This window comes from Ammospiza caudacuta, chromosome 26 (genome assembly GCF_027887145.1).
Source record: "Ammospiza caudacuta isolate bAmmCau1 chromosome 26, bAmmCau1.pri, whole genome shotgun sequence".
Taxonomy (NCBI): Eukaryota; Metazoa; Chordata; class Aves; order Passeriformes; family Passerellidae; genus Ammospiza; species Ammospiza caudacuta.
Window position 1 is genome coordinate 4,575,520 of NC_080618.1, and position 69,689 is coordinate 4,645,208.

The 69,689-nt window shown below is 53.8% G+C and overlaps 2 protein-coding genes across 2 annotated transcripts; both read left to right on the forward strand.

Moving 5' to 3' along the window:
* Positions 1-7,317: 7,317 nt before the first annotated feature.
* On the forward strand, positions 7,318-12,529 carry LOC131568154 (skin secretory protein xP2-like). The gene is made up of 4 exons (XM_058820075.1): positions 7,318-7,596; positions 7,856-8,035; positions 8,274-8,472; positions 12,171-12,529. Exons 1-4 carry the CDS (start codon positions 7,318-7,320, stop codon positions 12,527-12,529), a joined length of 1,017 nt encoding a protein of 338 aa, XP_058676058.1.
* A 597-nt stretch (positions 12,530-13,126) lies between these two features.
* GFRA2 (GDNF family receptor alpha 2) lies at positions 13,127-40,953 on the forward strand. The gene is made up of 11 exons (XM_058820076.1): positions 13,127-13,367; positions 15,141-15,284; positions 15,685-15,828; positions 16,097-16,399; positions 20,915-20,998; positions 26,770-27,118; positions 38,399-38,508; positions 38,583-38,723; positions 38,800-38,972; positions 39,776-39,829; positions 39,941-40,953. Exons 1-11 carry the CDS (start codon positions 13,127-13,129, stop codon positions 40,067-40,069), a joined length of 1,872 nt encoding a protein of 623 aa, XP_058676059.1. The 3' UTR covers positions 40,070-40,953.
* The last annotated feature ends 28,736 nt before the right edge of the window (positions 40,954-69,689 follow it).

Genomic DNA, 69,689 nt, shown 5'->3' on the forward strand with positions numbered 1-69,689 from the left:
GCTCGGGAACGCCGCGGGAGCAGCCGGAGCTGGGCCGGCTCCCTCCTCACGCACTCCCGGGCAGGGAATGCAGCAAATCGAGTTTGGCCGAGAGCTGGGGCCGGGCCGGGCGGCCGCTCCCGCCCCCCATTCCCGGGAATGAGATTTCCAGGCACTCCCAGCATGGTAAATGAGTAATTGCAGCAGCGCTGGCCTGGACGTGGCTCCTTGGCTGGTGCTCCCCGAGCCTCCACGGCTCCAGGGGAACAGCAGGACTGGGAAACGTCTGGAAAAACATTGAAATCCTGTGCATCAGCAGAGGAGGCCGGGGTGGATGACTCCTCATTCCTTGCGGGGACAGGAGAGGATCCCCACGCCATGAAAAATGGGAATTCGGTGTTAGAAATCCTTCCCTGTGAGGGTGGTGGGATGGAATTCCCAGAAAAGCCAGGGCTGCCCCATCCCTGGAAGTGTCCAAGGCCAGGCTGGACCTGTCAGAACCTGGGACATCCCTCTGGCTGTCCTGGATGGCCAAGACTCAACCAGGGGGCTCAGGGACCCCGACACAGAGCCCAAAATGCCTGTGTGGGTTTGATTATGACTTGTGGAAAAAATTACCAGTTTTATATGAGGATCTGCAAGCCGCAACAGTTTAAGTAGAATGGGATGGGCGGGAGAGGGGAGGGCATCCCTGCCTTGGAATACTCAGGATGGAGCTGGGATGGGATCCCTGCCTCAAACTCCCAAAAATTTAGTGCTGGTGGCAGCAGCATCCATGGTGGCACTGGGATGCCACCAGCGTGGTGGCTCTGCCATGTGCAGGTCATGGAGAGGTCTCAAAAATTCTGTGACAGGAGGGGGTGGCTGCACCATTCATGGTGACACACTGGGTCTGTCCCCTCACAGAGCCACCTACCATGTCCAAGTTACCTCAAATTCCCAAAAATTCTGTGACAGGAGGGAGTGGCCATGGCATTCATGGTGGCACTGGGTCTGTCCCCTCACAGGGCCACCAGTGGTGGCTCTGCTGTGTGCAGGTCACAGTGAGCTCCCAAAAATTCACTGAGAGCTTCCACTGGTGGCTGTGGCATCCATGGTGGCACTGGGCATGTCCCCTCACAGGGCCACCTGCCATGTCCAGGTCACCTCAAACTCCCCAAAATTCACTGACAGCAGTGGGTGGCTGGTGCATCTATGGTGACATTTGGTCTGTCCCCAACTGGGGCCACCTGCCATGTGCAGGCAAACTCAAAGTCCCAAAAATTCTGTGACAGGAGGAGGTGGCCGCAGCATCCATGGTGGCACTGGGTCTGTCCCCAGCTGGAGCCACCAGTGTGGTGGCTCTGCCACGTGCAGGTCACGGTGAGCTCCCGAAAGTTTGGTGAAAGGAGTGGGTGGCTGAAGCATCCCTGGTGGCACTGGGCGTGTCCATGTCCCCTCCCAGGGCCACCTGCCATGTCCAGGTCACCTCAAATTCCCAAAAATCTGCGACAGGAGGGGGTGGCTGCACCATTCATGGTGACACACTGGGTCTGTCCCCTCACAGAGCCACCTACCATGTCCAAGTTACCTCAAATTCCCAAAAATTCTGTGACAGGAGGGAGTGGCCATGACATTCATGGTGGCACTGGGCGTGATCCCTCACAGGGCCACCTTGCCATGTGCAGGTCACTGTGAACTCCCAAAAATTCGGTGACAGGAGAGACTGGCTGCACCATCCATGGTGGCACTGGGATGCCGCCAGTGTGGTGGCTCTGCTGTGTGCAGGTCCCAAAAATTCGGCGACAGCAGGGCGTGGCTGCAGCATCCCTGGTGGCCCTGGCTCTGTCCCCAAACAGATCCACCTGCCATGTGCAGGTCACCTCAAACTCCCAAAAACCCGGTGCCAGGAGGGGCTGGCATTTCTCCCCGTGCCTCCCAATCCGTCAGCAAGCAGCAGGGAAGGGCTCGGATTCCCCGGCAGAGGTTAAAGAGGCAAAATCAGCTCGGCAACAGCAGCGAGGGCAAAAATAGCCTGAGTTTTGCGTGAAGCTGTCAGGGCCCATCAGCGTTGGGGTGCTCCAAGGACTCCCGTGGCCCGTGGGCACTGTCAGCAGCAGCCCTGGGAACGCCATTCCCGAGGAATTCCCTGCGGGAAGGGCGAGAGGCCGGGCTGAACCCCGCGGGTTGGGGAGCAGCGAGCCCCGGCCGGCCCGGAGACAGAGCGAGGATGAGGATGAGGATGAGGATGAGGACGAGGATGAGGATGAGGATGAGGATGAGGATGAGGATGAGGATGAAGGGCTTTCCCGGCTCTGGGAAGAGGGAGGGACGCGGAATGTCCCCAAGGGCGTCCTTGTGCCCGCACTGAACCCGCCGCGCTGCCGGGGCTGGGGGCAAACCTTGCCCCGAGTGACAAACAATAAAAAATAGATAAAAAATCAGAGTCACATCGGCAAGGGCAGGAATTGAATTCCAGGCCGGGCTCGGAGCGAGCTGGGATGGTGGGAGGTGGCGCTGGGTGGCTTTAGGGTCCCTCGCAAGCAAAGCGAGCTGGGGGTCTGTGATGGGTGGGATTCCAGAGTTTGGGGAGGGGAAATAATCTGAGGATTTTTTGGGGGAATTAATCAGAGGGGCTCGGTTTGGTGCACATCCAAGGAGGGGAAAAGCCCCGATCTGGGAATTCCCAGCCTCAAACTGGGCCCAGGGAGGTGATGCCTCACTCCTGCTCCATCGCTGGGATTCAGGAGTGCCAGGGCTGGGAGCAGAGATGAGGCCCCACCTTCCAGCCATCCCTGAGACCCAAAACCCCCCAATTTTGGGGCTCAGGCTGCTGCAGGTGCCCAAAATGGGGCGTTTCAGAGCAGAGCCAGTACTCGGCAGAAAGGGAAGCAGCATCCAGGTGCGGATGTCCCCTCTCGCCACCCAGGTGTCCCTGAGGGGGACACACCCGAGCTGCTGAGGGTCCTCCCGGCGTTTTTAGGATGAGGAGCGGGCGGAGAGAGCGGCTCCGTCCCCAGGGATTACACCGCTAATGCCTAATCCATCACGGTAACAACCTTGACTCCCATTAATGTGATAACGCTCGGCGGAATTAAAGCCCGGAGCCGGGAGGGTGAGCAAATCCCACCCATGTTAATGGGGCTTAAAGGGAGGGAGGGATCCGCCGGTCCCATCGATCAAATCCGGAGTGGGAGCAAAGCCAGGGAGGGCTCTGCATCCCCAGGGGACGCTGGAACCATCGGGATCTTCTGGAATTGGGAGAGAGTAGCAAGCCATCATGATGCTCCTGGAGGAACTGGGAGCACTGGGAGCACTGGGAGCTGCCTCCCTATAATCGGCTTTGCTGATTAACCTCGTCACCCCACAAAGGCTGGGAATGAAGTTGTGGAGTTTCTTGTGGTTTTGCAGGTTTTTTGCAGGTTTTTTTTTTTTTTGGTAGGTTTTATTTTTTCTCCCCTTCCAAGCCTGGGTGTTTCTATCCGTGCTCGTTCCTCGCCTCCACCACGGTGAGGCCTTGCCGGTCTGCTCTGATCCCAAAACCCGGATCTGCATCCCACCCTCACCCCTCCGAGCCTCCTTTCCCCTCTGGGCAGCTCCAGACAGAGCCCCCTTTGTGCAGGGATGGCCGCAAAGGGACTGTCCCCTGCGTGTCCCCTGCGTGTCCCCTCCTGCCACTGATATGGGAGAATCCGAGCTCCCCTTCCCCAAAACCCGGCATGAGGAGGGACAGTGAACTGTGGGGCACAGGTACAATGAGCTGTGGGGCACAGGGACAATGAAATGTGGGGCACAGGGACAATGAACTGTGGGGCAGAGGGACAACGAACTGCGGGGCACAGGGACAACGAAATGTGGGGCAGAGGGACAACGAACTGTGGGGCACAGAGACAATGAGCTGTGGGGCACAGGGACAATGAAATGTGGGGCAGAGGGACAGTGAAACGTGGGGCAGAGGGACAATGAAATGTGGGGCAGAGGGACAATGAAACGTGGGGCAGAGGGACAATGAGCTGTGGGGCACAGGGACAATGAAATGTGGGGCACAGGGACAATGAGCTGTGGGGCACAGGGACAATGAAATGTGGGGCACAGGGACAATGAGCTGTGAGGCACAGGGACAATGGACTGTGGGGTGCTGCCCCCGGTTTAGGGAGCTGCCAGGCTGTAAATTGGGCTGGAATAAATAAATTTATTTTTAAATAAATGGAATAAATTTGGCCTCTCCCCAAATGAGAGGCCGGGGAGCTGCTGGTTGAACACTTCGAGATTAACCCCACGGAATCCATGACCCCGATCCCACCCTGAGCTAATTAACGCGCTCAGCTAATTAGAGGGGGCATTTCCCCACTGGATCCCACCCCCGGCAGGCTCTGGGGCGGGGGCTGAGGGGATAAAACCCGGGTGGAGCTGTGGGGACAAAAATTTCTATGGTGCCTCCTCAGGGGGACTGAGCCGAGCTCTGGCACAGCCCCGAGCCTGGGAGGGGATGGAGAGGGAGAGCCCTGGTCTGGGAATGCTTTCCTTGGCACCGAGGTGGCACAAGGATGCGAATTATCCAGGGATCCAGGTGGGATTTACCCAGGTGGGATTTACCCAGGGATCCAGGCAGGAATTATTCAGGGATCCAGGTGGGATTTACCCAGGCGGGATTTATCCAGGGATCCAGGCAGGAATTATCCAGGGATCCAGGCGGGATTTATCCAGGCAGGCGTTATTTTCCAGACATAAATTGACCAGGTGCGATTTACCCAGGTGGGATTAACCCAGGGATCCAGGCGGGATTAACCCAAGGATCCAGGTGGGATTTATCCAGGGATCCAGGCAGGAATTATCCAGGGATCCAGGCAGGAATTATCCAGGGATCCAGGCAGGAATTATTCAGGGATCCAGGTAGGAATTATCCAGGGATCCAGGTGGGATTTACCCAGGGATCCAGGCGGGATTTACCCAGGGATCCAGGCAGGAATTATCCAGGGATCCAGGCGGGATTTATCCAGGCAGGCGTTATTTTCCAGACATAAATTAACCAGGTGGGATTTATCCAGGGATCCAGGCAGGAATTATCCAGACATGAATTAACCAGGTGGGATTTTTTTCCAGGAATTATCCAGGCAGGATTTATCCAGGGATCCAGGAGAGCACTACCCGGGGATCCAGGCAGGAATTATCCAGACATGAATTATCCAGACATGCATTAACCAGGGATCCAGGTGGGATTTACACAGAGATCCAGGCAGGAATCATCCAGGTAGGATTTTTCGAGGGATCCAGGCAGGAATTATCCAGACATGAATTAACCAGGCGGGTGTTACCCAGGAATCCAGACAGGAATTATCCAGGGATCCAGGTGGGGTTTATCCAATTTACCCAGGTATCCAGGCAGGAATTATCCAGATGTTAATTAACCAGGTGGGATTTATCCAGGAATTATCCAGGCAGGATTTATCCAGGGATCCAGGCAGGAATTTTCCATGTGGGATTTTTCCAGGGATCCAGGCAGGAGTTAACCAGGGATTTATGCAGGGATCCAGGCAGGAATTATCCAGACATGAATTTTCCAGGGATCCAGGCAGGATTTATCCAGACATGAATTAGCCAGGTGGGATTTATCCAGGAATTATCCATGTGGGATTTTTCCAGGGATCCAGGCAGGAATTATTCAGGAGGGTGCTACCCAGTGATCCAGGCAGGAATTATCCAGACATGAATTACCCAGGTGAGTGTTAGTCAGGGATGCAGGTGGGATTTATCCAGGAATTATCCAGACATGAATTATCCAGGGATCCAGGCAGGAATTATCCAGACATGAATTAACCAGGTGGGATTTACCCAGGGATGCAGGTGGGAGTTATCCAGGCAGGATTTATCCAGGGATCCAGGCAAGAATTATCCATGTAGAATTTTTCCAGGGATCCAGGCAGGATTTATCCAAGGTTCCAGACAGGGAAGGAGCAGGAATTTGCTCTCCTGAGGAAGAGGCAGAGGGACCTGGCCACGGCCTGAAGCAGCTCCTGCTGCTGGGATCCCATCGGAGCAGGAAGGGGAAGGAGAGCAGCGGGATCTGTGTGCCAGGAATGGATTTTGGGAAGGAGAGCAGCGGGATCTGTGTGCCAGGAATGGATTTTGGGAAGGAGAGCAGCGGGATCTGTGCGCCAGGAATGGATTTTGGGAAGTCTGGAAAAAACACCCAGAGGGACCCAGCTGGGACCTGGCCAAGTGAGAAATGTCCTGGTCACTTCAGGGGAACGGGGACACCCCCAGAACTGGGACCCCCCTTCCCTCCTGCTGCCCAGGGCCTTCATTGGGGTGATCCCAGTGGAGCATCCTCCTCCTCACTCCTGCTTCCCAGGATGGGATCTTCATCCCTGCGGCTTGAGGGGGGCCTGACCCCAAATCAGGGGCAGAGAGAGGAGTGAGAGGTTCCAGCACCCCGTTGGGGCTGGGGATGAGGATGAGGAGGATGAGGAAGGCTGCACTGTGGCCCTGCAGGAGGTGGTGACCCCATTCCCACTCCCAGTGTGGGGCAGAGGGGTCGGGCACTGGGAAGGATGAACAGTGCTGGGAGTGTCCCATGGGAATTTGGGGCTCCCTGGGTTGTGGGTGTGACCCCAAAAACCCCGCAGTGGGGAGGGCACAGCACCTGCTGGGTGCCCCTTTTTGGGTGGGGAACCTCTGGCACCGGGTGGCACCTTGTGCCCTTTGTCCCCATCTCGTGTTCCTATGGCTGTCACCCACCCGCCCAGGGATGTGGCACCATGTGCCTGCCGCCCCCAGTGTCCCTCTGCCACCCCCAGTGTGTCCCCATTTCCTGTTCCCAAGGTCATCCCTCACCCAGGGACCTTTCCCGTAGTTTCCCCCCTTCCCCATTCCCATGGCTGTCACTCATCCATGGATGTGGCACCTTGTCCCTGCCACCCCCATGGCTGTCACCCATCCATCCCAAGGATGTGGCACCTTGTCCCAGTGTCCCTCTCCCGTTCCCATGGCTGTCATCCATCCAGCGATATGGCACCATGTCCCTGCAGCCCTCTGGTGTCACCCACCCAGGGATGTGGCACCTTGTCCCAGTGTCCCTCTGCCACCCTCATGGCTGTCACCCATCCCAGAATGCGGCAATTTGTCCCTGCAGCCCCCTGGTGTCCCTCTGTCACCTATCCAGGGATGTGCCACCTTGTCCCTGCCGCCCCCCCGGGTGTCCCCTCCTCTCCCCCCCTCGGCCGGAGCAGCTCGGGGGTCCCGGGGGTGGAATTTGGGGAGGGCTGGGGGGGTCTCGCCTTGGGCTCTGCGGCATCGCGGGAGCCGCGGGGGTCCCCGGAGGGGCCGGGCAGGTGCATCCCGGGATGGATGGACGGACAGATGGATGGACAGAGGGATGGGGACCCGGGGACGGAGGATAACGAGCACAGCCCCGCACCGAGGCCCCCCCCGACCCCCGCCCCGGGCGGAAGGGCGGCCCCGGCGGAGGGGCGGGGAGGGGACGGCGGCCCCGCCGGCTCTGCCCCTTCGCCGGGGCTCGGCGGAGCGCAGCCGCCCCTCGCCGCGCCCCCTCCCCGGCAGCCGGAGCTCGGCAGAAGCCGGCGGGAGCCCGGCGGAGCCCGGAGCGCGCAGCGGAGCCCGCCGGGGATGCGGGAGGCGGCGAGCGGCTGAGGACCCGGCTCCGGCCGGGCGGAGCATCCCCCCTTCCTTCCCTCCGCTTCGGATTTGGGATCTACCTGACCGCCTTGGGAATTATTCATATATTTTTTTTACCCCCCCCCTCCCCCCTCTTTTTTTTTTTTTTTTTTTTTTTTGCCTGATTTTTTTTTTTAAACATAATTTTTTCGCACACGTGGAGGAGCGCGTGGATTTCCTACCATGATCTTGGCAAACGCCTTCTGCATCGTCCTCCTCGTAGGTGAGTGAGCGGCCCCGGCGGGGGTGCCGGGGGCGGGGTGGTGGCGGCGGCTGTCGCCCGCCCGAGGTGGCGCGTCCCCAACCCATGGGCGAGGGGCTGGGGCGGGGGGCGAGCCCCTCCGAGCTGGCACCGGCGCTGCGGCACCACAGAGAGGGGCTCAACTTCATCCCCTATTCCCCGGCAACTTGGAACGCGGAGGGGGATACAGGGGGCACTCGGGGGGCTCAGGGGACAAGGGGGACGCGGGGGACACCAGCCCAGCCGCCCCCTCGGAGCCAGAGCGGGCGGGATCACCCCGCAGCCCAGCCCTGCCCGTCTCCCATCCCCGCTCCCCTTGGAGAACCAGGATTTGCGTTTCGGGAGAAATCTCCGCTTCTCCCCCTCTCGCTGCCCTCCATCCTCCCCATGATCATTCCAGAGCTTGGGAACGCCGTGTGGGCACTCAGCGGGCAAAGTTGGGCTCGTGGCTCCGGTTCCTGCGTGCGGGAATCGCCGTCCCCGCGCCCGCATCGCGCCGGAGCCGCGGGCTGGGCTCGGCTCGGAGCTTTGTGCCCGGAGATCGCTCCCGATCCCCGGCAGCCGCCGCTGGGAAGGGGAGAACCCTCAGACCGCGCTGGGTTTGGGGTGAAAATGAAAGGAAACGGGCGATGTTGGGGGTTCGGGCGTGCCGCGCCCCCGGGGCCGCTCCCGGAGCCGTCCCCGGTTCCCGCAGCCCCGCGGCTGCCGGGGATGCGATCCCGGCTCGCTGCAGCGCCCGGAGAACTTCGCGGAGCCAGCCTGGGCTCGGGGACAGGCACAGGGGACAAGGGACAGGGACAGGAGGCCGCTGGGGGACACCTGAAGGTTGGCACAGCCTCGTTCCGTGGGGCTCGGGGTCCCGGTGGAACGGGGGGCACGGGCTGTGCCCGGCTCCCAGCGCCACCCCAGCGATGGACGGGTGCCCCCCAAAGCCTTTGGGGAGGGGGAACCTCTGCTCCCCCTGCCCGGAGTGGTGCCGGGCTCGGGTGGAGCCCTCAGACACAGAGAAAGGGACACGAGTGGGGACACGAGTGGGGACACCCCTGTGCAGAGGGGGGGAAAGAGTGCTCCAGCCTGGCTGGGGGCACAGCTGGACATGTGTCTGAGCACATCTGGACATGTCTGGGCACATCTGGATGGCTCAGGGGGAAATTTGGGGTGCAGGTACCTCCAGAGGGAGAGGGGTGCCCCACCTCAGGCATCCAACGCAGGGCCCACCCGCCCTCACAGTAGGGTTGGCATTGAAGCAAGACCTTGCCCCCCATTTCTGGGTGTCCCTCTCCCATTCCTGAGTGTCCCCAAGGCTCTGGGGGCCCCGAGCAAGGACGCTGCACCCCCAGATCCGTGACCACGGTGTGGCTTCACGCTGAGGATCCTGGAGCAGGGAACATCCAGCTCTTCCCAGCCGGGATCATTCTGTGGGACTGGCATCGAAGCAGGACCCCGCTCCCCATTTTTGATGTCCCCTCCATGTCTCTGGGTGTCCCCAAGGTTCTGGGGACCCTGAGCAGGGACGGGATTTAGGGATGGGGTGACCACAGCGTGGTCCCGCTCTGAGAATCCTGGAGCAGGGAACATCCAGCTCTTCCCAGCCGGGACCATTCTGCGGGGTTGGCATCGAAGCAGGACCCTGCTCCCCGTTTCTGGGTGTCCTCCCCACACATTCCTGAGTGTCCCCAAGGTTTTGGGGATCCTGAGCACCCCTAGATCCGGGGATGGGGTGGCCACGGTGATCCTGAGGGTCCTGGAGCAGGGAACATCCAGCTCTTCCCAGCCGGGATCATTCTGTTGGGCTGGCATCAAAGCAGGACCCTGTCCCCCATTTCTGGGTGTCCCCAAGGTTCTGGGGACCCCCAAGCAGGGACCCTGCACCCCCAGATCCAGCGATGAGGTGGCCTCGCTCTGAGGATCCTGGAGATCCAGCTCTTCCCAGCCGGGATCATTCCCGGGAAGCCACAAAATCCCTGCCTGGTCCTGGCTGGGAATCTGCACGTTCCGGGGTGATCCTGGCCAGGAGAAACATTTCCCTCTAAAGCTGCCGAGTGTCCGGAGCTCTCCGGCAGCAGCAGAGCAGGAGAACATGGATTAGAGCTCGGGAAGAGGCGGCTGGAGCCGGGAGGAGCGGCAGGAAAAGAGGCCAGAGCCTTGTGCAAAGCCTCGCTGTGCTCCCGAGCCTGCCGAGGATTAGCCGGGAATTCTCTGCAGATGTTTCAGCGCCGGGAGCTCGGCTCTGCCGGGAGGGTTTTGGTTTTTGGGGATAGAAAATCATCATCCCCCTCCTCAGTTTCCCCCTCCACCCAAACTCCTCGGTGGGAATGAGGAGCAGGGGGGCTCCAGGGAAAGTGGCCGGGCTGGGAAAAGCCCCAATCCTGCGGGATTTGGGGGCAGCACAAAGGGCTGTGCCCACCCCTCCCACTCCCGGCTCCACTGGTGCCACCGAGGGGCTGGCAGGAACCCGATCCCTGCAAAAATTTGGGAAAATGGTAAAAACCAGGAGGATTGGGGCCAGCTAGCCCACACCCCTCATCCCTGCTGCTCCCCGAGCGTGGATTTCCTGTGGCGTTCCCAACCCGGCCCAGCTGGCACCGGGAGGGCACCTGAGGGTGTTCCAGGCGGTGCCAGGGTGAGGATGTGGCCCTGCCCTGCCCGCGGGGACAGGAACGCGGCCGGAGGAGGGGATTTGTGGGGAGAGCCTCCTGGAGAAGTGTGAGTTGGAGCTGGAGATGAGCTGGGAGAGGTTGGAACGTGGTGGAGCTCTGGAACGGTTCTCCATGTCCAGTGGAGCTCAGGAATGGCTTTTCCACATCCGCTGGAGCTCTGGAACGGTTCTCCAAGCCCGACACAGCTCTGGAACGGTTCTCCATGTCTGGTGGAGCTCTGGAATGGTTCTCCACACCCACCGGAGCTCTGGAATGGCTTTTCACACCCATTGGAGCTCTGGAATGGTTCTCCAAGCCCAACAGATCTCTGGAATGGTTCTCCACACCCACCGGAGCTCTGGAATGGCTTTTCACACCCAGTGGAGCTCTGGAATGGTTCTCCAAGCCCAACAGATCTCTGGAATGGTTCTCCACACCCACCGGAGCTCTGGAATGGCTTTTCACACCCAGTGGAGCTCTGGAATGGTTCTCCATGTCCAGTGGAGCTCTGGAATGGTTCTCCACACACCCTGGAGCTCTGGAATGATTGTCTACACCCACTGGAATTCTGGAATGGCTTTTCACACCCACTGGAGCTCTGGAATGGTTCTCCAAGCCCAGGAGAGGTCAGGAATGGCTCTTCACGCCCAGTGGAGCTCTGGAATAGCTCTCCATGCCTGGTGTGGAGCTCTGGGATGGTTCTCCATGGCCATGGAATTCTGGAATGGCTCCACACACCCGGTGGAGCTGAGGGATGAATCTCCAGGCCTGGTGGAGCTGTGGGATGGCTTTCCACACCCCATGGAGCTCTGGAATGGCTCTCCATGGAATTCTGGAATAGTCTCCGTGCCTGATGGAGCTCTGGAACATCTCTCCACACCCTGTGCATCTCTGGAATGGCTCTCCATGGAATTCTGGGACAGGTCTCCGTGCCTGGTGGATCTCTGGAACATCTCCAATGCCCTGGAGCTGTTTCCCTGTGGCCATGGCTGCAGCAGGATCAGTTTTTTCCCAGTTTCCCATTTTTTGGATGCCTCAGGATGGGATTTCCTGGTGTGGGAAGGTGCAGAGTCCCAGGACATCACCCCAAGGCACCACCCATGGTGTGTGGGGAGGCTCTGACATTCCCAGCCCCGGGATCAGCGTTTGGGGTCCCGTTTCTCCTGTAGCCCCTCCATGGATCCTGTGTGGAATACAATCCTGCCAGGCCTGGCCTGGCCTTGCCTTCCTGAGGGGAATTTGCTGCTCCAGCCTGGATCTAACGTGGCTCTGGGGGCTCCAGACCTGTCAGAACCCAGCAGGGTCCATCTGGGGACATCGACCGGACCTGTGGGATCTGTTCCTCGGAATGACCACAGCCAGCAGGGTTGTCTCCACCTGGGCACTGCCCACCCTGCTCCTGCCCCTCCTCAGAGGCCCTCGAGGTGGGCAGAGCTGCCCAGGGACCCGCTCTGGTGCACGGGATCCACTCCAGTTTTGGGGACCCACTCTGATGCCTGCTCCGGTGCCCAGGGGACCCTCTCCAGTTTTGGGGACCCGCTCCAGTTTTGGGGACCCGCTCCAGTGTGGGATCTGTGCGATCTGTTCCTGGGAGTGACGGCAGCCAGGGGAGCTGTCCCCACCTGGGCACTGCCCACCCTGCTCCTGCCCCTCCTCAGAGGCCCTCGAGGTGGGCAGAGATGCCCAGGGACCTGCGCCAGTGCCAGGGACCTGCTCCAATGCCCGCTCCGGTTTTGGGGACCTGCTCAGGTGCCAGGAACCTGCTCCAGCGCTGGGGACCCACTGCAGTGCCCGCTCCAGTGCCCAGGGACCCACTCCCAAGGGAAGGGACCCGCTCTGGTTTTGGGGACCCGCTGTGGTACCAAAGACCCGCTCCGGTGCCCAGGGACCCGCCCCGGTGCCCGCCACTCCCAAAGGACGCAGAGGGAACGGCCCGTGCCCAGCCCCGGGGGTGGCAGGGGACCCACCCCGCCCGCCGGGGGGGGACACGCGGGTGGCCCCTGTCGCGTTCCTGTAGGTGTCACTGTCCCCCTGCCAGACCCGCGCTGGGAAGGGGCTGCCAGCGGTGCCAGGCGGGAGGGGACAGGGACGGGGGGTCACCCGTGCCCGCCACCCTCGGGGGGCACCATGGCGGCCACAGAGAGGGGTCCCCTCCTCCAGAGTCCCCTCCAGGTCCTGCCATTCCCATTTTTCCCTGCTCCAGGGCTTTCCCTGGGAGCTGGAGGGCGGAGGAAGGGCGGGTAATGACAGCGGATCCTGTCCCCATCACCCTGGGGACGGGGGAGACCAGCGCTGCCTGTCCCCAACTCACCCGAGAGCGGACAAGCCAGGCTGAGCCTGGGCCGGATTTAGCAGCGATATCTCCAAAAAGCAGATGTGGAAATGCTGGGGGTGGCTGCGGGAATGCGGGGGCAGGGTCCGAGCGGGGACGGGGACAGCGACAGGAGCCGGCCGGGCTGGCCCGGTGCCACCCCGGGAGGGGGGAAGCGCCTGTTGGGAGCCGCAGCTGCCCCGCGGCCCTGCCAAGGCTCCGAAATCCATGAGTCAGATGCCCTAAAAATCCCGTGACGGGGACGGGAAGGATGAGCAGCCAAAGGCGGGCTCGGGACTCGGGATGCAGCCCCTGCTCCCCGGGAACGCGATCCGGGAATGGATCGGGGTCATCGATCCCTTAGGATGGAACAAGGGACATCAGATCCACCAGCTGAGGTGTGGGGTTAACCCTGCACCTTCCCACCCCGCTCTGGGCGGCTCGGCGGCGGGGGGAGCAGGAGATTCCACTCCCACTTCCCTGGAAGTGCTGCAGGACCGGCTGGAGGGGCCCTGTGGACCTGCCAAGGCTCCGAAATCCATGAGTCAGATGCCCTAAAAATCCCGTGACGGGGTTGGGAACGATGAGCAGCCAAAGGCGGGCTCGGGAGTCGGGATGGAGCCGCTGCTTCCCTGGCTCCGGAGAGCTCCGGGAACGCGATCCAGGAACGGATCGGGGTCATCGATCCCTTAGGATGGAACAAGGGACATCAGATCCCCCAGCTGAGGTGTGGGGTTAACCCTGCACCTTCCCATCCCCACCGGGCAATCTCGGCTGCGGGGGGAGCAGGAGATTCCCCTTCCACTTCCCTGGAAGTGCTGCAGGACAGGCTGGAGGGGCCCCGCGGCCCTGCCAAGGCTCCGAAATCCATGAGTCAGATGCCCTAAAAATCCCGTGATGTGGCTGAGACCGATAAGCAGCCAAGGGCAGGGCGTGCGCAGGGGCTGGGGATGGAGCCGCTGCTTCCTGGGCTCCAGTGAGCTCCGGGAATGCGATCCGGGAATGGATCGGGGTCATCGATCCCTTAGGATGGAACAGGGAACATCAGATCCCCCAGATGAGGTGTGGGGTTAACCCCGCGCCTTCCCACCGCCACCAGTTTTCCCCAGTTTCCCATTTTTTGGGAATCTCGGCTGGGGGGCAGCAGGGACGTCCCTGGAGGGGCTCAGAGCAGCCTGGGGTAGGGAAGCTCTCCCTGCCCGTGCTGGTTTTAAGGTCTCTTCCCACCCAAATCCTTCCAAGATTGTGGGGTCCCATTCCAGCCCCTGCCATGGGCAAGGACACCTCCCACAATGTCAAGGTGGCCTCGGGCACTTCCAGGGATGAGGCAGCCACAGCTCCTCTGGGAATTCCATCCCAGACCCTCCCAGGGAGCAATCCCTTTGCTTTCCCCCCTTTGCTTTCCCCCCTTTGCTTTCCCCCCTTTGCTTTCCCCCCTTTGCTTTCCCCCCTTTGCTTTCCCCCCTTTGCTTTCCCCCCTTTCCTTTCCCCCCTTTCCTTTCCAGGTGCTTTAACCCGAATTTCCTGGGGGTTTTAACTTGAAATTCCCAGAGGGTTTTATCTGAATTCCCAGGGGGTTTTAACCTGAATTTCCTGGGATTTTCATTTGGGCTTTTAATCTGAATTTCCTGGGTTTTTAAATCTGAATTCCCTGCCCATTTTCCTTCTCTGGGGTCCCCATCTGCCCTATCTGGGGAAGTCCTTTGGGACCTTCCTCCCTAATCATTCCCTCCTCTCCCTTCCTCACGGAGTTGGGCTGCCCACCTGGGGGTTTTAACCTGAATTTCCTGGGGGGTTTTAATGTGAATTCCCTGGGCTTTCAGTCTGAATTTCCTGCCCATTTTCCCTGCCAGGGTCCCCATCTGCCATGACTGGGCTACTCACCTGGGGGTTTTAACCTGAACTTCCTGGGGATTATCATCTGGGGTTTTAATCTGAATTTCCCGCCCATTTTCCCTCCCGGGGTCCCCATCTGCCCTATCTGGGGCGCTCACCTGGGAGTTCCATATGAACTTCCTGGGGGTTTTAACCTGAACTTCCTGGGGATTTCAATCTGAATTTCCTGGGGGTTCTAACCTGAACTTCCTGGAATTTTCATCTGGGGTTTTAACCTGAATTTCCTGGGGTTTTAAATCTTAATTACCTGGAATTTTCACCTGAATTTCCTGGGGTTTAAATCTGAATTCCCTGGGCTTTCAATCTGAATTTCTCACCCATTTTCCCTCCTGGTGTCCCCATTTAGCCTATTTGGGGCTCTCCTTCATTTCAATGCTTGCCTTCCTCCCTAACCGTGCCCTCCTCTCCCTCCCTGTCCCAGATGAGATGCTGCGCTCGCTGGCCGGGCTGCCCCCCGTGCCCCCCGTGCCCCCCGTGCCCATGGACTGCGTTCGAGCCACGGAGCTGGGCTGCTCACCTGGGGGCTTTAACCTGAACTTCCCAGGGATTTCAATTCGAATTTCCTGTGGGTTTAAATCTGAATTTCTTGGGATTTAAATCTGACTTTCCTGGGATTTTAATCTGACTTTCCTGGGATTTTAATCTGACTTTCCTGGGATTTTAATCTGAATTTCCTGGGATTTTAATCTGAATTTCCTGGGATTTTAATCTGACTTTCCTGCGATTTTAATCTGACTTTCCTGTGATTTTAATCTGACTTTCCTTGGATTTTAATCTGACTTTCCTGCGATTTTAATCTGACTTTCCTGGGATTTTCACCTGAATTTCCTGGGATTTTAATCCGACTTTCCTGCCCATTTTCCCTCCCGGCATCCCCATCTGCCTTATCTGTGGTGCTCCTTCGGGTCAGTACTTGTTGCTCACCTTCCTCCCTGACCGTGCCCTCCTCTCCCTCCCTGTCCCAGATGAGATGCTGCGCTCGCTGGCTGGGCTGCCCCCCGTGCCCCCCGTGCCCCCCGTGCCCATGGACTGCGTTCGAGCCACGGAGCTGGGCTGCTCACCTGGGGGCTTTAACCTGAACTTCCCAGGGATTTCAATTCGAATTTCCCGTGGGTTTAAATCTGAATTTCTTGGGATTTAAATCTTACTTTCCTGGGATTTTAATCTGACTTTCCTGGGATTTTAATCTGACTTTCCTGCGATTTTAATCTGACTTTCCTGGGATTTTAATCTGAATTTCCTGGGATTTTAATCTGACTTTCCTGCCCATTTTCCCTCCCGGCATCCCCATCTGCCTTATCTGTGGTGCTCCTTCGGGTCAGTACTTGTTGCTCACCTTCCTCCCTAACCGTGCCCTCCTCTCCCTCCCTGTCCCAGATGAGATGCTGCGCTCGCTGGCCGGGCCGCCCCCCGCGCCCGCCGTGCCCCCCGTGCCCATGGACTGCGTTCGAGCCACGGAGCTGTGCGCGGCCGACCCGGGCTGCAGCTCGCGGTACCGGACCCTGCGGCAGTGCCTGGCCGGGCGCGACCGGAACACGCTGCTGGCCAACCGCGAGTGCCAGCTGGCCCTGGGGGTGCTGCAGGAGAGCCCCCTGGAGCGCTGCCGCTGCAAGAGGGGCATGAAGAAGGAGCTGCAGTGCCTGCAGATCTACTGGAGCATCCACCTGGGGCTGGCCGAAGGTACGGAGGGGGTAAAGGAGGGGTTTGGCGTGGGGGAGAGCCCAATGGATCAGCATGGGGTGATGGCGAGATCCCAAAGGAGAGTTTTGGGGTGGGGAGACCTCAAAGGAACGCCCCAGGGTGGTGGGGATGGGGAGATCCCGCAGGAGTGCCCTGGGGGTGATGGGGATGGGGAGACCCCAAAGGAGCATCTTGGGGTGATGGGGATGGGGAGACCCCAAAGAAGCATCTTGGGGTGATGGGGATGGGGAGACTCCAATGGATCAGCGTGGGATTACGGGGAGACCCCAAAGGAGAGTTCTGGAGAGTAAAGGAGATCCCGGGGTGATGGGGAGACCCTAAAGGAGTGTTTTGGGGTGGGGGAGATCCCAAAGGAGCGTTTTGGAGTGGGGGGCACCCCAATGGATGACCCTGGGGTGATGGGGCTGGGGACGGGCATGAGGACACCCTAAAGGATCACCTGGGGTGATGGGAATGGGGAGACTGCAATGGATCAGCGTGGGGTGATGGGGAGACCCTAAAAGAGAGTTTTGGGGTGCGGGAGATCCTAAAGGAGAGTTTTGGGGTGATGGGGTGGGGGAGATGCCAATGGATCAGCGTGGGGTGATGGGGATGGGGAGACACTAAAGGAGCACCCTGGGGGTGATGGGGAGACCCTAAAGCAGTGCCCTGGGGGTGGTGGGGATGGGGAGACCCCAAAGGAGCGTTTTGGGATGATGGGAATGGGGAAACTCCAATGGATCAGCATGGGATGATGGGGAGACCCTAGGGGAGAGTTCTGGAGAGTAAAGGAGACCCTGGAGTGATGAGGAGACCCCAAAGGAGAGTTTTGGGGTGGAGGAGAACCCAAAGGAGCGGTTTGGGGTGGGGAGATCCCAAAGAAGTGTTTTGGGGTGAGGGAGACCTCAATGGATCAGCGTGGGGTGATGGGGATGAGGAGACCCCAAAGGAGCACCCTATGGTGATGGGGAGACCCCAAAGGAGCACCCTGGGGTGATGGGGAGACCCCAAAGGAGCACCCTGGGGTGATGGGGAGACCCTAAAGGAGCGTTTTGGGTTGGGGGAGACCCCAATGAAATGCCCTGGAGTGATGGGGAGGGGGTTGCTATCTCTAGATAGAACAGATGTGGATCGCAGGGAGGAAAAATGGGCACCCCAGGAAATTCAGGTGAAAATCCCAAGAAATTAAAATTAGAACCCCAGGGGAGCAGCTCAGGTAGGGCAGATGAACAGCCCAGAAAAGAGGGATGGGCAGCCCAGGAAATTCAGGTGAAAATCTTGGGAAATTCAGATTAAAACCCCAGGGAATCCAGATGGGCGCCTCAGCCTCAGCCCCCAAACCCACCTGCATTTGTGCCAAAACCCCCTGGGCTGGTGGCAGAGCTCCCTGCCTGTTGGCCAGGGGGGTTGGGATGAGATTTTTAAGGCCTTTTCCAGCCCAGATCAGGCCGGGAATTCTGGAATTCTGTGGGAAAGGTGTGGGAAAGCCGGAGCTGAGGATGGAGGAGTTGTACCCGAGGATGTGGGAAAACTCTTCCAGAGGGTGGGAAAACTGGGGAAAACTCTTCCAGAGGATGGGAAAACTCTTCCAAAGGGTGGAAAACCTCTTCCAGAGGGTGGGAAAACTGGAAAATCTCTTCCAGAGGATGGGAAAACTCTTCCAGAGGATGTGGGGGAGCCGTACCCAAGCCCAGGGCCCCCTTGGGTGAAATTCCCTTCAAATCTGGGTCAGCGCAGGAATCAGAGCCCCAAACCCGGCCCAGAGCAAGAATTACGCCTTAATTGTTTTCTCCCTCTCATTAGCTGCCCTCATTGAGCAGCTTCCTGGGGTTTTTTTTTTGGGAATGAATGAGGGAATTGGGACGGGAATTGCACCTGGAGGAGGAGGAGGAGGGAAGAGCAGCGATTAAACCGAGGTTTTAAGAGACAGAAGCTTTGTGGCGATCCTTTACGGTGCTCAAAGGCAAATTTGTGGTTTTTAGCGGAGATTTTGGGGTTCCCCTCCTCCCCTCCGAGCTCTCCCTGCTATTAGGGAGGCTCCAGCCTCCTTCCCGGGGGTTAATTGTGGCTCCAGGCAGGTCCGGGGCCCCGGTAATGCTCGGTAATTTCCCCGGCGAGCAGCAGGAGTCAAGCGGGTGTTTAATTATTTATGGCAGCGCTGGAGTTTGCGGGGCCGCCGGAACGCGCAGGAATTGAGCGGGAGAGGCGGGGAGGGAATGGCCGGGAGAGGGTTTGGATCCTGATCCCGTTCCTGGGGAGGATCAGGGGGAGCCCTTGGGGTGTTGTCCCCAAATTCCATCACCCTGAGAGCAGTGGTGACATCGCTGGGAAGCTGCAGGGAGCAAGGACATCCCAGTTCCCTCCCAGATTTCCCTCTCAGATTTCCCAGGAATGGCCTGGAGTGGGGTTTGGATCCTGTTCCTATTCCTGGGGAGGATCAGGAGCTGCCCTTGGGACATTGTCCTCAAATTCCATCACCCGAGGGAGCCCATGGGGAACAAGGACATCTCAGTTCCCTCCCAAATTTCCCGGGAATGTGGATGAGGAGCAGGATTTGGATCCTCTTCCCATTCCTAATGAGGATCAGGAGGAGCCCTCAAGGAGTTGTCCCCAAATCCCATCACCCTGAGAGCAGTGGTGGGAGCCCACAGAGAGCAGGGACATCCAGGCAGGGTCTTTCCCCTCCCAGATTTCCTGGAAATGTCACTGAGGAGCAGGATTTGGATCCTGTTCCCATTCCTGGTGATGCTCAGGAGTGGCCCTTGGGGTGTTGTCCCCAAATCCCATCGTCCTGATAGCACCAATGGGAGCCTGCAGGGAACAGAGCCATTCTGGTTCCCTCCCAAATTTCCCTCCTAGATTTCCCAAGAATGGCCTGGAGAGGGATTTGGATCCTGTTCCCATTCCTGGTGAGGATCAGGAGGAGCCAGAGCCACCCTCAGACCTTGTCCCCAAATCCCATCACCCTGAGAGCAGTGGTGGAATCACTGGGAACCCACAGGGAGCAGTGACACCCCAGCAGGGTCTTTCCCCTCCCAGATTTCCTGGGAATGTCACTGAGGAGCAGGATTTGGATCCTGTTCCCATTCCCAGTGAGGATCAGGAGCTGCCCTTGGGGTGTTGTCCCCAAATTCCATCACCCTGAGAGCAGTGGTGACATCGCTGGGAAGCTGCAGGGAGCAAGGACATCCCAGTTCCCTCCCAGATTTCCCTCTCAGATTTCCCAGGAATGGCCTGGAGTGGGGTTTGGATCCTGTTCCCATTCCCAGTGAGGGTCTGGAGGAGCCAGAGCCACCCTTGGGGTGTTGTCCCCAAATTCCATCACCGTGAGACCAGTGGTGGGAACCCACAGGGAGCAGGGACATCCCAGGTCCTCCCAAATTCTCCCATTTCCCTCCCAAATTTCCTGGGAATGGTCTGGAGAGGGTTTGGATCCTGTTCCCATTCCCAGTGAGGGTCAAGAGCTGCCCTTGGGGTGTTGTTCTCAAATCCTGTCACCCTGAGAGCAGTGCTGGGAGCCCAAAGAGAACAGGGACATCCCAAGTGGGGTCTTTCCCTCACAGATTTCCTGGGAATGGCCTGGAGCAGGATTTGGATCCTGTTCCCATTCCTGGGGAGGATCAGGACCTGTCCTCAGGGCGTTGTCCCCAAATTCCGTCACCCTGAGAGCGGTGCTGGGAACCCATGGGGAACGGGGACATCCCAGTTCCCTCCCAGATTCTCCCATTTTTCCCTCCCAAATTTCCCTCCCAGATTTCCAGGAATGGCCTGGAGCGGGGTTGGGATCCTGTTCCCATTCCTGGTGAGGATCCGGAGAAGCCAGAGCCGTCCTTCGGGCATTGTCCCCAAATCCCATCACACTTGGCATGGGGACAGCCCAGCCCAGCATCCCAGTGGGGTCTTTCCCTCCCAAATTTTGGGATTTCCCTCCCAGATTTTGCAATTTCCCTCACAAATTTCCTGGGAATGTCGTCAGGCTCAGAGCAAACCCTCCTGCTTTGCTCCCCACCTGGATTTCCACACAGGGGATTCCCGAATTCTGTTTTTAGAGGATTTTGTCACAATAAAAGAACGCAGAGTTGAGAACAGGCTTTTAGGGTTTTTTAGGTTTTTAAGGGAATTTGTCACAATAAAAGAACCCAGAGTTGAGAATAGGCTTTTAGGGTTTTTTAAAGGTTTTTAGGGTGTTGTAGGTGTTTTTAGGGGATTTTGTCACAATAAAAGAACCCAGAGTTGAGTGGGACCCCAAAACTTCCTTGAACTCAGTACCCACCCCCTGGAATATCCCAATCCCAATTCTTTCCACTCCTGGAATCCTTTGGAATTGGCCACCAACACAGCCAAAATTCCAAGAACCTCTCCCAAATCCCTTTTCCCTTTAATCCCAGTGCCTGGAACCCTTTTTGCTTTTCCCTCCCTGAACCAGGGTGGTTCCTGTGCCTGGAACTGCCTGAGATTATTCACCACAAGCTTTAATTTGCTTTTTTTCTCCCCTTTTTTTTTTCCCTGCCAAAGGAGAGGAGTTTTATGAAGCCTCCCCGTACGAGCCGGTCACCTCTCGTCTCTCTGATATATTCAGACTCGCTTCAATTTTCTCAGGTAATAAAAGCTCCGTGTTTTATCTCCTGCCTCGAGCGCAGAGCTGCTCCCAGCCAGGGGAATCCTCCATCCCTCACCTCCCTCCACCCTCCTTTGCTCCTCCAGCCTCTCCTCCCTTTCTCTTCCCCACAAATTTGGGGTCCTGAGCATCATTTTTGGGGTGGTTCTTTCTGTTTCTGATCATCCCCGGCTGGGTTTTAGGGTTTTAGATCTTTGCCTCCAGTATTTATTTATTGTAGGGTCTCTCCAAACCAGATCCTGGTGTTGATTTATTTAGGGTCTTCCCAAACCAGATCCTGGTGTTGATTTATTTAGGGTCTTCCCAAACCAGATCCTGGTGTTGATTTATTTAGGGTCTTCCCAAAACAAATCCTGGTGTTTAATTATTCGAGGATCATCCCAAACCAGATCCTGGTGTTGATTTATTGGAGGGTCGTCCCCAAGAGTTCATTCCAGTTTGGGTTTCTATAAACTGGCTGGAAAATGTGGAATTCCTGGGATTCCCTGAATTTGTGTTATCCCCAGCCTTTGCTCCTCCAGCCTCTCCTCCCCTTCTCTTCCCCACAAATTTGGGGTCCTGTGCATCATTTTGATGCATTTTTGGGGTGGTTCTTTCTGTTTCTGATCATCGCAGGTTGGGTTTTAAGGTTTTAGCTCTTTGCCTTCGGTATTTATTCTTTGTAGGGTCTTCCCAAAACAAATCCTGGTGTTTATTCATTCTAGGGTCTCTCCAAACCAGATCCTGGTGTTTAATTATTCGAGGATCATCCCAAACCAGATCCTGGTGTTGATTTATTGGAGGGTCGTCCCCAAGAGTTCGTTCCAGTTTGGGTTTCTATAAAATGGCTGGAAAATGTGGAATTCCTGGGATTCCCTGAATTTGTGTTGTCTCCAGCCTCTCCTCCCCTTCTCTTCCCACCAAATTTGGCCTCCTGAGCATCATTTTTGGGGTGGTTCTTTCTGTTTGTGATCGTCCCAGGCTGGGGACTCCAAAGCTTCCAGCCTTGAACTCAGTACCCACCCCTGGAATATCCCAACTCAAATTCCCTCAGCTCCTGGAATCCTTTGGGATTGGCCACCGGGGTGGTGTGAGCACCGGGGTGGCCTCGCTGCTGCTGCCACCCCTTCCCTGTCCCCTCATTGGGGACATCTCTGAGCGAGGCTGTGACACCAATGCTGTGACACCAATGCTGCGACACTGCTGTCCCCTGCACCCCTGGGGGAGTTTTCCAGCCTTTTCCAGGTGGATTTTCCGCGGGTTTTTGGGGTGAGGCTGCCACCCCCGGCCCGCCTTTTTTTGGGATTACATTGGCGTCAGAAAAACCTTTGGAGCTGCAAAATCCGGAACATTTCCAGCTGGAAATAGTCTGGAGTGGGGATTAGACACTGAATTATCCGGGAGGCGCAGGAAAAGCCGCGAGGGAGATTTTGGGGATGGGGGAAGGAGTGGGGAACGGGCTGTGAGCACAGGGATGGCCTTGCTGCTGCTGCCACCCCTTCCCTGTCCCCTCATTGGGGACATCTCCGAGCGGGGCTGTGACACCGCTGTCCCCTGCATCCCTGAGGAAATTTTCCAGCCTTTTCCAGGTGGATTCTCCCCTGGGGGATTTTAGGGTGACGTTGCCACCCCCGGCCCGCCTTTTTTTGGGATTACATTGGCGTCAGAAAAACCTTTGGAGCTGCAAAATCCGGAACATTTCCAGCTGGAAATAGTCTGGAGCGGGGATTAGACACTGAATTATCCGGGAGGCGCAGGAAAAGCCGCGAGGGAGATTTTGGGGATGGGGAAAGGAGTGGGGAACGGGCTGTGAGCACAGGGATGGCCTCGCTGCTGCTGCCACCCCTTCCCTGTCCCCTCCCCGGGGACCTCGGGGCCATCGGTCCCGACCTGATGGCGAGCGCTGAAGCGAGCGCGTTCTTGGAGCTGTTCCTGGATCAGGAGCTGTTAATTGCCCGGAGGGGTAATTGGGAGCGGAGGAATGGCAAGGGCTGTGCAAGCCGCGCGTAACCTGCGCGTAACCCGCGCGTAAAGAGCGCGGAGCGCCCGCGGAGCCAGCGCTGCCCCCTCCCCACGGGATGCTCATCCCTGCTGGATCCCGAGGAAATCACAGCCCGTGGGAGATGGGAGAGGCTCCAGCTGGGAATTCTCCACACTCAAATCCCCCAAACCCCATCCTCCTCCTCCTCCTCCCCTGTCCCCAGTGGGAACACGCAGAGGGGACAGCTGGTGGCCCCAGCCCCCGTGCCCAGCTCCTCGGCCCCCGTTTCCGTCTCTGCTCATGCAATTTTCATGCTCGTGCTTTATTAATGAGCTCCCCACAGGAGCGCGGCGCTTCCAAAGCCGCGGCTCCATTAAGATGCAGCCGGGGCCCCGCAGGTCTCGGGCAGGGCAGCAGCGAAGCTCCCGAGCAGGAGACAATCGGCTGCCGCTTGCCGCGGATCCCGAAATCCCGGCTTGGCGCCGGGAATCTGCTGCTCAGCCCTTCCAGGGCTCGGGGTGATCTGGGCTGCGGGGAGGGCTCGATGCATCCCCAAAACCAGGGGACTAAAGAGACCTTGGTGTTCCCCATCTCTTCAGTCCTCCTTTTCCCCTTCTCTTCAATCCCCTTTTTCTCACCTCTTGAATTCCCTTTTTCCCCATCTAAATCCACCTTTTTCCTGCCTCTCCAATCCCCCTTTTCCCACCTAAATCCTCTTTTTCCCACCTTTTCAATCCCTCTTTCTCCACCTAAATCCCCTTTTCCCCACCTCTCCAATTCCATTTTTCCCACCTAAATCCTCCTTTTCCCACATAAATCCTCCTTTTCCCCACCTCTCCAATCCCCCTTTTCCCACCTGAATCCCCCTTTTCCCACCTGAATTCTCTTTTTCCCACCTCTTCAATCACCTTTTCCCCACCTAAATCCTTATTTTCCCCACCTCTCCAGTCCACTTTTTCCCACCTAAATTCCCCTTTTCCCCACCTTTTCAACCCTCCTTTTCCCCACCTAAATCTTCCTTTTCCCCACTTCTCCAATCTCCTTTTCCCCACCTTAATCCTCCTTTTCCCCACCTCTCCAATCCCATTTTCCCCCTTGATGTGTCCATCCCCTGTCCTGTTAATTAGCAGCACCCTCCAATTAGGCCAATTAGGAGCCTTCCTTGGCGCCAGCAGAAGCTGGGAGGCGGTGGAGGAGAATCCATGGATTTGTCCGGGATGTGGAGGGAATGAGGGATGAGGAGAATTCAGAAGCAGCACCTGGGCTGCAGAGGATGATCCATCATTCCCAGCAAAAAAAAAAAAAAAAAAAAAAAGGAAAACTCAGCGTTTGTTCCCAGGCTGGGGTTTGGCCTTGCCTGTCCTCTCCGGAGGGATTGGATTCCTGGGATGGGACTCCCAGGATGGAATTCCTGGGCTGGATATGGGATGGGATTCCCAGAATGGGATTCCTGGGATGGATGTGGGATGACATTCCCAGGATGGGCCTCTCAGGATGGATTTGGGATGGAATTCCTAGGATGGGATTCCCAGGTTGGATGCAGGATGGGATTCCTGGGATGGGATTCCCAAGATGGCTTCAGGATGGGATTCCTGAGATGGAACTCCCAGGATGGATTCTGGATGGTATTCCCAGGATGGATTCAGGGTGACATTCCCAGGATGAGATCCCTGGGATGGGATTCCCAGGATGGATGCAGGATGGGATTCCTGGGATGGGATTCCCAGGATGGATTCTGGATGGGATTCCCATGATGGGATACCCAGGATGGCTTCGGGATGGGATTCCTGAGATGGAACTCCCAGGATGGATGCGGGATGGGATTCCCAGGATGGATTCAGGGTGACATTCCCAGGATGAGATCCCTGGGATGGGATTTCCAGGATGGATGCAGGATGGGATTCCTGGGATGGGATACCCAGGATGGCTTCGGGATGGGATTCCCATGATGGGATACCCAGGATGGCTTCGGGATGGGATTCCTGAGATGGAACTCCCAGGATGGATGCGGGATGGGATTCCCAGGATGGATTCAGGGTGACATTCCCAGGATGAGATCCCTGGGATGGGATTCCCAGGATGGATTCTGGATGGGATTCCCAGGATGGATTCAGGGTGACATTCCCAGGATGAGATCCCTGGGATGGGATTCCCAGGATGGATGCAGGATGGGATTCCCAGGATGGGATTCCCAGGATGGATTCTGGATGGGATTCCCATGATGGGATACCCAGGATGGCTTTGGGATGGGATTCCCAGGATGGATTCAGGGTGACATTCCCAGGATGAGATCCCTGGGATGGGATTCCCAGGATGGATTCAGGGTGACATTCCCAGGATGAGGTCCCTGGGATGGGATTCCCAGGATGGATTCAGGGTGACATTCCCAGGATGAGGTCCCTGGGATGGGATTCCTAGGATGGATTCTGGATGGGATTCCCAGGATGGGATTCCCAGATGGATCCGGGATTGGTCCTCTCTTGTCCCTCTCATCCCTGTCTGGAGCTGTCCCACTTTTGGGGAGCCCCAGGAGGGGCTGTGGGGTCCACAGTGGAGTTGAGCTGATTATTCCACTTTTGGAGTTGAATAATTATTAATTAATTAATAATTAATAACTATTCTTTGAAGAATTGACAAAAGGAAAGGAATGTTGCAAATTCAAAATTCACAGCCTGGATTCTGCCCAGCGGGTCCCAGTTGGGGAATGTTGATCCTACAGATTGTGCCTGGAATGGGATGGGGTCAACCCAGGGATGGGCTGGGCTGGAGATGCTGGGAGGTGACACTGATGCCACGGGGATGACGCAATGCCTGTCACATCTTCCCCAGGTCGAGGGCACTTCCCCATCCTGGGTTTGAGGGCATCTCTCTGGGTTTTGAGGTCATCTCCCCATGTTTTGAAGCCATCTCACCAGGTTTGAGGGCATCTCCTGGGGTTTAAGGCCATCTCCCCGGTTTTGAGAGCATCTGCCTGGGTTTGAGGGCTTTTCCCAGCCCCAGTTTTGAGGACATCTCTCCAGCTTTGGAAGTTCCTCCCCATCCCAGGTCAACAGCATTTCTTCATCCCAGATTTGAGGACATCTCCTCAGTTTTGAGAAATTCTCCTCATCCCAGGGTCAAGGATATTTCACATCCCAGGTTTGAGGGCTTATTCACAGGTTTCAGGGCCTTTTCCCATCCCAGGTTTGAGGGCATCTCCTAATGCCAGTTTAAGGGCATTTTTGAAGGCATCTCCCCAGCCTTGAGGGCATCTCCCAATCCCAATTTAAGGATGATTTTGAAGGCATCTCCCAAGCTTTGAGAGCATCTCCCAATCCCAGTTTAAGGCTGTTTTTGAGGGCTTCTCCCAGTCCCAGTTTGAGGCTGTTTTTGAGGGCATCTCCCCAGCCTTGAGGGCATCTTCTAGTCCCAGATTAAGGGTGTTTTTGGAGGCATCTCCCTGGCTTTGAGAGCATTTCCCAGTCCCAGTTTAAGGCTGTTTTTGAGGGCACTTCCCAATCCCAGTTTAATGGTGGTTTTGAGGGCATCTCCCCAGCTTTGAGGGCATCTCCCAATCCCAATTTAAGGACGCTTTTGAAGGCATCTCCCCAGCTTTGAGGGCATCTCCCAGTCCCAGCTTCAGGCTGTTTTTGAGGGCATCTCCCCAGCCTTGAGGGCATCTCCAGGAGTCAAGGCCAATTCCCCCACCTCAATCCCATCTTCCCACACTCCACCTCCCCAGCTTTACGACATCCATCCACCCAACCATCCCTCCCCACCTTTCTGACCCCAAATATCCTCTTCCCTGCGCAGGAATGGACCCGGCCACCACCTCCAAGAGCAACCACTGCCTGGACGCGGCCAAGGCCTGCAACCTCAACGACAACTGCAAGCGCCTGCGCTCGGGCTACATCTCCACCTGCAGCCGGGAGCTGTCGGCCACCGAGCCCTGCAGCCGCCGCAAGTGCCACAAGGCCCTGCGCCAGTTCTTCGACCGCGTGCCCGGCGAGTTCACCTTCCGCCTGCTCTTCTGCTCGTGCAGGGACCCGGCGTGCGCCGAGCGCCGCCGCCAGACCATCGTCCCCTCCTGCTCCTACGAGGACAAGGAGAAGCCCAACTGCCTGGACTTGCGCGGCGCCTGCCGGGCGGATCACCTGTGCAGGTAAAAGGGGGTGCCATGGGGGGTTTTGGGGTGTGGGGCAGGTGTTGTGTCACCTCCCTGAGGTTGGTGTCACCGCCCAGTCAGCAGCGTCACCTCCCTGGCACTGGTGTCAGCCCCCAGCTATCAGTGTCATCTCCTTGGGGTTGGTGTCACCGCCCAGTCAGCAGTGTCACCTCCCTGGCACTGGTGTCAGACCCCAGCTATCAGTGTCACCTTCCTGGCATTGGTGTCACCCTCCTGGTCATCAGTGTCGCCTTCCTGGCATCTGTATCACCCCTTAGCATCAGTGTCACCTCTCTAGCACTGGTGGCACCTTCCCAGTCATTGGTGTCAGCCCCCGGCCATCAGTGTCACCCTCCTGGCATTGGTGTCACCCCCTGGCCATCAGTGTCACCTCCCTAGCACTGGTGTCATCCCCTGGTCATCAGTGTCACCTCCCTAGCACTGGTGTCACCTTCCCGGTCATCAGTGTCAGCCCCCAGCCATCAGTGTCACCCTCCTGGCATTGGTGTCATTGCCCTGGTCATCAGCGCCACCTTCCTGGCGTTGGTGTCACAGTCCTGGCATTGGTGTCATTGCCCTGGTCATCAGTGCCACCTTCCTGGCATCGGTGTCATCCCTTGGCGTCAGTGTCACCTCCCTAGCACTGGTGGCACCTTGCCAATCACCAGTGTCGGCCCCTGGCCATCAGTGTCACCCTCCAGGCATTGGTGTCATTGCCCTGGTCATCAGTGTTACCTTCCTGGCATTGGTGTCACAGTCCTGGCATTGGTGTCATTGCCCTGGTCATCAGTGTCACCTTCCTGGCATTGGTGTCACTACCTGGTCATCAGTGTCACCCTCTCAGCATCCATGTCACCTTCCTGGCATTGGTGCCACTCCCCACTATCAGTGTCACTGCCCTGGCATTGGTGTCACCCTCTCAGCATCAGTGTCACCCCCAGTATCAGTGTCAACCCCCAGGCTCTGTTTTCGCCTATGTTTGGCTCTGGAAGTGGCACTGGGACACTGCCCTGGGGACATCCAGGGGACAAACCCCAGGGATGGAACTGCATCCCCCAAACCTTCCCCGGCTGCTGAATTCCCGCTGTTTCCCCTGGGCACTGAGGTTCCTGCTCCTTCTGTCACCCGTTTGTCACCGGACACGACCCCTCCTGTCCCCCTCGGGAGCCGGATCCGCTTCCCGACGGCCCCACCAGGAGCGGGATCTTCTCCCGTCAAGGTGATGGAGCTCCCCGGCGCTCAGCAGGGAAATAAATGTGAGCTCCGGGTCTTCCTCTGGCTGCGAGCGGAGATGTTTGAAATGTTGGAATGTGGCTTTTTATCAAAAAGTAATCCGAGGAGCCGGTGGCCATGAATAAAAGATACCCGGGAATGGCAGCTCCTCTCCATCAGCGCGCTCCGAGGCGGATGCTGCCGACGGATCCGCGCTCCGAGAGGGATAACGGGGCTGGGAGAGCTGGGGGGGCTGCAGAGCTTTAATTCCTGCATGGAATGAAATCCCCACACCAGGAGGGAAAGGGGGAAAGAGGGAAGAGGCAGCGGCTGCTGGGAGGTTTTGTTTGCTCCAAGGTGGAAATGTGTTTTTTTGGGAGACGGGATGGGGGCTCTTGCTCTGGAAAATGCCCAAATCTGGGATTTGTTTGTGTTGGTTTTGCTGTGGGGTTTTGCTGGAAGCTCAGGGATTTTTTCCTTGGGATGGGGCAGGGATGCATTCCTTGGATCTGGGTTTTCAGGAGAAAATCTCAACCTGTCCGGTCCCCTCTGGTATCTCCAGCTGGGAATGGTGGGGCACAAAACCCCTGTGTCCCCTCACCCTGGGGAACGAGGCAGGGATTTCCCATTATCCAGGAGTTTATCCAGCCAAAACTCCTGATCCTGGAGGACAAGGACAGGGCCATGGGATTTCCAATTATCCAGGAATTTATCCATCCAAAATTTCTCCATGTCCCTCATCCTGAAGGACAAGGCAGAGCCATGGGATTTCCCATTATCCAGGAATTTATCCATTCCCAAACTCCTCCGTGTCCCTAATCCTGGAGGACAAGGCTGTGCCATGGGTTTTCCCGTGAGTTTATCCAGCCAAAACTCCTCCATGTCCCCTGATCCAGAGGACAAGGCAGGACCATGGGATTTCCCATTATCCATGAGTTTATCCATCCCAAACACCTCCATGTTCCCTGATCCCAGAGGACAAGGCTGGGCCGTGGGATTTCCCGTTTTCCACGAGTTTATCCATCCAAAACTCCTCCTGATCCTGGAGGACAAAACAGGGCTGGGCTGGGCCATGGCATTTCCCATTATCCAGGAATTCATCCAGCCAAAACTCCTGCATGTCCCCTGATCCCAGAGGACAAGGCAGTGCCATGGGATTTCCCATTATCCATGAGTTCATCCAGCCCAAACTCCTCCATGACTTCTGATCCTGAAGGATAAGGAAGGGCCATGGGAATTCCCATTTTCCGTTAATTTCTCGATCCAACATCCCAGCCCGATGCTCATCCCGATCCGACAGCGGCCTGGCGAGTCTCTGGAGCCAGAGCAGATCCCAAGTGCTCCCAGAGCCAGAGGTGACAGGAGATGAGATAATTCTCCTGCCAGAGTAATTAACCTGCCAGGATAATTAATTAACCCTCCTGGCTCAAAGCCCAATGAGGGAAAACCCTCTCTGGCGGGATGGGATTTTTCCTGCACGGAGATTGATCCAGGGGCTGCTGCTCCTGTAGGGCAAGAATTGCACACCAAAAAAAAAAAGCAGAATAATTGGAGGAGAGGGAAAATGAATATTCCAGCATGGAAAACAGCCCTGCCAGAGCTTTTCCTGCCTCTCTGTGCTGCTTTCCATCTGTGTGGGGCTGCTGGGGTTGGACACCAGCCCTGTCCCCTTGGTCACAAAGGTCTCAAGGAAGCCACCAGCTGCTCCATCCTGCTGGGAATGGCTCTGCATGTGGAATGTTCTGGATGCAGGAGGGGCTTAACCCTTCCCTGCCATCCTTCGGAGGGTCTGAGGTGTCCCTCCTTGTGTTCCCTCAAGGACTCGCATCTGGGCGAGGGGACAGGATCCTTGGAGAGCAGGATCTGGTTTATCCTGGGCTGAAATCCCAGGTTTTTGCTCCACATAAATCCATTCCAACGGCCTTGACCCGGGCTCAAATCCCACGGGAGCTGCCCCAGGACTCCGGGAGCAACTGAGCCGTGATTTATGCAGCTTGGGATGCTTTCCCCGGCTCTTCCCAGCTCAGGAAGCTTTCCCCATCTTTTTCCTTCACCTTTTCTCCCATCACCTTTTTTTCCCCCCACCTTTCCTCTCCCCCTTTCCCCCCACATTTTTCCCCAGATTTTCCCAGCTTGGGAAGCTTCCCCCATCATTTTTCCCCCATCATTTTTCCCCCATCTTTTTTTCCCCCATCATCTTTTTCCCCCCATCATCTTTTTTCCCCCATCATCTTTTTCCCCATCATCTTTTTTGCCCTTTCCCCCATCTTTTCCCTATTTCCCCCCATCTTTCCCCCATCTTTTTCCCCCATCTTTTCCCTATTTCCCCTATCTTTCCCCCCATTTCCCCCCATCTTTTCCCTATTTTTACCCCATCTTTTCCCTACTTTTACCCCATCTTTCCCCCCATTTTCCCCCATCTTTTCCCTATTTTTACCCCATCTTTCCCTCCATCTTTTTCCCCCACCTTTTCCCTATTTTCCCCCATCTTTCCCAGCTCGCAAGAGCTGACAAAGTCCCGGAGTTTTTGCGGCTGATTGCAAGGGACAGGTTTTAGCTCCCGGAATACAAAAACCTTTGGCGAAGCACAAACCTCAGCGAAGGGGAAAGGGAAGGGAAGGGGAGAAAAGAGCTGATTTCAGCAGCTGCAGCTCGCTGGATTTTTCATCTTGCATCAGCAAGTCGGGAGCACAAATAATCTGCTCTTACACGCTTCAGTGGTGCCGGTGCCGGAGAAATTCCCAGCCTCCACTGGCTGGAGCTCCTCGGCATCCAAAGTGGGGATGTTGGGTCATTTCCAGGATTTTTATCCCAGTTTTTGGTGTGTTTAAAGCCAGAGGAGATCAGGGATGCTCCCCCTCCCAGGGTATTTGTGTGCAAAGGATTTTGGCCAAGGTGGGGATGTTGGATCATCTCCTGGATTTTTATCCCAGTTTTGGGTAGGTGAGGGATGCTCCCTCTGACAGGATATTTTTGTGAAGAGGATTTTGGCTGGGATTGGAGCATCCAAAGTGGGGATGTTGGGTCATTTCCAGGATTTTTATCCCAGTTTTGGTGTGTTTAAATCCAGGGGGGTGAGGAATGCTCCCTCTGACAGGATATTTTTGTGAAGAGGATTTTGGCTGGGATTGGAGCATCCAAAGTGGGGATGTTGGGTCAATTCCTGGATTTTTATCCCAGTTTTGGTGTGTTTGAAGCTGAGGGGGTCAGGGATGTTCCCTCTTACAGGATATTTTTGTGAAGAGGATTTTGGCTGGGATTGGAGTATCCAAAGTGGGGATGTTGGGTCATTTCCCTGATTTTAATTTCTGGTTTTGGTGTGTTTAAATCCAGGGGCATGAGGAATGCTCCCTCTTACGGGATATTTGTCAAGGGTTTGATTGGGGTTGGAGCATCCAGGGTGGAGATGTTGAGTCGTTTCCCAGATTTTTATCTCTGTTTTCAGTGTCTTTAAATCCAAAGGGGGTCAGGGATGCTCCCCCTCCTGGGATATTTGTGTGTCAAGGATTTTGGCCAAAGTGGGGATGTTGAGTCGTTTCCCGGATTTTTATCCCAGTTTTTGTTGTGTTTAAATCCAGGGGGGTGAGCAATGCTCCCTCTTATGGGATGTTTGTTTGTCAAGGGTTTTGATTGGGGTTGCAGCATCCAAAGTGGGGATGTTGTGTCATTTCTCTGATTTTAATTTTAGATTTTTGTTGTGTTTAAATCCAGGGGGGTCAGGGATGCTCCTCCTCCCAGGATATTAATGTTTTAGAGATTTTGGCCAAGGTTGGACTGGAGCTCCTCAGTGTGCCAACTGGGGATGTTGGGTAATTTCCCAGATTTTTATCCCAGTTTTTGTTCTGGTTAAATCCAAGGGGGTCAGGGATGCTCCCTCCTCCCAGGATATTTTTGTGACGAGGATTTTGGCCAAGGTGGGGATGTTGGGCCATTTCCTGTATTTTTTAATCCCACTTTTTGATGTGTTTCAATCCAGGGGATTCAGGGATGCTCCCCCTCTTGGGATATTTGTGTGTCAAGGATTTTGGCCAAGGTTGGGCTGGAGCTCCTCAGCATCCAAAGTGGGGATGTTGGGTCATTTCCCAGATTTTTATCTCTTGCTTTCACGTGTTTAAATTCAAGGGCGGTCAGGATTTTTGTCAAGGATTTTGGCTGGGCTTGGAACATCCAAAGTGGAGATCTTGGGTCATTTCTTAGATTTTTTTATCCCGCTTTTTGGTGTATTTAAATCCAGGGGAATCAGGGATGCTCCCCCTCTCGGGACAGTTGTGCACCAAGCATTTTGGCCAGGTTTGGGCTGGGGAAGGAGGGAGGGAGGGGATCCAGGCTGGCTGGGGATTGATGGAGCACCAAACACGGGAAGGGAACGCGGCGGCTGCGGGCGCGGCCGTTGCTTGTAATGGATGTTCCCTTGATAAACAGCAGCTCAACTCCTCATTACTCCCTGTAATGAGAGCCTGTCTGGGAAGAAGAAGGAGCGGGCAAAAATTGCTCCAGGATTTAATGGGAGCTGGGAGAGCTCGGGTTTGGAGGGGAGTGGAGGAGCCTCCAAACCTGGTTTGGAGAAATCTGTGAAAATCCCCAAATCTGGTGGATTTGGAAAGCCAAGGGGCAACACTGGGGGGTTCCTCATACGAGATGGCTGGGGAAGAAGAGGAGAGAGCAGGGAAAGAAGAAGGAGCAGGAAAAATATTCTTCCAGCTGGGAGAGCTCGGGTTTGGAGGGGAGTGGAGGAACCTCCAAATCTGGTTTGGGATTGGGAAATCAGTGAAAATCCCCAAATCTGGTGGATTTTGAAGAGGAGGGGCAGCACTGGGAGCTCCCTCACTCGTGGAGGTGGCTGGGGAAGAAGAGGAGAAGGAGCAGGGGAGGAAGAAGGAGTAGGGAAAAATTTCTCCAGGATTTAACAGGAGCTGGGAGAGCTTGGAGAAATCTGTGAAAATCAGTGAAAATCCCCAAATCTGGTGGATTTCGAAGTGGAGGGGCTGCACTGGAGGGTCCCCCATGTATGGAGGTGGCTGGGGAAGAAGAGGAGAAGGAGCAGGGGAGGAAGAAGGAGCCGAGAAAAATTGCTCCAGGATTTAACAGGAACTGAGAGAACTCAGGTTCAGAGGAACAGGATGTGGAGAAGCCTCCAAACCCAGTTTGGGATTGGGAAATCAGTGAAAATCCCCAAATCTGGTGGATTTGGAAAGCCAATGGGCAGCACTGGGAAGTCCCTTACGTGGGGAGAAGGCTGGGGAAGAAGAGTAGAACGGAAAAATTTCTCCTGGATTTAACCGTACCTGGGAGAGCTTGGAGAAATCTGGGAAAATAAGTGGAAATCCACCAGATTTGGGGATTTTCATAGATTTCCCAAACCAGGTTTGGAGGGGCAACACTGGGGGGTCCCTCACATGAGGAGGCAGCTGGGGAAGAAGAAGAGAAGGAGGAGCAGGGAAAGAAGATGGAACAGGGAAAAATTGCTCCTGGATTTAACAGGAGCTGGGAGAAATTGGAGAAATCTGTGAAAATCAGTGAAAATCCCCAAATCTGGTGGATTTCCAAGCGGAGGGGCAGCACTGGAGGGTCCCCCGTGTATGGAGGTGGCTGGGGAAGAAGAGGAGGAACACGGAAAGAAAGAAGGAACATAGAAAAATTTCTCCAGGATTTAATGGGAGCTGGGAGAGCTCGGATTTGGAGGGATAGGGTGTGCAGAAGCCTCCAAACCCAGTTTGGGATTGGGATATCTGTGAAAATCCCCAAATCTGGTGGATTTCCAAGCGGAGGGGCAGCACTGGGGGGGTTCCCCCGCATGAGGAGGAGGAGGCTGGGGGAGGGCTCGGCTCCCTGCGGGCTCTCACCACGAGAATCAGTCAATTCTCGCTGAATAATTAACTCGAGAGGCTTCCCAAGTATTGACTTAATGTGACAGCGAGTCTGTCTTGAGCCGGGCTTTGCTTGTGTAAACACAATCTCCTGTTGGGCTCACTTAGCGGCTCAATGGGACAGAACGGGCCCGCAATTAAAATCAAGCGGTGCCTGCGCTCCGTCCTCCCCTTCCCGGCTGGAGAAGGAAACAAATCCACCCAAAAAAGGCCTTTGAGTCACCGATCTCAGCGCTGGAGCAAAATCTGGTGGCCTGAAAAACGTGGAGAATTAAATTAATTTATTAATTTGTTAATTAGGAGCTGCCGGCTTTGAGGTTCTGCCCTGATTGTTTTGCCTCTTGCTGGGTTTTCTCCGCTTTGGGAGTTTCTCCCTCGGTTTGTTGTGGGTTTGGGGTTTTCCTGCCGTGTCCATGGCCCCGAGCAAGGAATTGCAGAGGCTGGAAAAGTCCTCCAGGATCAGGAAAAGTCCTCCAGGAGCAGAGTCCGGGCTTTGGTCCCCACTTGTCCCCAGCCCAGAGCTCTGGGGGTCACCTCCAGGGGTTCCTTGGGCATCTCCAGGGTTTCCTTGGATACTTCCAGGATTTCTTGGGCACCTCCTGGCATTTCCTGGATGCCTTCAGGGGTTCCTTGGGCACCTCCAGGGGTCCCTTGGGCACCTCCAAGGGTTCCCTGGGCATCTCCAAGGGTTCCCTGGGCATCTCTTGGTCATCCTTAGGCATCTCCAGGGATTCCTTGGGCACCTCCAGGGGTTCCTTGGACACCTCCAGGGGTTCCTTGGGCATCTCCAGGCATTCCCTGGATGCCTTCAGGGATTCCTTAGGCACCTCCAGGCCATCCCTGATCATCTCCAGGAGTTCCCTGGGCATCTCCAAGGGTTTCCTGGCCGCTTCCAGGTCATCCTCGGGCATCTCCAAGGGTTTCCTGGGTATCTCCAGGCATTCCCTGGACACCTCCAGTGGTTTCTTGGGCACCTCCAGGGGTTCCTTGGATGCCTCCAGGAATTCCTTGGATACCTCCAGGGGTTCCTTGGGCACCTCAAGGGCTTCCTTGGGCATTGCCAGGTCATCCTTGGGCATCTCCAGGGCTTGCTTGGCCACCTCCTGGCATTCCCTAGATGTCTTCAGGGGTTCCTTGGATACCTCCACGGGAACTTTGGACACCTCGAGGGGTTCCTTGGGCACCTCCAGGTCATCCTTGGCCACTCCAGTTGCTCCTTGGGTATCTCCAGGCATTCCCTGGATGCCTCCAGGGGTTCCCTGGACACCTCCACCCATGGAGACTCCAAACCCCCCACGTGCAGCCCCTTCCCAAGCCTGACCCCCTTTCCATGCAGAAATTCCTCTGGAATCGAGGCCAAGAGCCTCAGAACGACAACAAAAAATTCCCTTTTTCCCTCCAGCCTCCTGCGGCTCAGCCCGGAACAGGTGACTCCTCTCCCCAGACAACTTCTCCTGGATAAAACAAATCCATCCATTGATCTTTCCTTCCCTCCCCTGTGAACTCCTCGCTCGATTTGGCAGCGGGTCATCCACAAAAGCCGACTTTTATATTCCAGCTTGCTTCTTTCCTCCAGCTGCTCCCCCTCCCTGGGACTCTTTGAATTTACCTGGGAGCGTTTGGAGGGGAATTTTTTTTTTTTTTTTTTTTTAATCTCAGCATCTCTCCAGCTTCAAAAGAATCCCTCTCCAGCAGGATGGGAATGTTGGGAGGGCGATGCCCAGCGGGATTTTCGTGTCTCGCCGAGTTTTTTCCGTGTTGTCGCAGCTTCCTGAACATCCCCAGCTGGGCAGGAGAGGGGGAGCAGATTTTTCCCAGCTTTTTTTTATTTTTAATTCCCTCAGTCCCCATAAATTGCCCGTGAAAAAAAAAAAAATCCACTTCAGGAGGAATCCCGGTGTCTTTTCCATGAAATATTCAGGAGCAGGATGCTGTTGGGTTTGATGTGTGCTGAGTTATCACCGCGGCTGAGGGGGATGGGAGTATTTAACACTCAATTAAGCGCTTTAAAAAATCACAAAAAAAAAAAACCAAAACCCATCCCAAAACCTCCGTGTTTGGTAAATTTTAATGTCAGAGCCGGTGGGGTTTCGGTGGTGCTGAATTCCTGCAGAAAAACAGGGAATGGGAGAGGAGCTGGAGGCAGGTGGGCTCTGTAGGGATGATTGAAGTCCCCTAAATGGACAGGAACAAAAATTCCCCAAATTTGTCGTTTATGCACCTGGGATAAAAGTACAGGCACAAAATGTCCTGTAAATTTGGGATATGTGCACTGGGGGTTGGAGGACAGAAATAAAAGTCCCCTAAATTTGGGATTTATGCACCTGGGATAAAAATACAGGCACAAAATGTCCCCTAAATTTGGGATATCTACGCCAGGTGTTTGTGTAGAACTGCACAGAGTCCCTTAAATCTGGTATTTAAGCACTTGGGATAAATGTACAGGTGCACAGAACTCCTGAGATTTGGGATTTATGCACTGGGAATTAAAGGTATGGAATTAAAAAGTCCCTTAAATCCAGGATAATTAAGGGGATCCAGGGATCCACGTCCTTGGGAAGTGCTTGGATTTGGGAGCAGGGCCTGTTCACCCCTGGGATCCTTTCCTGCCACTTTTCCTGCAGGAATCCAAGAGGAGCAGTTTGGAAGCCCTTGGATGGCAGATCTGAGTGTGTATCCAGAATTAATGTTTAAAATCCCTTTTCTTCCACTCCTTTGGTTTTTGTTTTTTTTTTTTTTTTTTTTGGGAGGAGGAGGCAACTCTCAGGAAAATCCTCCTCCGTCCCTCACCCAGAGCCAGCCCAGCTCTTCCCAATTTTTCCAAGCCATCCCCACCTGCCTCCTCCAGCTGCCAGCAGCGATTTGGCACCGATCCCTCCTTGTTCCCGCTAAGATGGACTTGGCTCCTTCTCCTTTCCCTTGTTTTCATTCTCTCGGAGCTCCTGAAAGCCAAAACCCGCCGGGCTGGGGCCGAGCTTTTATTCCTGGCAGCGAATCCCATCCAGCGGCTTCCAAAGTCGCCGTGTCCAACGGGAAGTGTGACATCTGGCTTGGATATTCCTGAAGGATTTCCCAGCTGCATCTTCATGGATTATGAAAGGAATAACATTTGCCTGGGAGGATGCTCCGGGCTGGGAGTGGAGCCCCGTGGAGCAGCGGTGACAAATTTTCCTGGCGCTCGGCGCTGAACTCGCCGCGCTTCCTGCAGGGAATTGACGTCCCTTCGCCTCGGATTTGGGAAGAGAGGGAAATGCTGTCGGAAAGTTTTATTCCTCTCCCGCGGAGAAGCTGGGGGAAGGAGCAGGTTTTTGGATTTCTGCCATTCCCACCCTGGAGCTGAGGTTTGGCTGCAGGGAGGGTGGAGCGTCCCCCCAAAAATAAAAATGCTAGAAAAGCTTTTCTGGGCTTTGTGCAAGGAAAATTCCCTTCCAGGAGTTGAGCACCTGCCCTGGGAATGGGAGTGGGATGGAGCCTCTCTGCTCTGTGGGGAGTTTTCCATGGGCTGAGTCACAAGGAAGGAAAATAAACATGAAAACAACGCTCCTGGTGGGGGAGTTTTATTTCCAGGAAGAAGGAGAGGGAGAAAGTTTCCTCCTTGCCTCACGCACCATGGCAGAGCTGCAGAATCCTGGTTTTCCCTGAAATCCCTGCTTCATCCTGAGCTCTTCCTCCTTTCCCATTCTCCCATCCCCATCACGGAGCAGCCCCTCAGACCACCCCAATTCCATCCCTTCCTGAGGGTGGTGAGGGAGTTTTATTTCCAGGAAGAAGGAGTAGGAGAATGTTTCCTCCTTGCCTCATACACCATGGCAGGGCTGCAGAATCCTGGTTTTCCGTGGAATTTCTGCTTCATCCTGAGCTCTTCCTCCTTCCCCATCCTCCCATCCCCATCACAGAGCAGCCCCTCAGACCACCCCAATTCCATCCCTTTTCGAGGACACTCCCTTTGTGTTTTTGCTGTTCTTTGGGATCTGAGGCGTGGATGAGCATGGCCATTCCCAGGATCCTGTCTCCTCTTGGGAGCACTTGGATAACCAAGCTGGAGAGCCTGAATGGCCCTGGAATTTCACAGCCCGCATGGGGATATTGGGAATGGGGCACTTTTATTCCATTCAAAAATTCCTGCTGGCCGCAGAGTCACTCTGGGATGGAACTGGCGCTGAAATCCCGTTGTTTTCCCACTTTTCCTCCTCTGCAGATCCCGGCTGGCCGATTTCCACACCAACTGCCAGGCCACCTTCCAGTCCCTGACCAACTGTCCTGGTGACAACTTCCAGGCGTGCCTGGGCTCCTACGCAGGGCTCATCGGTGAGTGCCGGGAGTCGGGATCGGGAATGGATTTTCCCACTGGGATTTCATCCCCGTTCCCTCCTCCTCGCCAGGCTTTGACATCACCCCCAACTACGTGGACGCCAGCACCACCAGCATCACCATCTCGCCCTGGTGCTCTTGCAAGGGCAGCGGCAATATGGAGGAGGAGTGCGAGAAATTCCTGCGGGATTTCACGGAAAATCCCTGTCTCCGTAAGGCACTTCCCTGCCCCACCCCTTTTCCCTCATCCTATCATTCCCACCCTTCCTAAATCTCTCCCGCTGCCAGGAAACGCCATCCAGGCTTTTGGGAACGGCACCGATGTGAACCTGGCTCCCAAAATTCCCAATCCCGCCGTGACGGCGCTGCCGAAGGAGAAGAGCCCGGTGCTGCCGGACGACGTCAACGACAGCAACACCGCCTACGACACGAGCGTCATCAGCACCTGCACCTCCCTCCAGGTGGGGCCCAGTCCCTGCCGCAAACTGGGAGCACTGGTGGGGTGTGGGACAGCGGCTGCATCCCGTGGGATTGGGGAAATGTCCTGCTTGGACTCATCCAGGGGCTGGAGGGATCCGGGCACTGTTTGGGGAGGGAAATGGGATTCCCTGCTCTTCTTACCCCTCACCAGTCGAGGTTGATCTCTGAGCCTGACTTCTTCTCGTTTGGGAGCTGGAATTCCATTGTTTTTGGGAAATCTGGGAAATCCGTGTTGTCTTGCTGAGTGCTGGGCTTGGGCGTCCATGTTTTGTTCCATGGGTGGAAAAGGAGTAGGAGGGAAATGGGACTGGGGAATGGCTGGGGATGTTCCAGGAATGGGAGGGAAATGGGGTTGGGGAATGTCCCAGGAATTCAGGGAAATGAGATTGGGAAATGGCTGGGGATGTTCCAGGAAAGGGAGGGAAATGGGGTTGGGGAATGTCCCAGGAATTCAGGGAAATGAGATTGGGAAATGGCTGGGGAATGTTCCAGGAATGGGAGGGAAATGGGATTGGGGAATGGCTGGAGATGTCCCAGGAATGCAGAGGAGTAGGATGGGGACTGGTGGTGTATCCCAGGATTCCAGGCAGGATTCCTGTCAGGATCACAGTGAGGCAGGATCCACCGAAGCCCCTGGGCTCTCTGTGGAGATGGGATGAGCCATTCCCAAATCTCCCAGTGCTCCATTACCTGCTCTGAGCTGATTCCTGCAGGGAAATTCGAGATCCCAAACCAGCTCCAGGGGCACATTCCTCTCCTAACCATTCCCAATTTCTCCTGCCAGGAACAAGGCCTGAAGCCCAACCAATCCAAGGAGCAGAGCTTGTGCTACTCCCAGGTACTTGGGAATTCTCTCCCAAAGCAGACAGCTTGGGAATGCCACCCTGGTGGTGTCTCCCAACTTTGGGATGCTTTTCCCTAAAAACCCTCTCTTTTCCTTCCTCCCCAGGCCCAGCTGACCACGGATGTGATGCCGGACCAGAAGACTTTCATGGATCCCAAGGCGGGAAGCAGCCGGCAGCGGGAGAGCCGGATCCTGCTCCTCATTCCCATCCTGATCCCAGTTCTGGGGCTATAAAAGGGGTGGGAAGGAGCGGCCGGTGGGACGGGGACGCTCGGACCAGTGCCCACCAGTGCCACCAGTGCCCACCAGTGCCCACCAGTGCCGTGTTCGTGCCGGAGACTGGAACGCTCCCAAATCCCGGGAATGCTGAGCTCCGGAGAGGCAGGAGGAGCCTCCACCACGCTGGGAAACTTTGGTGGTTTTCTTCCTACTTTTTGTTTTACCTGTTTTTTTGGGGCTTTTTATTTTTTTTTTTTGGTCTTTTCTCGGTTGGTTTTGAAGGAAAACTCCCTGGACTGGGCCTGGAATGGGTGTCTGGAGCTGCCAGCGGTGCCGGGGAGGGGGGAAAAAGTCGGAGAAAGGATTTGGGAAAGGCGAATTTCAGGATTCTTTGCACTGGGGTGGCCACAGGGACAACGAGGATTCCGCATGGGAACATCCTGGAGGATGAAGGCACCATCGGGAGCCACCTTGAGGGGACTCCAGCTGCTCTTCCCATTGGATTTTGGGGGATTTTGGTTGGGATTTTTCCTCGGAGAGTTTCCGAATGGAAGAGAAAAGAAACTGGTGTGAAACGTGTGAGGTTGTGCTGATGTTTTCAATCATTCCAGGGGAAGAGGTTCCATTTTCTTTTTTTTAATTTCTTTTTTTTAAATTTGGAATTTGGGTTGGGAGTGGAATTTGACCCATCCAGGGTTGGAATTCCCTATTTTCCCTCTCCACTTTATTTCCTATATACATATAACATATGGATATTCCCATATACATAACCCTACCCATGCTGTGGCTTTTTAATTCCCATTTTTCCCTTTATTTTCCCTCTTTTTTTTTAAATTTTTTTTTAATTCCTCCGATTCCCACAACAACTTCCAAATGTATTCTTGGAAAATTTATTTTTTTTAACGATGTCTATAATGGAAAAAAAGAAAAACCAAAATAAACCAAGGAGAACAAACCAAGGAATGAAGCAGCCTTAAAATCCAAGATTCCATAAAAATCCCCATATCTGGGGGCAGGGGAAAAACAGGAACCCTTCAGCTGCAGGAATGCCAAGATTTGGGTTGGAATTCAACAATTCCCTGCCTTTTTTTTTTCCTGCAGGAGACAACAAACAGGAAAAAATTCCCAAGGACTGCCACATTCCCATTTTCTGGTGGTATTTTGGGAATTTTTATGTGCAAGAATTTCAGGTTTCAAATTCCAGTCCCTCCCTTGATGGGATTTGGAATTTTTTTCTCCCAAGACAACTTGGCAGTGCTGAAAAAGTTCGGATTTGGGGCACAGGAAGAGTGAGGGGCTGGATATTTTTATTTATTTGGGATTTTTGTTTGGTGCAGTGGATTTTTATTTGGGGAGCAGAAATATCAATTCCCATCCAGCTGTGCCCGTGGAAAAAAAGGGATTTTGGGAATCTTGGGGATGGTAAAATTGTTGAATCACAGAATTCCAGATGGGATGGAGTTTTAAATAATCTCATTCCAACCTCTGCCGTGGACTGGGACAATTCCCATTATCCCAGCTTGTTCCAAGGAGGTCTTGGATGTTCCAGGGATGTGGAAAATGGGATGGAAGGATCCCAGAGCTGTTGGCCAGGAGCTGGAGCTGGCAGAGAGGGGAGGGAGGGATGAACATTCCCTTTTCCAGCATGGAAAATCCGACGGGGGGATGTGGGAGCTGGCACAGGAAACATAAACAGATCCTGTCCCTCCTGGAATTCCTGCCGCAATCCCAGGCTGTTTTTTTTTTGGGATGGGGCAGCTCTGAGCTGGAGCCGGGTGTGGAGCAGCCAAGAAAAGGAATTTGGCATCTCCACAGCAAAATTTGGGATCCCTTCTGGGGGTGATTCCCAAATCTGGGCATTTCTCAGTTTTGGAGCCTTGAGTGCTGCTGGGTTTCCTTGGGAAAGAGGCTGGAAAACCCAGCAGGGATTTTTCCCTGGGAAAGCTGGGAGTGCTCTGAGATTTTCCTGAAGGAGTAGGAGCTGCTTGGAAAGGTCAGGGAAGCGTCTCCATCCAGCACCACTGGGCATCCCCAGTGTTCCCTGCCCAGGAATTGTGATCCATGGAGATCCTGGGGTTACTGGGAGGTACTGGGAATGGGGATTTGCTCCAGGATTCGCTCTGGGAATGGTGATCCCAGTGTTCCATTTAGGAATGGCAATTCCAGCACTGGGAATGGGGTCTTGATCCAGGATTGCCACCAGGAATGGCAATTACAGCACTGGGAGCAGATTTCTCCCAATAATTCCTCCAGGAATTCTAGCACTGGTATGGGGATTTGCTCCAGGAATGGTGATTCCAGAATTCCCTCTGGGAATGGCAGTTCCAGTACTAGGAATGGGGAATTGATCCAGGATTCCCTCTGGGAATGGTGATTCCAAGATTCCCTCTGGGAATGGTGGCATCAACACTGGGAATGGGGTCTTGATCCAGGATTCCCTCCAGGAATGGCAATTGCAGCACTGGGAGCAGATCTTTCCCAATAATTCCTCCAGGAATTCCAGCAGTGGTATGGGAATTTGCTCCAGGATGCCCTCCAGGAAAAGGATTTGCTGCAGGATTCCCTCTGGGAATGGTGATTCCAGGATTCCCTCTGGGAATGGCAGTTCCAGCACTGGGAATAGGGAATTGATACAGGATTCCCTCTGGGAATGGTGATTCCAATACTGGGAATGGGGTCTTGATCCAGGATTCCCTCTGGGAATGGTGATTCCAGAATTCCCTCTGAGAATGGCGGTTCCAAAACTGGGAATGGGGTCTTGATCCAGTATTCCACTTAGGAATGGCAATTCCAGCACTGGGAATGGGGAATTGATCCAGGATTCCCTCTGGGAATGGTGATTCCAATGCTGGGAATGGGGTTTTGCTCCAGGATTCCCACCAGGAATGGTGATTCCAGAATTCCCTCTGGGAATGGCAGTTCCAGCACTGCGAATGGGGTCTTGATCCAGGATCCCTTCCATGAATGATGATTCCAGCCCTGGGAATGGGTTTTGCTCAAGTATTCCCTCCAGGAATGGCCATTCCAACATTCACTTCAGGAATGGCAATTCCAGCACCGTTCTGTGCCCAGGTTTGGAGTCATTCCCATCCCCTCTCTGCTTAGATTGCCCAAATCTCCCCAAATCCACCCCAAACCCTGGAGCTTCCTCCACCACATTCCCAGCACATTAATTACAGCAGAGGAGAATTCCCGTGCTTTGTGTGGAAGTGGAAAATGCTGGGATGTAAAACCCCGGCTGCCAGGATGGATAATTAACTCTGGAGATAATTCCCTCTTCATTTGGACTCAATTACTTTCCCGATAGGAGAAAGCACTGAAAACACTTTTTTTTTTTTTTCTTTTTTTTTTTTTTTTGGGAGGGTGTGGCATAAAATAATAATGGGAAAAATCCACTCAAGCTTTTCCCAGGAGAGCTTTTCCTTCCTGGGATAAAGCAGAGGATAAATCCCAGTTAATGCTTCAGAATTCCAGCTTGGCATCACCCTCCTGTCCTTGGAATTGGGGGAATTTGGAGTTTGATTTGGGGGAATTTGGAGTTTGATTTGGGGGAAAAAAGAACATTTTGGGGGTTTTAGGATGGATCAGCTGGGGTGGGAATGTCACAGGGTTTGCTCCAAGGAGGAATTACTGGGAAATGAGTTTTTTTGTGGGATATTTTGGAATTTTGGAGGAGTTTTAAGGAATATTTTGTGTCCCTGGGGTCACCTTGTGGTGCCCTCACAAAAACTCTACAAATCCTCCAATCCCAATGGATAATTCCATGAGGAATTCCCCCATTCCCAGCCATTCCAAGGGGAATAAAAAGCCATTTAACCTCTTTGGAAAGCAAGGCATTTCCTGGAATATTCCACATGAATTCCCAAGCTTTTTCCTCCTGGCCGTGTCCAGATTTCATGATGAGCATTTTGGATCCTTAAGGAATTTTTGCCTCTCCAGGTGTTTTTATTCCTTCTCTCTGTGCCCTGGGCTGTAAATCCCAGCTGGGTCCTTCCAAAGGAAATATTCCAAGAGGGATTTTTAAATTTTGTTTTGCATCCAGGTTTTTGGAGCAGTTTAAAAGTCCCCATGCTCCTCGGAGGAAATGCCAAGCAGTGGGAGCAGGGAGGAAAAAATAGACGGAAAAGGGTTTTAGGGAGGGTTTTAAAAATAGCGGATCTTTGGAGGAGAAATCTGGGAAGGCGTCAGGAGGGAGCCTCAAACCTGAGGGGGAAAGAATTTTCTGGAAAATTTGGATTCGTTCATTGCTGGATTGGGGCTGTCTTGGTGTTTTGGCGTTTCTCCACTGAAAATCCAAGGAAAAGGGGTGGAAATGTGGGATAGGGATGGGAGGATTTGCAGATGTTTGGGATTGGAGGGGGAGCATGGCTGGGTTTTCATCCAGGGGATTCAGGAGAGCTGGAAAAAGGATGGAGGGACAGGACACAGGGAATGGATTCCACTGCCACAGGGCAGGGATGAATGGGATTTTGGGAAGGAATTCCTGGTTGGGAGGGTGAGGATGGAATTCCCAGAGGAGCTGTGGATGCCCCTGGATCCCTGGCAATGTGCAAGACCAGGTTGGGATAATCTGGGACAGTGGTAGATGTGGGAATTGGCTGATCCTTAAAGTCCCTTCCAACCCGAAGCATTCCATGATTGATTCTCCCAAAAACTTTGCTGGAGAGACCGAACCATCCAGTGGAAGTGCCCAAGGCCAGGTTGGGAATCTGGGATAGTGGGAGACGCTGGAACTGGCTGATCCCTAGGGTTCCTTCCCACCCAAAGCATTCCGGGATTCCATGATTCTCCCAAAAACTTTCCTGGAGAGACCAAACCTTCCAGGGGAGGAGGTTTCAATCCCAGTAAATTCCAGTAAAACGCCCGTCTCGAGGCTCCTTGGTGGGAAAAAAAAATCCAAACCAGGATAAATGACAGCCATGGAAGGTTTCCTCTTTAACCTCTGGCCTCGGGAAGAAATCCATGAAAATGAGGAAAAGCTCCCGGGATTTACACGGGGTTAAAGACAGCAAATCCTGGGATGTGCCAGCAGTAATTCCCTGCCAGCTGGGATGTTGCCCTGCCGTGGGAGTGGGGGCACAACCAGCAGCCTTTTCCAGGAGAGGAATTCACAGAATCATGGGATGCTCCGGCTTGGGAGAGACCTTGAAGCTCCTCTCATCCCACCCCTGCCAGGGGCAGGGACACCTCCCACGATCCCAGGGCGCTCCAAGCCCCTGCCTTCCAATTCCTTGGATCTGGGTGCTTTTAAAAAGGGCTGGAAAACCGGGAAAAGCTCTCCCAAACCTCTGCAGGGGGAGGTTTTGCTGTCCTGGCCGGGGCAAGACTCGCGTGGAGCCTTTTCTGTGCCCTCCTGAATTATTCCAGAATTATTCAGGAATTATCCCTGCCTCCCGCTCCAGCGCTGCATCTTTGCATCCGTTAATTAGGCTCGGTGGGTGAAATGAATCCCGGCCCTAATTCCCTGTCTGGATATTCATTATGGAAGCAGCAGCAGCAGCCGGGATGTCAAGGAGGATTAAGGCAGGAGCTGGGAAGTCACAGGTGGCTCCAGCACAGATTTCAAACCCGTGCACGGAAAACCCGATGGATCCCGCTGGAATTAAACCCAAAATCATCCCGAATTCCCTGGGGCAGCACGGAAAATTCCTTCCCAGCGCTCCCACTTCCCCCCAGGCTGGCGTTGAACTGGTCACAGTGTCAATGATCAATGGGGTTGGATCCCCCAGGAATTCCTCCAGGAATTCTCGCGGCCCCATTCCCAGAGCTCGAGGCATAAAGGCCGCATTTTCCAGAGGATGCTCCAGCCCCTGGATGATCCCCGAGGAGCCCGGGCAGGAACAAGGGCTCCGCTGTCTCCATCAGCCCCGCGGCCCCGGGCTCCTCTGGATGACCCCGCGCGGTCACTCCTGGAGAAAATCAAGTGCATAGGAAGCGGGAAGGGGGGGAAAAACTTGGAATTTCCCCCCGCTGGATCCGCTCCCAACCCCTCCCCGTGCCTTGATGGGGATGGGGGTCGAGCACCGGCCGCACTCGGAGCGTTTGGGAATCAAGCCCAGCGCTCATCCCGGGGATTTGGGATGAATTCCCAGCCCCATTCCCGGCGCGGCAGAGCGGAGGTGTCCCGATATCCCGAATTCCCGGTGTCCCGGGGAGGCAGCTCCGGGCCGGGCTTTAATTAAGCGCTGAACATGACGCCGGTTTTAATTCCGTGCGTTCGGAGCTGCCCACACACCCCCGGTTGCCGTGGCAACCTTAATTTGTTTTGGAGCCTTCGCTCGGGTGGATTTGGGAGATTTTTTTTTGTTTGTTTGTTCATCGCCTTTTCCTTCCCCCTCCTTTTCCTTCCCCCTCCTTTCCTTCCCCATCTCCCAATTCCATTCTTCCCATTCCCTCTCTCCCGACTTTCCCCCCTTATTCTCTCTCCCCCCTCCAATTCCCTAAATGAAGAAGCATCAAAAATTCCTTGCATGGAATAAAAAATTCCATCCACGTCCCAGAGCCTTGGATTTCCCGGGATTTATCCCAAATTATCCCAGCTGCCTTCCCAAAGCATACTCAGCTCCCAAAACCTGAAGAGATCCATGGTTTCCCTTTCCCACACCTTGTCTTGGGTGGAAAACTGGGAATAAATCTTTTGGAAGGCCTGGCTGTGGTGCCAGGATTCCTCAGAATGTTGGAAGGGAATTTTCAGGATTCCTTGGAGTGTTGGAAAGGGATTTTCGGGATTCCTTGCAATGTTTGGAAAGGGATTTTCCATCTGCTGAACTGGTGAGGGAGAGCAATTAAGGGAAAGAACCAAGGGACTCTCATTTCCCAACTCTCTCCATCCATAAATCCAATGGCAAAGGGATCAATCCACAAATTTCCTTGGGAATGATGGAAAAGCAGCATTTGGGGCAGCTTCTTCTCTAATTAGGGTAATTAGGAGGAGCAGCTTCCAGAGCCATCCATGCCTCATCCTGGGAGAAGCTGGGTTAGAATCCATTTCCCTTTTTAGGATCCAATTCCAATTTTAGGAGCCAATTCCCATTTTAGTATCAATTTCCCAGATTAGGATCCAATTCCCATTTTAGGATCCATTTCCCAGATTAGGATCCATTTCCCAGATTAGGATCCAATTCCCATTTTAGGATTTAATTCCCATTTTAGGATCCCTTTCCTATTTTAGGTTTCAATTCCCATTTTAGGATCCATTTCCCATTTTAGGATCCAATTCCCATTTTAGGATTTAATTCCCATTTTAGGACCCAACTCCCATTTTGGGATCCATTTCCCATTTTAGGATCCAATTCTTGATTTAGGATCCATCCCAGAATGGATTATGGGACGTTTTCCTAAAAGGTCTTGAAGCACTGGGATTTTTGGGATTTTTGCTTCCCACTCGTGGCTGGAGCAGGATTGAGCCTGGAATTCTGTCCTGCCCTGCTCTGGGAGTTAAAAGAGGATCCATGAACATCATAGGGAAGAGGAAAAACTGGGAATTTTTGTCCTTCCAGTGGGAAGCACGCATGACTTTTCTCCTCTCCAGTGGAAAATTCCCATTTTTTGAGCTCCTGAGCCTCACCCCAAATCCCAGATTTTAAACCAACACTCGCCTTCACCTCCCACAAATCCGTGGATTTGCCCAGGCCATGTTTTCATGTGGATTAATGATTCCAACACGGAATTTCTTGTTCCATAATGGATAAATTCCCTGTTCGGGGAGTGCCAGCCGTTATTAATTAAGCCCAGCCCAAGGATTTGTTTGCTTTGATGTCTAAAGCTGCAGCTTTTCTTTTTTTTTTCCTCCCTGCTTGTTAAACTTAATCAAAAGCAATCAAAAACGCTTCCCTAAATTAGAGCAAATTAATTCCCAACAAAAGGAGAAAGTCTCCGGTAGCACAAATGGAAAAGGAATTAAAAATAATTGGAGATGGGAGTAGGGGTAATCTAAATTTAAATATCAGCTTTGGCTCCTGGGCTGCGTTTTGGAGGGGTGGGGCAGGGTTAGGAAAGGTTTAAATACTGCTTTTGGTGCTGGGTTTAATTCTGGGTGGGATAGGAAAGGTTTAAATGCTGAGTTTGATGCTGGGTTTAATTTTGAATGGATAAAACAAGAATGGTGCAGGGTTTTAATCTGAGTTTGGTGCTGGATTTAATTCTGGATGGGATAGGAAAGGTTTAAATGCTGGGTTTGGTTATTGGGGTTTATTTTGGATGGGTTAGGACAGGTTTAAAAGCTGGGATTGGTGCTGGATTTAATAGGCAAGGTTTTAATCTGAGTTTGGTGCTGGGTTCAATTCTGGATAGGATAGGAAAGGTTTAAATGCTGGGTTTGGTTATTGGGGTTTATTTTGCATGGATTAGGACAGGTTTAAATGCTGTGTTTGGTGCTGGATTTAATATTGGATGGGATAGGAAAGGTTTCATTCTGAATTTGGTGCTGGGTTTAATTCTAAATGGGACAGGAAAGATTTAAATGCTGGATTTGATTATTGGGATTTATTTTGGATCGGATAGGAGACATTTAAATGCTGCTTTTGGTGCTGGGTTTAATTTTGGATGGGATAGGAAAGGTTTAAATGCTTGATTTGGTTATTGGGGTTTATTTTGGATGGGTCAGGACAGGTTTAAATGCTGTGTCTTGTGCAGGATTTAATTCTGGACGGGATAGGAAAGGTTTAAATGCTGGATTTGGCTATTGGGGTTTATTTTGGATGGGTCAGGACAGGTTTAAATGCTGTGTCTTGTGCTGGATTTAATTCTGGACGGGATAGGTTTTAATCTGAGTTTGGTGCTGGGTTTAATTCTGGATGGGATAGGAAAGGTTTAAATGCTGGATTTGGTTATTTGGGTTTATTTTGGATGGGATAGGCCAGATTTAAATGCTGGGTTTGGTGACATTCCTGAGCCGGAGCTCCTGGATCCCAGTGAATTCCCGAGGCTCCTGTGTCCGTGTTTATCCCTGTTTATCCTTGATCCTCCCTGGCACCACCTGCTGCCGCGTGGGAAAAGCTGGGAAATCGCGGCTGCCCACGAAATCTGGGAGCAGCAACCGTGCCCAGGAGTTGTTCCCAGTGCCTGGAAAAACGGGATTTGGGGAGGAGGACCAGCAGCCTGGGTGTCAGCAGCTCGGGGAGAATCATGGAGTCGTGGAATTCCAGAGTGATCTGGGTGGGAAGGGACCATAAATCCAACCCATGTCCAACCATAAATCCCTGGGCACTTCCAGGTATGCAGGGGCAGCCCCAACTCCTCTGGGAATTCCAGCCCAGCCCCTCCTCACCCTCCCAGCCAGGAATTCCTCCCCATCCATCCCTGCCCTCTGGCAGTGGGAGCCATTCCCTGTGTCCTGTCCCTCCATCCCTTGTCCCAAATCTTCTCCAGCTCTCCTGGAGTCCCTTCAGACTCTGGAAGGTGCTCCAAGATTTCCTTGGATCCTTCCCTTTTCCCACCTTTCCTTGGACACTCCCAGGGATCCAGGGGCAGCCACAGCTCCTCTGGGAATTCCATCCCAGCCCCTCCCCACCCTCCAAGTCAGGAATTCCTTCCCAAAATTCCATCAGATCTCCCTTTATCCAGTGGGAAGCCATTCCCCATGTCCTGTCCCTCCATCCCTTGTCCCCAGTCCCTCTCCAGCTCTCCTGGAGCCCCTTCAGGCCCTGGAAGTGGCTCTGAGCTTTCCCCGGAGATTCCCTTTTCCAACAACTCCAAGTCTTTGCTCATCCCAGGACTCTGTCGGATTTCTGGGTCAAACGGAGCTTCTCATCCCCCAGCATCCCAAATTCCTTGTCCAACCCATCACTGGGCTTGGAGCCACCTGGGATGGCGGGAGGTGTCCCTGCCCATGGGACTGACTGGGACTTAAGGTCCTTTCCAACCCAAACCGTTCCAAGACCCCATTGTGACACAGAACTGTGAATTCCTGCTCCGAGACCAAGCTCTGGGGAATTTTGGTACAGGCAAAATGAATTCCTGAAATTGAGAAGCAAGCATTTAATGGGAGTTTGAATTTCTCCAGTTGTTCCATAAACAGCCAGTGAGGAAACACCCCAAATCCACCCCTTCCCCTTGGAATTCCTTTCTCCAAACCACGCTGGGGGCCACGCTTAAACCATTGGATTATTCTCCAAGTGGGGCTTTATTGGAATAATTACCAATATAGCAGGATGGGATGTGCCTGAGCTTGTCTGGCCCTTCGTGCTGAACCAAACAGCAGCACTGTGGTGTTTCACCCCACAGACACTTTGGGCTGTGGGATGTGTGGTGTTTCACCCCACAGACACTTTGGGCTGGCTGGGTGTGTGGTGTTTTCACCCCACAGACACTTTGGGCTGTGGGTGTGTGGTGTTTCACCCCACAGACACTTTGGGCTGGCTGGGTGTGTGGTGTTTCACCCCACAGACACTTTGGGCTGTGGGTGTGTGGTGTTTCACCCCACAGACACTTTTGCCTGGCTGGGTGCTGCACTGGGCCCGTGGGGACAAGTGCAGGCCTGCAGGAGCTCTGGTGGTGCTGGGATGGAGCTGCCCCCCATAACAGGGGCTGCTCCTCAGGTTTCCCTCTGTGGAGAAGCTTTAAGGTGATGGTGAAGGAAAGGAGTCAGTTCTGATGGAGGGTTTGGATGCAGAGCTTTATTCTGGCCCACAGGCCTCTGAATGCAGCACCAGCTCCAACAGAACTCCCTGAGCCCGTGGTTGCTGCTCCTTTGAACCCCGGGGAGAGGGGCAGGGAAGGGGCAGGGAGCCACCAGGCAGGGACAGGAGGGGAGGGACAAAGGGACAAAGGACACCTGGATGGCCCAATGCCCCCAGGGGTAGAGGGCATCCTTTGGATCTGCCAGTTCTGGAATGCCAGGATTGACAGACAGTGCTGGGAGGGGAAAGGAGAGGTGACTGACACACCTGGGAGGGAATTATCAGGGGAGGTTCTGAGGCAAACCCTGAAATCACAATGCAACAATTCCCGAGCCTGTGCAGAGCTGGGCTCAGGGTTTGCATTTCCTGGAGTCTCAGGGAGCCATAAATCAGCCCCAAATCCTCATATCCAGCCACCTCTGCTGACCTCTCCCTGTCCCCAGTGAAGGTTTGGAGCACTAAGTGTAAAATTGAAAAATTGGAAGGTTTTTTTTGCTCGATTGGAAGGAAAACCCAGGGGTAGAGGGCATCCTTTGGATCTGCCAATCACTCGATACCTTCTGGAATTCCAGGACTGACAGAGGAATTCCAGGATTGACAGACAGGGCTGGGAGGGGAAGGGAGAGGTGACTGACACACCTGGGAGGGAATTATCAGGGGAGGAACCCAAGGTTCTGAGGTAAACCCTGAAATCACAACGCAACACCCCAATACTTGGGGGTGACAAAGCAGCCCTGGGTGGGTGCTGAGGAGCAGCCCTGGGCTGGAGGTGCCAGGAGCTGCCCAATGCCCCCCCAGGGGTAGAGGGCATCCTTTGGATCTGCCAATCTCTCGACGCCCTTCTGGAATTCCAGGATTGACAGACAGTGGCTGGGAAGGGTCAGAGAGGGGAAAGGAGAGGTGACTGACACACCTGGCCGGGAATTATCAGGGGAGGAACCCAAGGTTCTGGGGTAAACCCTGAAATCACAACGCAACAGGGCTTCCCAGTGCCAGACACCCGGGATAATCCGTTCAGGCACCGCGGGAATTCGCTGCCACCAAGGGCCGTCCCCGGTGTCACCCGCGCTCAGCGTCAGGACCCGCTCCTCGTTAGCGCCAACGCCGAACACATCCCGCTGCTTTCCCGTCTCCGGGAGAGGGGAAGAAACCCTTCCTGACAGCTTGGATAACCTTTCCCTGCTCCCGTTCTCACTCGGGAAGCGCTGACGCTCCCGGCTCGGGGCAGCTGTGAAGAGCAGAGGGTGGCGAGCAGGGGGTGGGAAGTGTGGCTAAAAATACGGCGAGTCTGGCACGTTCTGCTTTTTCCTTGGAATTCAAAATCCCTCCTGTGCTGCTCCAAGGGTGGCCCTAATTAGGGGTGTCAGAGCGTGAACAGATTTTTTGGGGTGTGGGGATTTTTTTATTCCCCTTTTCCCACCGCAGATTGTTTTTTATTTTTGGGGTGGGGGTTATTGACAGCAAATCACACTCGGAAAGAGGAGAATGGCTTCCCACTGCCACAGGGGATTTTGGGAGATTCCCAGAGAAAACTGTGGCTGCCACATCCCTGGAAGTGTCCCAAGCCAGGTTGGAATCACCTGGGATAATGGAAGGTGGGACAGGATGGGATTTAACTCCATTCCCATCCCAACCACTCTGGAATTTCATTCCTGGTGCCGTTTCCTGCTCCAACAATCAACTGGCAGGAGGGCCAGGAGCCTTTGTGTCCCCTCCTGGTGCCGGTGACGTCCTTGTGGAGGAAAAGCCCCCAAACAAAGCCAGGAGTCGTCAGTTAATTGCGTTTTAACGGCAAAATAATTCTGTGAGTCAAAGCCATTGATTGACTTGATCCCGTCCTTCTGCGGGGGCTGAGGATTCAGGGATTGTTTATCCCCATTAAATTCCTGCCAGGGAATTTATTCCCATTAATTCTCCCGCCAGGGGATGCAGGAGAAGGTGATGGGAGGCCCACAAAGGCTGCTTGGTTTGGGGTGGATTTGGGGTTTTGGGGCTGTTTGGGGAGGAACCCAACAACTGCAGCATCCCTGATCCCCAAATCTGTGTCCTTGTCCTTTTTCCACAGCCTCAGGCTGGATCCCAGCTTTGGGGTCCTCCCTTGACCTCCTTGATCCCAGAGTAGCCAGTGGGAGGCGAGACCCTTCTGGAAGTGCCTCTTTTCCCCCTTTTTCCCCCCGTTCTGACTCGGGTGACTCACACAGCTCCTCCACAGAAAGCTTTTCCTCGGGGGAGCCGCAAAATCCGCGGCGCTTGAGGAACAGCGGAGCTTCAAACCTCGCCTTGTGTTGGCAAATGCCAGGCTGTGAATCTGGCCCGGGATTTTTTCAATTAAGCTTTTCTTTTCGGGGTTGTTTTTTTTTTTTTTTTTCTGTGTTTTGTGGGGTTTTTTTTCTTCTCCTCTCTGTGAGGCGAATTAATTGATATTTGCTCAGTGTGTCAAAATAGCTGTGGTGCGTTGGAGTGCCGCGCTCGGATCGGGGAGGGAAGGGAAGGGAGGGTGACTCAGTGGGAAGGGAATTAAAAGCAGCAGCTCCTGCTCAAGGCCAGGCTCAGTTCTGCTCCGAGGAACGGGAGGAGAGCACGTGGATTGCAGGGAAGCTGTTCCCAGGAAACCGGCCCCGAGCTGCTTTGGGGGGGATTCACCTCGTTTTGCCTCTTCCCAGGGTTTGATGGAAAAGTTGGAGTGCAGGGTTGGGGGCTGAGGCAAAGTCGGGTGGGATTCCTGGAGAAGCTGTAGAAGTGTCCAGGGCCAGGTTGGAGCCACCTGCAGTAGTGGTTGGAAATGGATGGGATTTAAGGTACTTCCAACCCAAAATATTCCAGGATTTTTTTCCCCGTCCGTCTGTGGGTGCTGCAGTGGGTGGTTGGAAGTAGATGGGATTTAAGATCCTTCCAACCCAAACCATTCCAAGGTTTTGTTCTCCCATCCCTCTGTGGGTGCTGCAGGAACAGCCCTGGACATTGGGAATCTGCTGGGAAGGAGAGCCTGGAGTGCCAGGACACAGGGAATGGCTTCCCACAGCCAGAGGGCACAGGGGGATGGGATTTTGGAAGGAATTCCTGGCTGGCAGGGTGATGAGGGGCTGGGCTGGAATCCCCAGAGCAGCTGTGGCTGCCCCCACATCCCTGGAAGTGTCCAAGGTCAGGCTGGAGCAACCTGGGATAATGGGAAGTGTTGGGATTGGAACTGGATGGGATTTCGGTCCCTTCCCAACCCAAAGCATTCCATAATTCTCTGATCTTCATCTTCCATGGAGGATGAGGAGGGGCTGGGCTGCTGGATTTGGGAATGCCATGGATCCATTCTCATGGCTGGATAAACACATCCCGGGATTTGTTTGTTATAGAAGAGACTCTGTTCCTTGGGGGGATGAACCCTCTTAGAAATTTTAATTCTATCTAAGATAATAATTAAGAATCTAACAATTCTATCATTTTATCTCACCTGGATCATCCCAGGCCCCACCTGGCAGCAGGAAAAACCCCTGGATATGTTGAATTCCAGCTTTCCCAGCTCCCATTGCAGAAAACCAGAATCCCCAGTTCCAGGGACTCTGACTTTCCCCATTAAATCCTGTTTTTTCCGTGCCCTCCCTCCTCCTGCTCTGCTCCCATTTATCTGCCCTCATTTGTCACCTTGATCTGTTCCCAATCCCCCACCGGGGCCGTGGAGTTGAGTGTGGGATTAGGGGGAGTTTAATTGGATCTCCCTCCCACCATCAGCTCCAATAAAACTTTATGGAAAGATAAAAATCTCCCAGGGCTTTCCGGAGCCAAAGGGGCCGGGGAGGGGACCCAGATCACTTTTTCCACTTCCCATTTCATTTTTTATTTTTTTTTCCAGTTAAATTCTCTGCCAAGCCGCGTTTGAGGCTGATTAAGCAGGGGAGGGAGGATTTCTGGGAGCTGTGTTATCCCATTTTTCCGTGTGTAAGCACTCGCTGGCTGCTGCTCTCGCCCTCTTGCCGTGATTCCCCCTGACAGGAAGATGAATTGGGCTCCGGCCGGGGAGAAAATAACATTTATTTCACATGGAAAAAGTGCTGAGCCGCGGGAGAAGCGGGAGCAGGGAGGTCAGGATGGGGGAGCAGGGATGGGAAAGGAAGGATGCGCCTGGATTCGGGATCCTTGGATGTAGAACCCTCGGTTATCCCAGTTTCAGGGCTCAGGATTAACATTCCATGCACTGGGAGTGTGTTATCCCAGTTTATGGAACATCCCTGGTCATCTCCAGGCATTGGAAATGTGTTATCCTGGTTTAGTGGAATGTCTCTGATGATCTCCAGGCATTGGGAATGTGTTATCCTGATTTTGGGAATGTGTTATCCCGGTTTGGTGGAACATTCCTGGTCATCTCCAGGCATTGGGAATGTGTTATCCCAGTTTGGTGGAACATTCCTGATGATCTCCAGGCACCAGGAATGTGTTATCCTGGTTTAGTGGAATGTCCCCGGTCATCTCCAGACATTGGGAATGTGTTATCCCAGTTTATGGAACATTGTGGTAATCTCCAGGCACTGGGAATGGGTTATCCCAGTTTGATGGAACATTCTTGGTCATCTCCAGGTATTGGGAATGTCCCCGATGATCTCCAGGCGCTGGGAATGTGTTATCCTGGTTTAGCAGCTCCTGTTGAACATTCCTGAGAATCTCCAGGCACCAGGAATGTATTTCCAGCCTGGAATTTCCATGGGAAGGCATGGTGTGGTTTTCTGGGGACCTGTGGCCCCTCCAGCCTCTCCCATCCTGAATCCCCATCCCGTTGTGCTCATCCCATCCCATCCCATCCCATCCCATCCCATCCCATCCCATCCCATCCCATCCCATCCCATCCCATTTTCCCAGCACACAGAGAAGATCCCGCTGTCCTCATCCCGCTCCTTTTCATCCAGGGATGATTGAGGCATTCCAGATGGATCTGGGATGGGTGGGAGTTGATTGAGATTGCCTGGCTCTGGAAAATCTGGGAATGATCCCAATTCCCTCATCCTCTACCACAGAGCCCCAAATCTTCCTCTGCTTGGGTCTTTCCCAGCCCAAAGAAAAATTCCCTGGAAAAATGGGAAGTGCCACCACTCCAGAAGAGCATGAGGAGCTGCTGGATCCTTGCAGAAAAATCCAATTAAAATCTGGGAAAAATCTGCCCTTTTCTTGCTGGTTTTGCTCCTCTCCCTTATCCCAGGAGCTGTTCCCAGTAGGGAAAAAAAATTCCAAGCTAATCATTAGGCTGGGAATTGTTCCCATTCCTGTTAAAAATAATCCTGGTTGGGTTTTTTTTCCCCTGCTGCTTTTGAGTCTTTTGGGTTCTCAGCCCAACTTTTTCTTCTCCTGCAGTGACATTTGGAGGGGAAAGTGGGAGAAGTGTGAAAGGAGGAGGCGGAACAAAGGAAGGGCATGAAAATATGGAAAATTGGGGGTGGATGGCGGAGAAAGAAGGAGGGGAGAGCTTGAGGCTCTTGAGGAGTGAAATTCCCATCCCAAACTGCCCCAAAAAACAGGGAAAAGGCTGTAGGGAAGGTGCTTGACCCTGCAAAGAGGATCCTGCTGGGAATTGAGGGGTGGGGAGTGGGGCTGGAGCATCCAAAGGGGGAATTGGAGAACCCTGTGGAGGTGGGAATGTTGATGTTGGAACATCCAAAGGGGGAGGTCAGGGTTGGAGAACCCTTTGGAGCTGGAGATGTTTGGGTTGGAGCATTTTGGAGCTGGGAATGTTGGGGTTGGGGCATCCATAGGGGGAGGTTGGGGTTGGAGACCCCCTTGGAGCTGGGAATGTTGGGGTTGGAGAGCCCCTGGGAGCTGGGAATGTTGGGGTTGGAGAATCCCTTGGAGCTGGGAATGTTGGGGTTGGAACATCTTTGGAGCTGGGAATGTCAGGTTTGGAGCATCCCTTGGGGCACATTTCCAGTTTTTTTCCCTTCTCTTCTCGAGTTTCCATGCCTGTCCCAGCCCACTCTGGAATTCCCTTCCCTCCAAACCCCTTTGGGAAGCATCAGGCCGGGAACTGGAGACAATTCCAGGCCGAGAGAAAATTCCTCTGCCGGAATCAGAGAGGACCTGGATTCACTGCCAGCTCCTCCGGGGACAGCGGCGGGGACAAAGGGACATTGTCCACGCCTTTCTGGCCCCAAATCTGGATTTTGTCAGAGTTTTTTTGTCAGAGTTTACCGGACCCCAACTGGATCTGCTGCAGGCCGAATATCCCATTGTGGAACAGGGGCTGGAACTGCTCTGGTGGGATCAATTTTTACCAGATTTGAGCTTTTAAAATGTGTATTTCCACACAGAATTATTCCATGCCTCAGTTTCCCCTCTGCTGACTGCTCCGACTCTTTGTTTTCTTGTTCCCCTCCTCCCATAATTCTGATTTTTTGGGCTGACTGTTCCAACTCTGCTTCCCTCTTGTTTTCTTGTTCCCCTCCTCCCATAATTTTGATTGTTTGGGCTCAGCCAGTGAAACTTTGGGGCTTTCACTGCCTTTGGTTGGGATCTCTCTGAATCCCACCTCGCCCTGATGCTTTTTGGGGCTGCCCTGTGCAGCTTTTCTACCCCAGAGCAAATTCCAGAGGTTTTCCTGCTTGGAGAGACCACTCCAAGGGAGTTCCAGAGCCTTCATTGCCCAATTCCCATTTTCCAGGGAAAACACAATGCTTTTCCCATCCAGCACCTCCATCCACTCCCAGGAGCTGCTCCAGAGGGAAAATCCCAATTTCCTTCACCTCATGGTGCCTGATCTGAGCAGTCCTGGCCATGCCAGGCTGGATCATCCCATCCTCGACCCTGGGGGTCTCCAGGCTCAGCTCTTGGAGTGAAAAATGAGGAAAAAACATGGAATTTTGGCTGATCGGTGCCAGATTGGGGGTGCGGGGCTGCGATCAGCACTGATCCAGGGATGCAAATCACCCAGGAGCGACCCTGCAGCATCAAGAGATGAATTAATTGCCGGCGAATCGTTAATGAGGCGTCGTGAGTCAGCAGCGGTTTGATCTCAGGCACGCGAGGAAGGAGCTGCTGCAGGAGGGTTTGGATTGAAGTTGGAAAAGCTTTTGGATTGATGTTGTTGGGAAAGGGTTTGGATTGAAGTTGTTGGGAAAGGGTTTGGATTGATGTTGTTGGAAAAGGTTTGGATTGATATTGTTGGGAAAGGTTTGGATTGAAGCTGTTGGGAATGGGTTTGGATTGAAGTCGTTCCAGCCTTGTCATCCCACGGGTGGGGATGGGCTGCGATTGCAAATGAGGCCCCCGGAGCATCCCAAAGCCCCTCAGGATTTCCAAAGGAATCACCCCAAATCTTTTGGTTGGTATTCCCAGCCCTGTAGGATGCCTGGGATGGCACTGTTGCTAACCCCAAGCCATCCCATGCCACCATTCCCACCTGGAGCTGCTCCAGCTCCTTTGGAATTCACACCAGGAAAGTCCAGCCCAGGCCTGGTGTGGCTGTGAGGGCTTCTGGGTGTGAATCCTGTGCCAAATATTCCTAAAATTATCCCTTAAAATCCACTTCCAGCAGTGCCACGGTGCTCCCAGTGCTGCTCTGAGCCTCCCATGGGGTTGGGAATGTGACCCCCACAGAGGGGTTGGTGGCACTCGGGACATCCCTGGGCATTGGTCCCTCTTTCCCTCAGAGGGGTTGGTGGCACTGGGGACATCCCTGGGCGTTGGTCTCCATTCCCACAGTGGGGTTGGTGGCACTGGGGACATCTCTAGGCATAGGTCCCCTTCACATAAAGGGCTTAATGGCACTGGGGACACCTCTGAGCATTGGTCCCTCTTTCCCTCAGAGGGATTGGTGGCACTGGGGACATCTCAGGGCACTGGTCCTCTCCCCATAAAGGGCTTGGTGGCACTGGGGGGACATCTCTGGGCACCAATCCCTCTTCCCACAGCAGAGGTGGTGGCACTGGGGACACCTCTGGGCATTGGTCCCCTCCCCATGAAGGGCTAGTGGCACTGGGAACATCACAGCAGGGCTGGTGGCACTGGGGACACCTCCGAGCACTGATCCCTCTTCCCACAGCAGGGTTGGTGGTCCTCTCCCTGTGTAGAGATGGTGGCACTGGGGACATCTCTGGGCATTGATCCCTGCCCCATAAAGGGGTTGGTGGCACTGAGGATGCCTCTGGGCATTGGTCCCTCTTCCCACAGTGGTGTTGGTGGCACTGGAGACACCTCCAGGCACTGTTCCCCTCCCCATGGAGGGGTTGGTGACACTGGAAACATCTCTGGGGACCGATCCCCTCCCGACGGTGGCCCTGGGGACATCTCTGGGCATTGGTCCCCTCCCCATGTAGGGGTTGGTGGCACTGAGGACACATCTGGGCATTGGTCCCCTCCCTACACAGGGGTTGGTGGCACTGGTCCCCTCTCCCCAGAGCTGCCTCTCCAGGAACGAGCAGAAAATCCAACATTTCCAAATCTCTCCAGCATTTCCGCAGCCCAGGGGCGGCGGGCGAGGGCGGGCGGCTCCTCTCAGCCGGGTAATGGCTCGTGGCTGACAAGGAGCCTCTGTTCTCCTCCTCGGAAAAGCTTTTAAGAGCCCCGGGAAGGAGGACGGGCAATTACGGGAAGGTTCTCGCTCTCCGCGGGGCGTTGCGGATCGCTCGTGGATGTTTTGTTGAGCAGGGATGTAAAAAAAAAAAAAAAAAAAAAAAAAAAAAACCCTAAAAAAAAGGGATTTTTGGAGAGAGGAAAAAGCGGCGCGGTCAGAGGCGGCCCTGGCGCTGCTCCTGGGGTTAATGGAGCTCCGTAATTAGCGCTGTCATTAGCGCTGCTCATCAGGGCAGGGGGAGGGGCTCGTCCGCAAAAATCCTGGAGAGATCCAAAGGGTAAAGCCGGGGAAGAGGGGGAAGTGAGCCAAGGAATTTTGGGGTTGGCTCAAAGGGCGAATGCAGCCGGGTCTGTGGCCTTTGCAAGGGGTTGGTGGCACTGGGGACATCTCAGGCCATTGGTCCCCTCCCCATAGAGGGGTTGGTGGCTCTGGGGACATCTCCAGGCGTTGGTTCCCTCCCAAAGTTGGGGTTGGTGGCACTGGGGACACCTCTGGGCCTGCAGCCTTCACCAAGGGTTGGTGGCACTGGGCACATCTCAGGCCATTGGTCCCCTCCCCATAGAGGGGTTGGTGGCTCTGGGGACATCTCCAGGCATTGGTTCCCTCCCAGAGTTGGAGTTGGTGGCTCTGAGGACATCTCTGGGCACTGGATGCCTGCCCATGGAGGGGTTGGTGGCACTGGGGACACCTGTAGGCATTGGTCCCCTCCCAAAGTTGGGATTGGTGGCACTGGGGACATCTCTGGGCCTGTGGCCTTCACCAGGGGTTGGTGGCACTGGGGACACCTCTGGGCATACGTCCCCTCCCCATAGAGGGGCTGGTGGCACTAGTCTCCTCTTCTTAGAGAGGTTGGTGGCACTGAGACATCTCCAGGGCCCCTCCCCACGGGGACAGCTGAGGTCTGGCAGGAATCCCAACCTCCCCCAAGCTTTTCCCAGGATTTTTCCCAGCTGGAATTGTGTCAGGAGCAGCTCCCAGAGCTGAGAGCTCAGCAGCAATTTCAATTTTCCCCGTGCAATTCCCACTGCTCGGAGGTGCCATCCTGATTTATTCCAGGGATTTCCAACCTGCTGGAGCCACTCCCGGGATCCCCAGAGAGCTGCACTGGAGGCTCCCATAAATCCCAGGAAATTCCGGGATTCCAGAGGCTGGAAACTCCCAGTCCTTCCCAGGAAATTCTGGGATTCCAGAGGCTGGAAAGCCCCAGTCCTTCCCAGGAAATTCCGGGATTCCAGAGGCTGGAAAGCCCCAGTCCTTGCCAGGAAATTCCAGGATTCCAGAGGCTGGAAAGCCCCAGTTCTTCTCTGTCCATCACCCGGCATTGGCGTCATTCCCGATTTCCCGCTGAGCCACCAGTGGGGAAAGTGGTATTGGGGGATTTTTCCCCCTCCTCTCACGCTGTGGTTTTCTGCACGGCTGGGAATTGTGGCTGTTTCCATGTGTTTTCACTGGAATCCTAATTCTGGGGGAAAAAAACCCCTTTCCATATGGAACTGATTTAATTCCCTTTTCCCTTGGCTCTGCTTTCCCTTCAATCTGGCACTGCTTTCACTTTTCCAGGGACAAAATTCCCTGTGAATCCCTGGAGAGGAAAAGTGGGAGCAAAGCAAAATTCCCGAAGACTGGATGAGGATTTTTTTTGGGGATCAAACCACTCTGATGCAGCCATCCCTGTTCCATTTTCCAGGGGCAAAATTCCTTGTGAATCCCTGAGATTCCCCCTGGAGAGGAAAAGTGAGAGCAAAGCAAAATTCCCAGAGCCTGGATGAGGCTTTTTTCTGGGATCAAACCATTCGGCTGCAGCCATCCCTGTTAATTCCATGTGCAAGCTGTTTTTCCAGGGAATTTCTTGGCTCTGCTTTCCCTTCAATCTTCCACCACTTTCCTTTTTCCAGGGGCAAATTCCCTGTGAATCCCTGAGATTCCTCCTGGAGAGGAAAAGCGGGAGCAAAGCAAAATTCCCAGAGCCTGGATGAGGCTTTTTTTTTGGGATCAAACCACTCGGATGCTGTGGTTAATTCCGTGTGCAAGCTGCTTTTTCCAGGGAATTTCTTGCGTCACCGGCATCCCAGCAGGGCTCCATCCACCTCCTGTCGCTCGCCCTTCGCTTGGAAAAGGTGATGGATGCAGTTCCTGCTGCCAGCCCCTTCCCACACGGATCCTGTCGCTTCCCAGGAGCCGGAAAAATCCACAATAATTCCCTGCGTCACCTTCGCCGGGCTGCCAAGGCCCAGGGAAGGAAAAAAATGGAAAAAAGCTGGATTTTATAAAATCCTAAAGGTCAGGGCAGCTGTCAGGAAATCAATGGTGTGATGATTCCATAAATCAGCTGGAAAAACAAGGTTAGGGCAGAGGGAAAGCGGGAGCAACAGCAGCTTGTGGGGCCAGGGAGGAAAAAAAAAAAAAAAAAATCCTGGGATGTGTTGGAGGACAAATTCCAGGAAAAGAATTGGATCCAGATGGCCAGGGCTGGATGTTGGGGATGGGAATTGTCCTTCTGGAGCCAGATCCAGCTGGAACGTGGGAATTCTGTGTTTGTCCCTGATTATTTCCATGCGCTGGGGATTGTTTTTCCCACCAGGAGAAGGTGGATGCTCGGCTGTGCTCTTTTCCAGGCGGGATCAGCCCTTCTCCCTGCTCACCCCATGGTGGGTGGGTAATGAATTCCTGCTGGGCTCTGCAATTCCTGCTCCCAGGAGGAATTGCAGGAGCAGGGCAGCTCCGAGCCCCAGGAATTCCTGAGCAAGGTGCAGTTTTCCAGTGGGAAATTTTCCAGCTCCTGCCTCTTCCAGCAGCGCCAGGATTTGGTGGAAGATCCATCCACATTTACTGGAATTCTGTGGCAGATCCATCCAAATTTATGGGGGTTCCACAGCAGATCCATCCAAATTTATGGGGATTCCACAGCAGATCCATCCAAATTTATGGGGATTTGGTGGCAGATCCATCCAAATTTATGGGGATTTGGTGGCAGATCCATCCAAATTTATGGGGGTTCCATGGCAGATCCATCCAAACTCACTGTAATTCTGTGGCAAATCCATCCAAATTTACTAGGATTCAGTGGTGGATCCATCCAAATTCTCTGGGGATTTTTCCCACCAGGAGAAGGTGAATGCTGGGCTGTGCTCTTTTCCAGGCGGGATCTGCCCTTCACCCTCCTCACCTCATGGATCCCTGCTGGGTGGGTAATGAATTCCTGCTGGGCTCTGCAATTCCTGCTCCAGAGGGGAATTGCAGGAGCAGGGTGGTTCCAAGCCCCAGGAATTCCTGAGTGAGGTGCAGTTTTCCAGTGGGAAATTTTCCAGCTCCTGCCTCTTCCAGCAGCGCCAGGATTTGGTGGAAGATCCATCCACATTTACTGGAATTCTGTGGCAGATCCATCCAAATTTATGGGGGTTCCACAGCAGATCCATCCAACTTTATGGGGGTTCCATGGCAGATCCATCCAAATTTATGGGGATTCCACAGCAGATCCATCCAAATTTATGGGGATTTGGTGGCAGATCCATCCAAATTTATGGGGGTTCCATGGCAGATCCATCCAAACTCACTGTAATTCTGTGGCAAATCCATCCAAATTTACTAGGATTCAGTGGTGGATCCATCCAAATTCTCTGGGGATTTTTCCCACCAGGAGAAGGTGAATGCTGGGCTGTGCTCTTTTCCAGGAGGGATCTGCCCTTCACCCTCCTCACCTCATGGATCCCTGCTGGGTGGGTAATGAATTCCTGCTGGGCTCTGCAATTCCTGCTCCAGAGGGGAATTGCAGGAGCAGGGTGGTTCCAAGCCCCAGGAATTCCTGAGTGAGGTGCAGTTTTCCAGTGGGAAATTTTCCAGCCCCTGTCTCTTCCAGCAGTGCCAGGATTTGGTGGAAGATCCATCCACATTTGATGGAATTCCGTGGCAGATCCATCCAAATTTATGGGGATTCCACAGCAGATCCATCCAACTTTATGGGGTTTCAGTGGTGGATCCATCCAAATTCGCTGGGATTCAGTGGCAGATCCATCCAAATTTATGGGGATTTGGTGGAAGAGCCATCCAAATTTACTGGGATTCGACAGCAGATCCATCCAAATTTATGGGGTTTCGGTGGTGGATCCATCCACATTCTCTGGGATTCAGTGGCAGATCCATCCAAATTCTCTGTGATTCCATGGTGGATCCATCCAAATTTTCTGGGATTCAGTGGCAGATCCATCCAAATTTTCTGGGATTCAGTGGCAGATCCATCCAAATCAGGCAGCCCAGCATCTCCAGGAGAATTCCTGGAGCCTGTGGAGCCATTCCCAGGAACCCACATGTGTTGCTCGCCTCCTGCTTTTCCTCACTGTCCCGGACTCCCTGTGGGATTTGGATTCCCACTGGGATTGGGATTCCCACTGGGATTGGGATTCTTCCCTTTCCACCCTTGGAGCAGGAGCTGGGATGTCTCTATCACCTGTGTGTGCCCCAAAATTTGTAGGATGCCGGATTTTGGCCTCAGAATTCCTACAAATCCCTGAGATTCCCTTGGAGCTGCATCCCACGGGCTCCAATCTCTGCTCTCCACCTCCCAAGGGATCCCGTTGGAATCGCTGTGGTCCTTGTGGGATTTTTCCCTGTTTAAGGAGCAGGGAATGGTGGCAGGATCTGGCTCTGGAGGGGGGATGACAAAAGGGATGAGGAGCCAGCAGGACTTTTCCAATCTTTTATTTTTTTCCCCTAAAAATCTGGATCTGATGCTCCCTGTTTGCTGGTTCTCATTATCCCTCCTGCTCATTAATTAATTATCAGTCCTGTTCCACATCCTAATCCCTCGCTAATCCCTGGATGGGTTGCTGCCAGTTGGAAGTGCAGAATCCCAGAGGTGACATTGATTTCCCAGCCCTGAGGAGCTTCCCATGTGTGAGCGGGGAGAATTTTGGGAAAAACATGAAAAAAATGGAAAAACTTGGAGAGGAGGATCCCAAGCTGTGGCTGTCCCATCCCTGGAAGTGTCCAAGTCTCCTGAAGTTTTCCTCAGGTTTTTCTGAGTTTGGATTCATCCCTTCAGGGCTGCTGGTGAAATCCTGGAGCAGCCTTGGATTTGTCCGAGCTTTTTTTCCCATGGATTTGCAAGCTCATTACACGGCCAGGCCTGACGGCGTTCCAGGGAGGAGCAGAGCGGGATAATCCCAGCACGATCCCCAAAATCCAGCCCGGAGCTCCGGGGAGCTGTGGCTGGGGGGAGCTCTGGGCAGGGGGATGTTCCCAAACCTCACATCCCAAACCACACATCCCAAACCCCACATCCCACATTCCAGACCCCACATCCCACATCCCAAACCCTACATTCCACATCCCAAACTCCACATTCCAAACCCCAAATTCCACATCCCAAACCCCACATTCCAAACCCCACATCCCACATCCTGCACTCCAAACCCCACATCCCACATTCCTCATTCCAAACCCCACATCCCACATTCCAAACCCCACATGCCACTTTCCAAATTCCAAATCATGTCCGAACACCTCAGGAGGCAGAATTCCCACCTAGCCATCTATTTGTGATTCTGATCCCTAAAAATGTTCCAGGATACCAGGATTACCAGGATTCCAGAATTTCCAGGATTTAAGGAGCGAGAGGTGGGATCCTGGATAAACAAGGACACAGCTGGGGGAGATCCTGGGAAAACAGCAGATTCTGATTCCTGCTGCCGATTCCAGGGATTCCTGATCCCTGCAAGTGTCCCAGGCTGGATTGGAGATCCTGGCATGGGGAAAGTGTCCCATTCTAGGCGTGGGCTCCAAGATCCCTTCCCATTCCATGATTCCACAGTTCCCAAACAGGCTTCAGGAAAGAGCTGCTGATTAAACCCCCCCGACCCTGCTCCGATGAGATCCATAAAAACCAGGCCCAGGGAATCAATAATTCCAAGGAGGCAGCAGGCAATGCTTGGAGTGCTGAGGGCACATTCCTGCACAGTCCTGTTCCGTGGAAGGATCCCGAGGGCTGCAGGAAGGGGTTTGGGAATTCTTTAATTAATGTGATTTATATCCCTTCCCTTGATTGAAGCCCTGGAGCCTCAGGAATCCGTCAGAGGGAACAGGCGGCATCGATTCCGTGTCCAGCCTGGAATCCAGGTGGATGTGGGGTGGTAATGAGGAAAAATCCCTCTGGAAAAGCAGCTGGAATGTGCCCGGATGGACCAAACTGGGAATGAGGGTCGGGGATCCAACAGGAGCTGGTTGGGTCATCCCTGATCCATTGGGGCAGCCTGGGTGGATCCAGGGGATCCAAAAGAAGCCAAAATCAGGGATGGACAAACACCTAAAATGGGATTTGCTTAAAATCAGGGAATCAAAGCCAAGGCAGGTCCTTGGGAACTGAGGAAATGAGGGTTTTGTACTTGGGATGACCTCTGGAAGTTCCTGGATGTTCGGGATCTCAGCCCCATTCTCACATCCTGCTGGATCTCTTCCCTTCCTCAGGCTCCAACCCTATTCCAGAGCTCCCAGCCGGCTTTTCCCCCTTAATTTTAGGGATTTGGGTGAGTTCCTCTTCCCTCTCAATCCCAATAAAAACAAAGTGGAATTTGGAGAGGTAGGATGGAATTAGGCAATCATTTTGTGCTTGGAAATGATTCCCTAATTGTGCCAGGAGTTGTGTCCAAAGGGAACCAATAAAGGGATTTAATTGGATTTGGGAAGGGAAGGATTGAGGAACGAGCAGATTCATCCCTTGGGATGTGCTGGAGCTCAGAGCGTCCCAGCAGAAAAATTTGGGATTGAATCCATGGATTTGGGGAGTTTGGAGGAAATTCCCTGGGAATGCACAGCTGCCTTTTCCACAAGGATCCTCCTGGGACGCAGGAGAAGCTTTGGAGCAGCCTGGAGCTCTTTTCCATGCAGGAATGGTGGCACCTGGATCCAGGGATCACTGGAAATGCCCTGATCATGGAAGAGGAAATATCCATGGGGATATCCTTGTCTGGACAATGTGGGAATGAGACAGGAATCTGCCCCCACCCCCAGGCAGCTGTGGAGGGGATTTTGGTGCTGGATTTGGAAATTCTGGGAAGTTCTGAGGCTGGGAAATAGGGAGTGAAGCATTCCCAGAACATCCGAGGTCCTGCCTGGAATTTTCCCTCTGCTCCTCATGGAATAACCAACAGGAGTTGGGAATAACCAACAGGAACTGGGAATAACCAACAGAAATTGGGAATAACCAACAGGAATTGGGAATAGCCAGCAGGAATTGAGAATAACCAGCAGAAACTGGGAATAACCAACAGGAATTGGGAATAACCAACAGAAATTTGGAATAACCAACAGGAATTGGGAATAACCAACAGGAAGTGAGAATAACCAACAGGAATTGGGAATAACCAACAAGAATTTGGAATAACCAATAGGAATTGGGAATAGCCAGCAGGAACTGGGAATATCCATGATTTTCCAGGACTCAGGAATTCCTACACAAGGTTTTTTCCTCTCTCATGGATCCCACCTGGATTTTCCACCACTTTGCCACCTCCACACTTGGATCCAGCATACCTTGGAAAAGTGGGAATTGCTCCTCTCCCCCACACAGCTCTTGGAGCAAGGAGTAAATCCAAGCCTTGCATAATTATTTTAATGAATTTACACCTTTCCAATTAGTTCCCAACAGCTTCACTCGGAGCACGGACCGATGGAGACTCCAGAGGTGGAGATTCCCTCCCATCCCAGGTTTTAAGAAGCAGGAAATCCGAGCAGGAAGCGGCTGCATTATTTAAAAATGTGCTGCTGAATAATTTATCCCAGGAGTCTGTGCACGTTGGACAATATTCCATTACAATATTCCATTAAAAAAGAAATCAATTACAATTTATGGAAGGAAAAAAATAAAAAATCCTCTCTTCCCTGGCTTGTGGAAAAATGCTGTGGAGGCAAAGATCCTGAGGTTTTTTGGGATCAGGGATGGTTTTTCCCCTAAAACTGCTCCTTTTCCACCCAAATCCCTGTTCCAGGGGAAAATCCCAAGGGTTTTTAGGATCAGGGATGATTTCCCCCCCCTAAACTGGCTCCTTTTCCACCCAAACCCTGTTCCAGAGGAAAATCCTGAGGTTTTTTGGGATCAGAGATGATTTTTCCCCTAAAACTCCTCCTTTTCCACCCAGCCCAGTCCCAGGGAGCGATCCCAAAGTTTTCTGGGATTTTTTGCCCCCCAAACCAGCTCCTTTTCCCTATAAATGCAGAGCAAATCAGAAATTCCCAGGAACAAGCGGCGGGAGCAGCTGGCAGCCGTGACCTGCAGCTCTGGGAATGTGTTCCCAATAATCACCCGTGTTTATTTAATGGACAATAATTCCGTGCCGAGCGCCAGTGGAACGCAGAGTTCATTAAAAATGGCTTTGGAATCCTCCTCCTGGGAGGAGATTTTGGGTTATTCAAGGATTTTTAAAATTCATATTTCTTTTTCCCACTTCTCTTCCCTCTGGTTGGTTTTTCAAACCTGCTGCTGGTTTCATTTTTCCTTGGAATTTTGTGGCAGGTTCCAGCTGGATTCCCATGGGAAGTGGGCACTGGAGGGGGTTTGGGTTTCATCTCCTGGGATTTGGGGGTTTTTCCCTGTGGGAAATGGTGAAAATTGACCTCATTTTTCCTGGGATTTGGGGCTGGGATGGAGGTGTTGGGTGGGATCCCCAAAGGTTCCCCTGGGGGGGAATTCCAGCCCCTTCCTGCATCCCTGCTGGGGTTTGGGAATGCTGATGGAGGCACATCCCAAAAGGCAGGAATGGGGTGAGATTTTGGGAAAACCAAGGCTCATGGAGCCCATCCAGGCTGGCACTGAGAAGATTCTGGCGCTGTCCCAAGCCTTGGTGGGTCATTCCCATGTGGATGAGCATTCCCTGTGACGCATCCCTGTCCCAGGCCCCCTTTATCCCATAAATCCCACTGGGATGTCTCCATGGGATCAGAATTCCCTGCTCCTCTTTCCCAGATTTCCTTGGATGTGTTTTATCCCATCAGTCCCACCAGGATACCTTCATGGGATCTGCTCCTCTTTCCAGATTTCCTTGAATGTTTTATCCCATAAATCCCCACTGGGATGTCTCCATGGGATCAGCATTCCCTACTCCTCTGTTCCAGACTCCCTAGGAAGTGTTTTATCCCATCAATCCCACTGGGATGCCTCCATGGGATCAGCGACTGATTCCCAGAGTTCCTTGGACGCGTTTTATCCCGTAAATCCCCACTGGGATGCCTCCATGGCGTGTTCATCCATGGAATATTCCCCCATCCTCCTTCCCACCAAATCTCCAGGTGGGAACATCCCCCTGTGGAACATCCCCCTCGGGAATATCAGCAGCTCCATCACCATCAGGACATGAAATCAGAGCCAAGGAGGCGCAGCTGGGAATAATTCACCTCCAACCTGGCGGAATTCCCGCGGGAAGGGGGCTCGGGATCATCCTGCTCCTGTTTCCTCGGAGCAGCCTCTTCATCCCTGCGGATCTGATCCCTCCTGATGCTCCCTAATGGCTCCTGTGGATTTTTCCCTCTTTTTTTTTTTTTATTCCCGTCTCCTCTTGTTTGGATCAGGTGTTGGTTGCATTATCCCACTGGTTCTTGTTTATCCTCAGGGATTTTCATGGTGTTTTCGAGCATCGGGTTGGGATTAAAAACAGAGGAACCGCGATTTTCTGGTTTTAATTTCTTTCCCAAGAAATCTAAGCAGCTCCAAATAAAAATTTTAGGGGAAGGTTGACCCAAGATCCTGATGATTCCAGATTTATCCCAATGAAAATCAACCCCCCTTTGCTGCTTCCTGCCCTCCAAAGAATCCAGGAGGGAAAGAAATCCCTTTTTTTTCTCCTTTTTCCTCCACTCCAGGGAGAAGAAAAGGAACAAAAAAACAGTCCAGGCTTTTTTTATCCAAACACTTTCCAAGTTAATTTCCAAAAGCTCAGAGCACTCGATAGTTTTAATTAAGCTGCTGCCTGGGGAAATCTAATTTGTGCAGCCAAAGCCTCTCGCTTTCCTTGGATAGGGATCTCACTCCTGGGAATGCTGATGGTTCCGGCAGCAGTGACTCCAGGGATTTGATTTTATTCCATTTTATTCAATTTGATTCCATTTTATTTTATATTTTACATTTTATTTCACCATGGAAATCCCACGTTTCTCAGTTATTTCAGCCTGGCTGGGTTGTGCTGCTGGAAAGGGGAATCCAGATTTTTCCAGGGATCATCTGGAGTCCATGTGGGAACAGCTCATTCCCCCAAACTTCAAATCTACTCATCCTAAATTTGATTTTCCCCCTCAGTAACTATCCAGGTTTAATTCCTGATGGAATTACATGCAAAACACTCCAGGATCATTGGAAATACCAATGGGGTTGGGATTGGGGTTGTTCTTTCCTGGTGGGATTTGCTGATTCACTGGAATTAATTCAAGTGATCCAGGGGAAGAGAAAATCCTGGATTCGGGCAGCAATCCCATAAAAACTCCAACTCAG

Bases quoted from the DNA above. Each gene is read 5' to 3' on its own strand.
- LOC131568154 (XM_058820075.1), top strand. From the start codon at position 7,318: ATGGATGGACAGAGGGATGGGGACCCGGGGACGGAGGATAACGAGCAC. The intron at 7,597-7,855 runs GCGAGCGGCTGA...TCCTCCTCGTAG, and splicing joins CGCCGGGGATGCGGGAGGCG to GTGAGTGAGCGGCCCCGGCG. The intron at 8,036-8,273 runs GCAACTTGGAAC...TGATCATTCCAG, and splicing joins ACTTCATCCCCTATTCCCCG to AGCTTGGGAACGCCGTGTGG.
- GFRA2 (XM_058820076.1), top strand. From the start codon at position 13,127: ATGCAGCCCCTGCTCCCCGGGAACGCGATCCGGGAATGGATCGGGGTC. The intron at 38,509-38,582 runs GTGAGTGCCGGG...CCTCCTCGCCAG, and splicing joins CTCCTACGCAGGGCTCATCG to GCTTTGACATCACCCCCAAC. The intron at 38,973-39,775 runs GTGGGGCCCAGT...TTCTCCTGCCAG, and splicing joins GCACCTGCACCTCCCTCCAG to GAACAAGGCCTGAAGCCCAA.